Below are 72,089 nucleotides of genomic sequence, written 5' to 3'. Positions count from 1 at the left end.
AAGGGTCTCAGGATTGGAATGGGAAGGAGTTGGATATCACATCTAATGCTATAGGAAGGGTCTCAGGATTGGAATGGGAAGGAGTTGGATATCACATCTCATGCTAGAGGAAGGGTCTCAGGTTTGGTATAAGCATTGAGATATCACATCTCGTGCTATAGGAAGGGTCTCAGGATTGGAAAGGGAAGGAGTTGTATATGACATCTCATGCCGTAGGAAGGGTCTCAGGTTTGGTATAAGCATTGAGATATCAAATCTCTGCTATCGAAAGGGTCTTAGGATTGGAATGGGAAGGAGTTGGATATCCCATCTCAGGTTATAGGAAGAGTCTTAGGTTTGGCATTAGAAGCATTGAGATATCCCATCTCATGATATAGGAAGGGTCTCAGGTTGGAATGGGAAGGAGTTGGATATCACATTTCATGTTATAGGAAGGGTCTCAGGATTGGAATGGGAAGGACTTGGATATCATATCCCATGCTATAGGAAGGCTCTCAGGTTTGGAAGGGGAAGGAGTTGGATATCACATTTCATGTTAGAGGAAGGATCTCAGGTTTGGTATTAGAGGCCTTGAGATATCACATCTCATGCTATAGGAAGGGTCTCAGGATTGGAATGGGAAGGAGTTGGATATCACATCTCAAGCTATAGGAACAGTCTCAGGTTTGGTATAAGCATTGTGATATCACATCTCATGCTATAGGAAGGGTCTCAGGATTGGAATGGGAAGGAGTTGGATATCACATCTCATGTTATAGGAAAGATCTCAGGTTTGGTATTAGAAGCATTGAGACATCACATCTCATGTTATAGGAAGGGTCTCAGGATTGGAATGGGAAGAAGTTGGATATCACATCTCTTGCTATAAGAAGGGTCTCAGGATTGGAATGGGAAGGAGTTGGATATCACATCTAATGCTATAGGAAGGGTCTCAGGATTGGAATGGGAAGGAGTTGGATATCACATCTCATGCTAGAGGAAGGGTCTCAGGTTTGGTATAAGCATTGAGATATCACATCTCGTGCTATAGGAAGGGTCTCAGGATTGGAATGGGAAGGAGTTGTATATGACATCTCATGCCGTAGGAAGGGTCTCAGGTTTGGTATAAGCATTGAGATATCACATCTCTGCTATCGAAAGGGTCTTAGGATTGGAATGGGAAGGAGTTGGATATCCCATCTCAGGTTATAGGAAGAGTCTCAGGTTTGGTATTAGAAGCATTGAGATATCCCATCTCATGATATAGGAAGGGTCTCAGGTTGGAATGGGAAGGAGTTGGATATCACATTTCATGTTATAGGAAGGGTCTCAGGATTGGAATGGGAAGGACTTGGATATCATATCCCATGCTATAGGAAGGCTCTCAGGTTTGGAAGGGGAAGGAGTTGGATATCACATTTCATGTTAGAGGAAGGATCTCAGGTTTGGTATTAGAGGCCTTGAGATATCACATCTCATGCTATAGGAAGGGTCTCAGGATTGGAATGGGAAGGAGTTGGATATCACATCTCAAGCTATAGGAACAGTCTCAGGTTTGGTATAAGCATTGTGATATCACATCTCATGCTATAGGAAGGGTCTCAGGATTGGAATAGGAAGGAGTTGGATATCACATCTCATGTTATAGGAAAGATCTCAGGTTTGGTATTAGAAGCATTGAGACATCACATCTCATGTTATAGGAAGGGTCTCAGGATTGGAATGGGAAGAAGTTGGATATCACATCTCTTGCTATAGGAAGGGTCTCAGATTTGGTATAAGCTTTGAGATATCACATCTCATGCTATAGGAAGGGTCTCAGGATTGGAATGGGAAGGAGTTGTATATGACATCTCATGCCGTAGGAAGGGTCTCAGGTTTGGTATAAGCATTGAGATATCACATCTCTGCTATCGAAAGGGTCTTAGGATTGGAATGGGAAGGAGTTGGATATCCCATCTCAGGTTATAGGAAGAGTCTCAGGTTTGGTATTAGAAGCATTGAGATATCCCATCTCATGCTATAGGAAGGGTCTCAGGATTGGAATGGGAAGGAGTTGGATATCACATCTCATGCTAGAGGAAGGGTCTCAGGTTTGGTATAAGCATTGAGATATCACATCTCGTGCTATAGGAAGGGTCTCAGGATTGGAATGGGAAGGAGTTGTATATGACATCTCATGCCGTAGGAAGGGTCTCAGGTTTGGTATAAGCATTGAGATATCACATCTCTGCTATCGGAAGTGTCTCAGGATTGGAATGGGAAGGACTTGGATATCACATCTCATGCTATAGATAGGCTCTCAGGTTTGGAAAGGGAAGGAGTTGGATATCACATTTCATGTTAGAGGAAGGATCTCAGGTTTGGTATTAGAGGCATTGAGATATCAGATCTCAGGCTATAGGAAGGGTCTCAGGATTGGAATGGGAAGGAGTTGGATATCACATCTAATGCTATAGGAAGGGTCTCAGGATTGGAATGGGAAGGAGTTGGATATCACATCTCATGCTAGAGGAAGGGTCTCAGGTTTGGTATAAGCATTGAGATATCACATCTCGTGCTATAGGAAGGGTCTCAGGATTGGAATGGGAAGGAGTTGTATATGACATCTCATGCCGTAGGAAGGGTCTCAGGTTTGGTATAAGCATTGAGATATCACATCTCTGCTATCGAAAGGGTCTTAGGATTGGAATGGGAAGGAGTTGGATATCCCATCTCAGGTTATAGGAAGAGTCTCAGGTTTGGTATTAGAAGCATTGAGATATCCCATCTCATGATATAGGAAGGGTCTCAGGTTGGAATGGGAAGGAGTTGGATATCACATTTCATGTTATAGGAAGGGTCTCAGGATTGGAATGGGAAGGACTTGGATATCATATCCCATGCTATAGGAAGGCTCTCAGGTTTGGAAGGGGAAGGAGTTGGATATCACATTTCATGTTAGAGGAAGGATCTCAGGTTTGGTATTAGAGGCATTGAGATATCACATCTCATGCTATAGGAAGGGTCTCAGGATTGGAATGGGAAGGAGTTGGATATCACATCTCATGCTATAGGAAGGGTCTCAGGTTTGGTATAAGCATTGAGATATCACATCTCATGCTATAGGAAGGGTCTCAGGATTGGAATGGGAAGGAGTTGGATATCACATCTCATGTTATAGGAAGGATCTCAGGTTTGGTATTAGAAGCATTGAGACATCACATCTCATGCTATCGGAAGGGTCTCAGGATTGGAATGGGAAGGACTTGGATATCACATCTCATGCTATAGGGAGGGTCTCAAGTTTGATATTAGAAGCATTGAGATATCATATCTCATGCTATAGGAAGGGTCTCAGGATTGGAAAGGGAAGGAGTTGGATATCACATCTCATGCTATAGGAAGGGTCTCAGGTTTGGTATAAGCAGTGAGATATCACATCTCATGCTATAGGAAGTGTCTCAGGATTGGAATGGGAAGGAGTTGGATATCACATCTCATGTTATAGGAAGGATCTCAGGTTTGGTATAAGCATTGAGATATCACATCTCGACTATCGGAAGGGTCTCAGGATTGGAATGGGAAGGACTTGGATATCACATCTCATGCTATAGGAAGGGTCTCAGGTTTGGTATAAGCATTGAGATATCACATCTCATGCTATAGGAAGGGTCTCAGGATTGGAATGGGAAGGAGTTGGATATCACATCTCATGCTATAGGGAGGGTCTCAAGTTTGATATTAGAAGCATTGAGATATCACATCTCATGATTTGGGAAGGGTCTCAGGGATGGAATGGGAAGGAGTTGGATATCACATCTCATGCTATAGGAAGGGTCTCAGGTTTGGTATAAGCAGTGAGATATCAGATCTCATGCTATAGGAAGTGTCTCAGGATTGGAATGGGAAGGAGTTGGATATCACATCTCATGTTATAGGAAGGGTCTCAGGTTTGGTATTAGAAACATTGAGATATCACATCTCATGCTATAGGAAGGGTCTCAGGATTGGAATGGGAAGGACTTGGATATCACATCTCATGCTATAAGGAGGGTCTCAAGTTTGATATTAGAAGCATTGAGATATCACATCTCATGATATCGCAAGCGTCTCAGGGATGGAATGGGAAGGATTTGGATATCACATCTCATGATAAAGGAAGTGTCTAAGGTTTGGAAGGGGAAGGAGTTTGATATCACATCTCATGCCATAGTATGGGTCTCAGGTTTGGTAGAAGCATTGGGATATCACATCTCATGCTATCGGAAGGGTATCAGGATTGGATTTGGAAGGAGTTGGATATCCCATCTCATGCTATAGGAAGGGTCTCAGGTTGGAATGGGAAGGAGTTGGATATCACATCTCATGTTATAGGAAGGGTCTCAGGATTGGAATTAGAAAGACTTGGATATCACATCTCATGCTATAGGAAGGCTCTCAGGTTTGGAAGGGGAAAGAGTTGGATATCACATTTCATGTTAGAGGTAGGATCTCAGGTTTGGTATTAGAGGCATTGAGATATCACATCTCATGCTATCAGAAGAGTCTCAGGATTGGAATGGGAAGGAGTTGGATATCACATCTCATGCTAAAGGGAGGGTCTCAGGTTTGGAAGGGGAAGGATTTGGATATCACATCTCATGTTATAGGAAGGATCTCAGGTTTGGTATTAGAAGCATTGAGATATCACATCTCATGCTATCGGAAGGATCTCAGGTTTGGTATAGAAGCATTGAGATATCACATCTCATGCTATCAGAAGGTTCTCAGGATTGGAATGGGACGGAGTTGGATATCACATCTCATGCTAAAGGGAGGGTCTCATGTTTGGAAGGGGAAGGATTTGGATATCACATCTCATGTTATCAGAAGGATCTCAGGTTTGGTATTAGAAGTATTGAGATATCACATCTCATGCTATAGGAAGGGTCTCAGGATTGGAATGGGAAGGAGTTGGTTATCACATCCCATTCTAAAGGAAGGGTCTCAGGTTTGGTAGAAGCATTGAGATATCACATCTCATGCTATCGGAAGTGTCTCAGGATTGGAATGGGAAGGAGCTGATATCACATCTCATGCTAAAGGAAGGGTCTCAGGTTTGGAACGGGAAGGAGTTGGATATCACATCTCATGTTATAGGAAGGGTCTCAGGTTTGGTATAAGCATTGAGATATCACATCTCTGCTATCGGAAGTGTCTCAGGATTGGAATGGGAAGGACTTGGATATCACATCTCATGCTATAGATAGGCTTTCAGGTTTGGAAAGGGAAGGAGTTGGATATCACATCTCATGCTAGAGGAAGGGTCTCAGGTTTGGTATAAGCATTGAGATATCACATCTCGTGCTATAGGAAGGGTCTCAGGATTGGAATGGGAAGGAGTTGTATATGACATCTCATGCCGTAGGAAGGCTCTCAGGTTTGGAAGGGGAAAGAGTTGGATATCACATTTCATGTTAGAGGTAGGATCTCAGGTTTGGTATTAGAGGCATTGAGATATCACATCTCATGCTATCAGAAGAGTCTCAGGATTGGAATGGGAAGGAGTTGGATATCACATCTCATGCTAAAGGGAGGGTCTCAGGTTTGGAAGGGGAAGGATTTGGATATCACATCTCATGTTATAGGAAGGATCTCAGGTTTGGTATTAGAAGCATTGAGATATCACATCTCATGCTATCGGAAGGATCTCAGGTTTGGTATAGAAGCATTGAGATATCACATCTCATGCTATCAGAAGGTTCTCAGGATTGGAATGGGACGGAGTTGGATATCACATCTCATGCTAAAGGGAGGGTCTCAGGTTTGGAAGGGGAAGGATTTGGATATCACATCTCATGTTATCAGAAGGATCTCAGGTTTGGTATTAGAAGTATTGAGATATCACATCTCATGCTATAGGAAGGGTCTCAGGATTGGAATGGGAAGGAGTTGGTTATCACATCCCATTCTAAAGGAAGGGTCTCAGGTTTGGTAGAAGCATTGAGATATCACATCTCATGCTATCGGAAGTGTCTCAGGATTGGAATGGGAAGGAGCTGATATCACATCTCATGCTAAAGGAAGGGTCTCAGGTTTGGAACGGGAAGGAGTTGGATATCACATCTCATGTTATAGGAAGGGTCTCAGGTTTGGTATAAGCATTGAGATATCACATCTCTGCTATCGGAAGTGTCTCAGGATTGGAATGGGAAGGACTTGGATATCACATCTCATGCTATAGATAGGCTTTCAGGTTTGGAAAGGGAAGGAGTTGGATATCACTTCTCATGCTAGAGGAAGGGTCTCAGGTTTGGTATAAGCATTGAGATATCACATCTCGTGCTATAGGAAGGGTCTCAGGATTGGAATGGGAAGGAGTTGTATATGACATCTCATGCCGTAGGAAGGGTCTCAGGTTTGGTATAAGCATTGAGATATCACATCTCTGCTATCGAAAGGGTCTTAGGATTGGAATGGGAAGGAGTTGGATATCCCATCTCAGGTTATAGGAAGAGTCTCAGGTTTGGTATTAGAAGCATTGAGATATCCCATCTCATGCTATAGGAAGGGTCTCAGGATTGGAATGGGAAGGAGTTGGATATCACATCTCATGCTAGAGGAAGGGTCTCAGGTTTGGTATAAGCATTGAGATATCACATCTCGTGCTATAGGAAGGGTCTCAGGATTGGAATGGGAAGGAGTTGTATATGACATCTCATGCCGTAGGAAGGGTCTCAGGTTTGGTATAAGCATTGAGATATCACATCTCTGCTATCGGAAGTGTCTCAGGATTGGAATGGGAAGGACTTGGATATCACATCTCATGCTATAGATAGGCTCTCAGGTTTGGAAAGGGAAGGAGTTGGATATCACATTTCATGTTAGAGGAAGGATCTCAGGTTTGGTATTAGAGGCATTGAGATATCAGATCTCAGGCTATAGGAAGGGTCTCAGGATTGGAATGGGAAGGAGTTGGATATCACATCTAATGCTATAGGAAGGGTCTCAGGATTGGAATGGGAAGGAGTTGGATATCACATCTCATGCTAGAGGAAGGGTCTCAGGTTTGGTATAAGCATTGAGATTTCACATCTCTGCTATCGAAAGGGTCTTAGGATTGGAATGGGAAGGAGTTGGATATCCCATCTCAGGTTATAGGAAGAGTCTCAGGTTTGGTATTAGAAGCATTGAGATATCCCATCTCATGATATAGGAAGGGTCTCAGGTTGGAATGGGAAGGAGTTGGATATCACATTTCATGTTATAGGAAGGGTCTCAGGATTGGAATGGGAAGGACTTGGATATCATATCCCATGCTATAGGAAGGCTCTCAGGTTTGGAAGGGGAAGGAGTTGGATATCACATTTCATGTTAGAGGAAGGATCTCAGGTTTGGTATTAGAGGCCTTGAGATATCACATCTCATGCTATAGGAAGGGTCTCAGGATTGGAATAGGAAGGAGTTGGATATCACATCTCAAGCTATAGGAACAGTCTCAGGTTTGGTATAAGCATTGTGATATCACATCTCATGCTATAGGAAGGGTCTCAGGATTGGAATGGGAAGGAGTTGGATATCACATCTCATGTTATAGGAAAGATCTCAGGTTTGGTATTAGAAGCATTGAGACATCACATCTCATGTTATAGGAAGGGTCTCAGGATTGGAATGGGAAGAAGTTGGATATCACATCTCTTCCTATAGGAAGGGTCTCAGGATTGGAATGGGAAGGAGTTGGATATCACATCTAATGCTATAGGAAGGGTCTCAGGATTGGAATGGGAAGGAGTTGGATATCACATCTCATGCTAGAGGAAGGGTCTCAGGTTTGGTATAAGCATTGAGATATCACATCTCGTGCTATAGGAAGGGTCTCAGGATTGGAATGGGAAGGAGTTGTATATGACATCTCATGCCGTAGGAAGGGTCTCAGGTTTGGTATAAGCATTGAGATATCACATCTCTGCTATCGAAAGGGTCTTAGGATTGGAATGGGAAGGAGTTGGATATCCCATCTCAGGTTATAGGAAGAGTCTCAGGTTTGGTATTAGAAGCATTGAGATATCCCATCTCATGATATAGGAAGGGTCTCAGGTTGGAATGGGAAGGAGTTGGATATCACATTTCATGTTATAGGAAGGGTCTCAGGATTGGAATGGGAAGGACTTGGATATCATATCCCATGCTATAGGAAGGCTCTCAGGTTTGGAAGGGGAAGGAGTTGGATATCACATTTCATGTTAGAGGAAGGATCTCAGGTTTGGTATTAGAGGCCTTGAGATATCACATCTCATGCTATAGGAAGGGTCTCAGGATTGGAATAGGAAGGAGTTGGATATCACATCTCAAGCTATAGGAACAGTCTCAGGTTTGGTATAAGCATTGTGATATCACATCTCATGCTATAGGAAGGGTCTCAGGATTGGAATGGGAAGGAGTTGGATATCACATCTCATGTTATAGGAAAGATCTCAGGTTTGGTATTAGAAGCATTGAGACATCACATCTCATGTTATAGGAAGGGTCTCAGGATTGGAATGGGAAGAAGTTGGATATCACATCTCTTCCTATAGGAAGGGTCTCAGGATTGGAATGGGAAGGAGTTGGATATCACATCTAATGCTATAGGAAGGGTCTCAGGATTGGAATGGGAAGGAGTTGGATATCACATCTCATGCTAGAGGAAGGGTCTCAGGTTTGGTATAAGCATTGAGATATCACATCTCGTGCTATAGGATGGGTCTCAGGATTGGAATGGGAAGGAGTTGTATATGACATCTCATGCCGTAGGAAGGGTCTCAGGTTTGGTATAAGCATTGAGATATCACATCTCTGCTATCGAAAGGGTCTTAGGATTGGAATGGGAAGGAGTTGGATATCCCATCTCAGGTTATAGGAAGAGTCTCAGGTTTGGTATTAGAAGCATTGAGATATCCCATCTCATGATATAGGAAGGGTCTCAGGTTGGAATGGGAAGGAGTTGGATATCACATTTCATGTTATAGGAAGGGTCTCAGGATTGGAATGGGAAGGACTTGGATATCATATCCCATGCTATAGGAAGGCTCTCAGGTTTGGAAGGGGAAGGAGTTGGATATCACATTTCATGTTAGAGGAAGGATCTCAGGTTTGGTATTAGAGGCCTTGAGATATCACATCTCATGCTATAGGAAGGGTCTCAGGATTGGAATGGGAAGGAGTTGGATATCACATCTCAAGCTATAGGAACAGTCTCAGGTTTGGTATAAGCATTGTGATATCACATCTCATGCTATAGGAAGGGTCTCAGGATTGGAATGGGAAGGAGTTGGATATCACATCTCATGTTATAGGAAAGATCTCAGGTTTGGTATTAGAAGCATTGAGACATCACATCTCATGTTATAGGAAGGGTCTCAGGATTGGAATGGGAAGAAGTTGGATATCACATCTCTTGCTATAGGAAGGGTCTCAGATTTGGTATAAGCATTGAGATATCACATCTCATGCTATAGGAAGGGTCTCAGGATTGGAATGGGAAGGAGTTGTATATGACATCTCATGCCATAGGAAGGGTCTCAGGTTTGGTATAAGCATTGAGATATCACATCACATGCTATAGGAAGGGTCTTCGGATTGGAATGGGAAGGACTTGGATATCACATCTCATGCTATAGGCAGGGTCTCAGGTTTGGAAAGGGAATGAGATGGATATCACATTTCATGTTAGAGGTAGGATCTCAGGTTTGGTATTAGAGGCATTGAGATATCACATCTCATGCTATCAGAAGGGTCTCAGGATTGGAATGGGAAGGAGTTGGATATCACATCTCATGCTAAAGGGAGGGTCTCAGGTTTGGAAGGGGAAGGATTTGGAAATCACATCTCATGTTATAGGAAGGATCTCAGGTTTGGTATTAGAAGCATTGAGATATCACATCTCATGCTTTCATAAGGGTCTCAGGATTGGAATGGGAAGGAGTTGGATATCACATCTCATGTTATAGGAAGGATCTCAGGTTTGGTATTAGAAGCATTGAGACATCAAATCTCATGCTATAGGAAGGGTCTCAGGATTGGAATGGGAAGGAGTTGGATATCACATCTCATGCTATAGGAAGGGTCTCAGATTTGGTATAAGCATTGAGATATCACATCTCATGCTATAGGAAGGGTCTCAGGATTGGAATGGGAAGGAGTTGTATATGACATCTCAGGCCATAGGAAGGGTCTCAGGTTTGGTATAAGCATTGAGATATCACATCTCTGCTATCGGAAGGGTCTCAGGATTGGAATGGGAAGGAATTGGATATCACATCTCATGTTATAGGAAGGATCTCAGATTTGGTATTAGAAGCATTGAGATATCCCTTCTCATGCTATAGGAAGGGTCTCAGGATTGGAATGTGAAGGATTTGGATATCACATCTCATGCTAAAGGAAGGGTCTCAGGTTTGGTAGAAGCATTGAGATATCACATCTCTGCTATCGGAAGTGTCTCAGGATTGGAATGGGAAGGACTTGGATATCACATCTCATGCTATAGATAGGCTCTCAGGTTTGAAAAGGGAAGGAGTTGATATCACATTTCATGTTAGAGGAAGGATCTCAGGTTTGGTATTAGAGGCATTGAGATATCAGATCTCAGGCTATAGGAAGGGTCTCAGGATTGGAATGGGAAGGAGTTGGATATCACATCTAATGCTATAGGAAGGGTCTCAGGATTGGAATGGGAAGGAGTTGGATATCACATCTCATGCTAGAGGAAGGGTCTCAGGTTTGGTATAAGCATTGAGATATCACATCTCGTGCTATAGGAAGGGTCTCAGGATTGGAAAGGGAAGGAGTTGTATATGACATCTCATGCCGTAGGAAGGGTCTCAGGTTTGGTATAAGCATTGAGATATCAAATCTCTGCTATCGAAAGGGTCTTAGGATTGGAATGGGAAGGAGTTGGATATCCCATCTCAGGTTATAGGAAGAGTCTCAGGTTTGGCATTAGAAGCATTGAGATATCCCATCTCATGATATAGGAAGGGTCTCAGGTTGGAATGGGAAGGAGTTGGATATCACATTTCATGTTATAGGAAGGGTCTCAGGATTGGAATGGGAAGGACTTGGATATCATATCCCATGCTATAGGAAGGCTCTCAGGTTTGGAAGGGGAAGGAGTTGGATATCACATTTCATGTTAGAGGAAGGATCTCAGGTTTGGTATTAGAGGCCTTGAGATATCACATCTCATGCTATAGGAAGGGTCTCAGGATTGGAATGGGAAGGAGTTGGATATCACATCTCAAGCTATAGGAACAGTCTCAGGTTTGGTATAAGCATTGTGATATCACATCTCATGCTATAGGAAGGGTCTCAGGATTAGAATGGGAAGGAGTTGGATATCACATCTCATGTTATAGGAAAGATCTCAGGTTTGGTATTAGAAGCATTGAGACATCACATCTCATGTTATAGGAAGGGTCTCAGGATTGGAATGGGAAGAAGTTGGATATCACATCTCTTGCTATAAGAAGGGTCTCAGGATTGGAATGGGAAGGAGTTGGATATCACATCTAATGCTATAGGAAGGGTCTCAGGATTGGAATGGGAAGGAGTTGGATATCACATCTCATGCTAGAGGAAGGGTCTCAGGTTTGGTATAAGCATTGAGATATCACATCTCGTGCTATAGGAAGGGTCTCAGGATTGGAATGGGAAGGAGTTGTATATGACATCTCATGCCGTAGGAAGGGTCTCAGGTTTGGTATAAGCATTGAGATATCACATCTCTGCTATCGAAAGGGTCTTAGGATTGGAATGGGAAGGAGTTGGATATCCCATCTCAGGTTATAGGAAGAGTCTCAGGTTTGGTATTAGAAGCATTGAGATATCCCATCTCATGATATAGGAAGGGTCTCAGGTTGGAATGGGAAGGAGTTGGATATCACATTTCATGTTATAGGAAGGGTCTCAGGATTGGAATGGGAAGGACTTGGATATCATATCCCATGCTATAGGAAGGCTCTCAGGTTTGGAAGGGGAAGGAGTTGGATATCACATTTCATGTTAGAGGAAGGATCTCAGGTTTGGTATTAGAGGCCTTGAGATATCACATCTCATGCTATAGGAAGGGTCTCAGGATTGGAATGGGAAGGAGTTGGATATCACATCTCAAGCTATAGGAACAGTCTCAGGTTTGGTATAAGCATTGTGATATCACATCTCATGCTATAGGAAGGGTCTCAGGATTGGAATAGGAAGGAGTTGGATATCACATCTCATGTTATAGGAAAGATCTCAGGTTTGGTATTAGAAGCATTGAGATATCACATCTCATGTTATAGGAAGGGTCTCAGGATTGGAATGGGAAGAAGTTGGATATCACATCTCTTGCTATAGGAAGGGTCTCAGATTTGGTATAAGCTTTGAGATATCACATCTCATGCTATAGGAAGGGTCTCAGGATTGGAATGGGAAGGAGTTGTATATGACATCTCATGCCATAGGAAGGGTCTCAGGTTTGGTATAAGCATTGAGATATCACATCACATGCTATAGGAAGGGTCTCAGGATTGGAATGGGAAGGACTTGGATATCACATCTCATGCTATAGGCAGGGTCTCAGGTTTGGAAAGGGAATGAGATGGATATCACATTTCATGTTAGAGGTAGGATCTCAGGCTTGGTATTAGAGGCATTGAGATATCACATCTCATGCTATCAGAAGGGTCTCAGGATTGGAATGGGAAGGAGTTGGATATCACATCTCATGCTAAAGGGAGGGTCTCAGGTTTGGAAGGGGAAGGATTTGGAAATCACATCTCATGTTATAGGAAGGATCTCAGGTTTGGTATTAGAAGCATTGAGATATCACATCTCATGCTTTCATAAGGGTCTCAGGATTGGAATGGGAAGGAGTTGGATATCACATCTCATGTTATAGGAAGGATCTCAGGTTTGGTATTAGAAGCATTGAGACATCAAATCTCATGCTATAGGAAGGGTCTCAGGATTGGAATGGGAAGGAGTTGGATATCACATCTCATGCTATAGGAAGGGTCTCAGATTTGGTATAAGCATTGAGATATCACATCTCATGCTATAGGAAGGGTCTCAGGATTGGAATGGGAAGGAGTTGTATATGACATCTCAGGCCATAGGAAGGGTCTCAGGTTTGGTATAAGCATTGAGATATCACATCTCTGCTATCGGAAGGGTCTCAGGATTGGAATGGGAAGGAATTGGATATCACATCTCATGTTATAGGAAGGATCTCAGATTTGGTATTAGAAGCATTGAGATATCCCTTCTCATGCTATAGGAAGGGTCTCAGGATTGGAATGTGAAGGATTTGGATATCACATCTCATGCTAAAGGAAGGGTCTCAGGTTTGGTAGAAGCATTGAGATATCACGTCTCTGCTATCGGAAGGGTCTCAGGATTGGATTGGGAAGGAGTTGGATATCCCTTCTCATGCTATAGGAAGGGTCTCAGGTTTGGTATAAGCATTGAGATATCACATCTCTGCTATCGGAAGGGTATCAGGATTGGATTGGGAAGGAGTTGGATATCCCTTCTCATGCTATAGGAAGTGTCTCAGGTTGGAATGGGAAGGAGTTGGATATCACATCACATGTTATAGGAAGGGTCTCAGGATTGGAATGGGAAGGATTTGGATATCACATCTCTTGCTATAGGAAGGGTCTCAGGATTGGAATGGATAGGAGTTGGATATTACTTTCTTGCTATAGGAAGGGTCTCATGTTTGGAATGGGAAGGAGTTGGATATCACATATGCTATAGTTAGTGTCTCAGGTTTGGAACGGGAAGGAGTTGGATATCACATCTCATGTTATAGGAAGGGTCTCAGGTTTGGTATAAGCATTGAGATATCACATCTCTGCTATCGGAAGTGGCTCAGGATTGGAATGGGAAGCAGTTGGATATCCCATCTCATGTTATAGGACGAGTCTCTGGTTTGGTATTAGAATCATTGAGATATCACATCGCATGCTGTAGGAAGGGTCTAAGGATTGGAATGGGATGGACTTGGATATCACATCTCATGCTATAGGTAGGCTCTCAGGTTTGGTATAAGCATTGAGATATCACATCTCATGCTATAGGAAGGGTCTCAGGATTGGAATGGGAAGGAATTGGATATCACATCTCATGCTATAGGAAGGGTCTCAGATTTGGTATAAGCATTGAGATATCACATCTCATGCTATAGGAAGGGTCTCAGGATTGGAATGGGAAGGAGTTGTATATGACATCCCAGGCCATAGGAAGGGTCTCAGGTTTGGTATAAGCATTGAGATATCACATCTCTGCTATCGGAAGGGTCTCAGGATTGGAATGGGAAGGAGTTGGATATCCCATCTCATGTTATAGGAAGGGTCTCAGGTTTGGTATTAGAAGCATAGAGATATCACATCTCATGCTATAGGAAGGGTCTCAGGATTGGAATGGGAAGGACTTGGATGTCACATCTCATGCTATATTGAGGGTCTCAAGTTTGATATTAGAAGCATTGAGATAACAAATCTCATGATATCGGAAGGGTCTCAGGATTGGAATGGGAAGGAGTTGGATATCACATCTCATGATAAAGGAAGGGTCTGAGGTTTGGAAGGGGAAGGATTTGGATATCACATCTCATGTTATAGGACGGGTCTCAGGTTTGGTATTAGAAGCATTGAGATATCAAGTCTCATGGTATAAGAAGGGTCTCAGAATTGGAATGGGAAGGAGTTGGATATCACACCTCAAGCTATAGGAAGGGTCTCAGGATTGGAATGGGAAGGAGTTTGATATCACATCTCATGCCATAGTATGGGTCTCAGGTTTGGTAGAAGCATTGGGATATCACATCTCATGCTATCGGAAGGGTATCAGTATTGGATTTGGAAGGAGTTGGATATCCCATCTCATGCTATAGGAAGGGTCTCAGGTTGGAATGGGAAGGAGTTGGATATCACATTTCATGTTATAGAAAGGGTCTCAGGATTGGAATGGGAAGGACTTGGATATCATATCTCATGCTATAGGAAGGCTCTCAGGTTTGGAAGGGGAAGGAGTTGGATATCACATTTCATGTTAGCGGAAGGATCTCAGGTTTGGTATTAGAGGCCTTGAGATATCACATCTCATGCTATAGGAAGGGTCTCTGGATTGGAATGGGAAGGAGTTGGATATCACATCTCAAGCTATAGGAAGGGTCTCAGGTTTGGTATAAGCATTGAGATATCACATCTCATGCTATAGGAAGGGTCTCAGGATTGGAATGGGAAGGAGTTGGATATCACATCTCATATTATAGGAAATATCTCAGGTTTGGTATTAGAAGCATTGAGACATCACATCTCATGTTATAGGAAGGGTCTGAGGATTGGAATGGGAAGAAGTTGGATATCACATCTCATGCTATAGGAAGGGTCTCAGGATTGGAATGGGAAGGAGTTGTATATGACATCTCATGCCATAGGAAGGGTCTCAGGTTTGGTATAAGCATTGAGATATCACATCACATGCTATAGGAAGGGTCTCAGGATTGGAATGGGAAGGACTTGGATATCACATCTCATGCTATAGGCAGGGTCTCAGGTTTGGAAAGGGAAGGAGATGGATATCACATTTCATGTTAGAGATAGGATCTCAGGTTTGGTATTAGAGGCATTGAGATATCACATCTCATGCTATCAGAAGGGTCTCAGGATTGGAATGGGAAGGAGTTGTATATCACATCTCATGCTAAAGGGAGGGTCTCAGGTTTGGAAGGGGAAGGATTTGGAAATCACATCTCATGTTATAGGAAGGGTCTCAGGTTTGGTATTAGAAGCATTGAGATATCACATCTCATGCTATAGGAAGGGTCTCAGGATTGGAATGAGGAGGACTTGGATGTCACATCTCATGCTATAGGGAGGGTCTCAAGTTTGATATTAGAAGCATTGAGATAACAAATCTCATGATATCGGAAGGGTCTCAGGATTGGAATGGGAAGGAGTTGGATATCACATCTCATGATAATGGAAGGGTCTAAGGTTTGGAAGGGGAAAGATTTGGATATCACATCTCATGTTATAGGACGGGTCTCAGGTTTGGTATTAGAAGCATTGAGATATCAAGTCTCATGGCATAGGAAGGGTCTCGGAATTGGAATGGGAAGGAGTTGGATATCACATCTCAAGCTATAGGAAGAGTCTCAGGATTGGAATGGGAATTGTTAAGACGGATTTCTGAACTCTGTCCTGGTGGCGCAGAAGTTCAGAAGGCCAACCTAATTACTTGGAACAGGGTAACCTCTGGACAAGCCAGACCAATCAAGGTAGCGATCGCGGCGGTCAAGACTAGGTCTCAAGAGGGGTGAGGGTGACTGAAAGCCCGCAGTGAGCACACAAAGCAAGAGCGCTGACAAACTACTCCAAACAGTTGTTATCTCAAAAATAGATACACATTTATTTTAAGGCCTTTAAAATAATGACCGTAGCGAGAAAATCACAATATCACAATATTAAACCAACACATACCATATCAACACAATATATATACAAATACACAGTCGCAAGCGTTTAAAGCACGAAATATGTAGTCCACCTGCCAGGGAAGGAAAACAGGCAGTGCGATAATGCTTTCGACTCAGTTCGCCTTCATAGGCACCTAACTAGATGGAAGTCCGAGCCCTGCGAAGAGTGGAGCCTTGTGCTCAAAGTACCTGCCACGCCGGTGCCGACGGGCACAAGGGGAAGCTCTTTGGAGGAAGTCAGGCGGTTCACGTTAGTGCACAGCAGAAGAAGAACAGGTTCCGCAGCTCAAGCGCAGCCTCCACAGCGGGCAGAAGCAGAGCGCGAGCGCGGCAAAAGGGTGCTGTTTTTACACAGCAGGGAAAAGCAATGGGATACTGCAGGAGGGCGACCAGATCCTAGATATACTACTCACCGGTCCCCGAAGCAAGCAGACCCAGGCTTCTCCACGATAGTTTCAGCAGCTGGCAGGTTCAGAAGAGCAGGGAACGCTTTGTAGTCGTGTAGAGCAAAAAGACGTCCCAATCGACGAAACCGGCACAGTTTTGTTGCCGCACAGGACAACGGAGCGGCCATGCGTATTCGAGCCAAATGAACCCTCCTCCCTTCAGACCTGGGGACGCTAAGCGTACGAAGCGTGGGAGAGGGACAAGGACTCGCAATACAACACAACCTGGCGGCGGTTGCAGAGCCAAACTCCTTGGTAAGCTGGTCAGTCAACTGGATGGCCCAGAGACGCTTCCGAAGGCTTACTTGGCAGGAGATGGTTGAAGATGCCGGGAATAGCTGTTCCTGCTATTCCAAAGGTCGAAGCACCAGTACAGGCCTTCTGGTTCGATCAAAGGAGGAAAGGGTTTCACAGGACGACAGCAGTGCAATGGAGGATTCCTTCAGCGGGTCACCAGCGATTCCTCGGTCCAGCCTCTTGGTTGCAGGATACTTGGCTCCTGTATTCCTTCGTTCGTGAGAACTCAGGAGATCGACATGGTAGTGGTGTTTCCAGCTCCCTCTTATCCACGGTTCCCTTCGCGCCAAAACGGAGGGGAGCCAATGGGAGATCCGCTCATCAACACACATACCATACGTGGACCAATCACGGACCACGGTGGTCCCAGGCATTCACACCACCCTAGACTCTCTGGCACCCAGGATGTGTATTGGGACCAGACATCCCAGCCCACACCCTGGAGGCACACAAAGGACATGTAGAAGCCCGCGAAAGCAACCACGTTTCGCGGGAAAGTACATGCCCAAATAAGGAAGGCCCCGGGTCGCCCGACCTGGGGAAGGTGAAGGGAGCAAGACGGTCAGTGGACAAGACAAAGGAGCCTCGTGGTCTGGCCATTTTGGGAGCCAGGCCACCATTTTGGGTTCAGTGCAAAAACGTGCTCAGAACGCCAAAAGGAGCTCAAAATAAACAAAACGATCGCTGCCACCATTCCAGTCCCTGAATGACTTGCACCGATCAAATACCATCCTAAAAGAGTATCTAGGGCCTGTAGAAGGCTAGAGACCCAAGAGAGCTGTAACTTAGCTTACAGTGCCCTCTTGTGTCGTGTTGCACTAAAGCTGCGACACGATAAAAGAAACTACGGGAAACCACGTTCCCCGGTACTGACTGTCTTAAGGGCATGTCAGTTTCCCCGTAAGAAAGGAGCGAAAGCCCAGAGAAGTGCGGCAGAAGGCTGTACTTCTCTGGCAAAGTCAATAACAAGGTTAAAAACAATAGCAAAAAGTTTAGGGGTTGCCACATGGAAGGAAAATTCCCTACAATTACGAAATCTTTTCTAACACTCGCCCCTCCCAGACTATGGACAGGGGGAACTAATCCACCCCTGGATGAGTCTCTTGTTCAGGTCGGTTAAACATTCTGGACAACCCATCAGCATTGCTATGTTGGACACCTGGCCTATGCTCAATAGTGAAGTCGAAGCCTTGAAGACTTATGGACCACCTAAGCAACTTTGGATTCTCCCCCTTCATGTTCATTAGCCACTTTAACGGCTTATGGTCAGTCTGCACAGTGAAGTGGGTCCCATAGAGGTAGGGCCTCAGCTTCCTTAGGGCCCACACAACAGAGAAACATTCTTTCTCTACCGTGGACCACCTGAGCTCTCTGTCCTTAAGCTGGCGACTAATAAAACCAATAGGGTGTTCCTTACCCTTCTCATCTACTTGTGATAGTACAGCTCCTATCCCAGTGTCAGAGGCATCCGTCTGCACGATAAAAGGTCTTTGATAATCAGGGGCCCTTAGCACAGGCGCCTGGCACAAGGAGTCTTTTAAGCCATTGAAGGCCTTCTCACACTCGTCGGTCCAAGTTACCTTCTTGGGTTTCTTCGGAGTTGTGAGGGCAGTCAGAGGAGCAGCTATGGTACCATAGTCTGCCACAAAATTGCGGTAATACCCCGTGAGTCCTAAAAAGGCTCTCACTTGGGTTTGCGTAGTGGGGGTAGGCCAGTATTGTACTGCTTGTACTTTACTGGGTAGAGGCTGTATCCTCCCTCCACCTACTTCATGTCCAAGGTAAACCACTGAGCCTTGTCCAATCTGGCACTTACTAGCCTTTATGGTCAAGTGGGCTTTCTGAAGAGCCTGGAGCACAATCCCGAGGTGTTTCACATGGTCTTCCCAGGTGGCACTGAAAACTGCTATATCGTCCAGATATGCAAGACAGAATTCGTCCAACCCATTCAACACATGATTCACAAGCCTCTGGAAAGTGGCAGGTGCATTCTTCAACCCGAACGGCATTACCCGGAATTGGTAAAGGCCGTCTGGTGTAGAAAATGCTGTCTTCTCCCTGGCATGTTCTGCTAACGCTATTTGCCAATAGCCAGCAGTGAGGTCAAACGTGCTGAGGTACTTGGAGGCACCCAAAGTATCCACCAGCTCATCTGTTCGAGGCAAGGGGTGGGCATCTGTCTTGGTGACAGCATTCAGAGCCCTGTAATCCACGCAGAACCTCAATTCAGAAGTGCCTGCCTTTGGAACCAGAACCACAGGACTGGACCAAGGACTACTAGAGGGTTCAATCACCCCAAGGTCTAACATTTTGTTGACCTCGGTCTTAATATAAGACCGTACTTTATCCGACATCCTGTATCCCCTACTTTTGATAGGTACACTGTCTCCTGTGTCAATGTTATGTTTGCACCAACGTGTCAAACCAGGCGACTGTGAGAACAGGGGGGAAAACTGCCTAAGCAAACGTTTCACCTCCGCCTGCTGATCAGAAGTCAGGTGAGGGGCCACTCGGACACCCTCAATGGAGCTATCTGAAGGACCGCTGTGGAACAGGTCGGGGAGAGGTTCTGACTCCTCTTCCTCAACGTCTGACGCCAGTAGCAGTGCTGCGATTTCGACTCTTGGGACGAAAGCCTTCAGCCTATTCACGTGGAACACTTTTGGAGCCTGTCCAGGCCTTCCAAGGTCCACTAAATAGTTCACCTCACCCAGGGGCTCCACCACTGTGTAAGGGCCTGACCATTTGTCCTGGAAAGCTCGAGGCCTTATAGGATTCATGATCAGGACTTGCTGACCAGGTGTAAAGTTGATGAGGGAAGCTTTCTGGTCGTACCAATGTTTCACCAGCGCTTGCCCTGCCTTCAATTTATCACTAGCCAAGCCCATCAGAAGTACCATCCGTTTTCTGAGCCCTAGCACATAGTCAACTACATTGGTAGTAACAGGGGGAGTGGGCATCTCCCATCCCTCCTTGACAATGGCTAAGGGTCCCCGTACGGGATGACCGAACAGAAGTTCGAAGGGGCTGAAGCCAACACCCTCCTGTGGTACCTCTCGGTAGGCAAACAGCAAGCATGGTAAAAGAAGATCCCATTTTCTTCTCTGGGGCTCCTCCAGAGCCCCAATCATGCTCTTTAACGTTCTGTTGAAACGTTCCACCAGACCATTGGTCTGGGGGTGATATGCAGAAGAGAACTTGTAGGTGACCCCACATTCTTTCCACATAGCCTGCATATACTTCGACATAAAGTTGCTGCCACGATCTGACACAACTTCTTTAGGGAAGCCAACCCTAGTAAATATGCCGAGTAAAGCTTTTGCAACTGACTTGGCAGTTACAGTTTTCAATGGGATGGCCTCAGGATACCTGGTTGCATGGTCGACCAGCACCAGGATAAACCTATTGCCCGAGGATGTTTGCGGGTCAAGGGGACCGACGATGTCGATCCCTACCCTTTCAAATGGTACCCCCACAACTGGGAGCGGTACCAACGGAGCTTGGATTGTCGCGCCAACCTTACCAGACAACTGGCAGGAGGCGCAACTCCTGCAGTGACTTTCTACTTGCACCCCCATCTTGGGCCAGTAGAAGTGCATGGATAACCTTTGCTTGGTCCTCTTCATACCAAGGTGACCAGCAAGGGGAACTTCATGCGCCAACTGCAGGAGGAAGGGTCTAACAGCAAGGGGAACCACCAACCTCCTATGGTCTCCTTCTGTAGACTCTGTGGGCTCACTATACAGGAGTCCACCTTCCCAATAAATCCTATGCTTCCCAGGAGGTTCACCCTCAAGCTGGGAGCAGGCCTGTCTCCTTAGGCCTTCCAGAGATGGGCACTCACGTTGGCCTTTACTGAATTCGTCCCTATCAGGACCTCCTTCTACTAACAAGTCTTTTAGTTCAGGATGATCGTTGGGGTCGAATACTTCAGGCATCGCCACCTCCTCGTCAGGCTCGGGCGATTGACCAACTTCCTCCAGCGCAGTGGTAGGCGAGCTCGGGGGAATATTCTCTTTCCCCCGTCTTGACTTGTAGACTCCTTTCGCCTTGGGTTTCCCCTTCGGCTGGGGCGGCGTATTGGACTTGGCCAATGCTGCCCGTGCTTGAGACCGTGTGTAGGGTCTTTCGGCAGTGTCTCCTACGAGCCCTAAAGCTCTGAGATCATTGCCCAACAAGACCTTTCCCGGGACGTTTCTCTGAATGCTCACTGGAATCCTGACTGCTGTACCATTTAAAGTTAGATTAACAGGGATCACGGGAAACATACGGAGGGGGCCGTCAGCCAACTTAGTGGGCATCAGAGTAGCTCTGGCAACTTCCTCTGAGTCTACCAAGGTAGAATCCACTACAGTTCGACTGCACCCACTATCCCTAAGAGCTGGAGTATCCACTCCATTGATCAGCACACTGTCTTTAAAGTAGTGCTTGGTATTATCCGGAATCCTAGCATAAGCCTCTGCGACTTTAGGCTCCCAGGAACCCAGGGACACTAAAACTACCTCAGCCTCTATCCCGCTGGGAAACGAGTCTGAGGAGAAGGATGCTCCTGTAATCTCTTCTTCCTCGTAGGAGGAGAAGGCCAGATTAGCGGAGTGGACCCCCAAAGGTCTAACCTTACAACGGGGATCCCCCTTCACATGGTCAGTTGCTCCACAAGAAAAACAAGCCCCAGTGGGTCTGTTTACGTAGGGAGGCTTATTGTAACCAGAGTTCTGTTTCGGAGGCGCACCTCCACTACCCTGTGAGTTCTCTTGTGTCTTACCCTTGTTTTTCTTTTTGTGGCCCTTTTGGGAAGAAGATTTAGCAGATTCCCCACCCTCCATATCTTTGGACTTTTTCCCCTCCTCCTGCTTACCAGGATGAGTTTTGTCCTTATGGGACACTCGATGTGACACCCATAAGTCTGCTGCAATGGCCAGCTTCTTAGGATCTATCTCCTTCGAATCGGCCAAATGCTGCTTAAGCTCCGGGGAAGAAGAAGCAAAAATGTGTTCCAGCATGACAAGATTTATCATGCCGTCGAAGGTAGAAACCTTATAGCCTTCGACCCAGCCAGTTAAGTTTTTCAAAGATTCAGCGACATAAGATACCCAAGTACCACCTTCCTTTTTCTTATACTCTCGAAAACGCTTTAAATATTGGGCCGGAGTCTTCCCAAACTTTAAAATGAGAGTCTGCTTTAACATTGCGAAATCAGCCCGCTCAGCCTTCGACATTTCCATAATGGCACTACAGCCAGAATGGGGCAGTCTACTGAGCAACCACGCAATCTTATCAGCACTGTCAACTTTCTGGACTTCGCATGCATACTCAAACGCATTCAGCCAGTCCATAATGTCATTCCTTTCTTCATACACACTGAGCAGATCTTTTGGAAACCGTGGATGAGAGGAAGCCCCAGAACCATGTCCAGGACCCTTGGACCCATTTGCAACCTGAAGCTTGGCCAGTTCCAACTGGTGATCCCTGTCTTTTTGTTTTTCTGCCTGTTCGATTTTTAGTTTGGCTATGCTGAATTCAAGCTCCTGCTGCCTAAACCGCAGCTCTTGCTTCTTGAATTCAAGCATAGCCTCCCCATCAGCACTGGCAGAGGAAACATTAGACATTACATCCTCCCTGTCCTCGTGGTCGCGGTGGAACAGTGCGGCGGCAGAACCGTCGGTTCTACCAGTGAGAGCAGCCCCACCACCTTCCGCACTGTCCTCAGAAGTAATAGCGTCAAGCTGCGCTTCTTGCCACGCCACGATTCTTTGGATCATTTCCAATTTCGTGCCTTGAGAGGAAACACCTCTCTCCGCACACATCTTTTTCAGCGTTTCTGATTTGGAAGCATTTAAAGTTAACAACGTACTTGTTTCCATACTGTTTGATAGGACTATGGCCTTTTTAAAGTTATACTATAACAATTCACTACGTGTACTGTTTGGAATAACCTGAAATGCCTTAGTTCGAGCGCAACACTGGATACCTTCAGTCGTATCCCACCGCTGCCACCAATTTGTTAAGACGGATTTCTGAACTCTGTCCTGGTGGCGCAGAAGTTCAGAAGGCCAACCTAATTACTTGGAACAGGGTAACCTCTGGACAAGCCAGACCAATCAAGGTAGCGATCGCGGCGGTCAAGACTAGGTCTCAAGAGGGGTGAGGGTGACTGAAAGCCCGCAGTGAGCACACAAAGCAAGAGCGCTAACAAACTACTCCAAACAGGTGTTATATCAAAAATATAAACACATTTATTTTAAGGCCTTTAAAACAACGACCGTAGCGAGAAAATCACAATATCACAATATTAAACCAACACATACCATATCAACACAATATATATACAAATACACAGTCGCAAGCGTTTCAAGCACGAAATATGTAGTCCACCTGAAAGGAAAGGAAAACAGGCAGTGCGATATTGCTTTCGACTTAGTTCGCCTTCATAGGCACCTAACTAGATGGAAGTCCGAGCCCTACGAAGAGTGGAGCCTTGTGCTCAAAGTACCTGCCACGCCGGTGCCGACGGGCACAAGGGGAAGCTCTTCGGAGGAAGTCAGGCGGTTCACGTTAGTGCACAGCAGAAGAAGAACAGGTTCCGCAACTCAAGCGCAGCCTCCACAGCGGGCAGAAGCAGAGCGCGAGCGCGGCAAAAGGGTGCTGTTTTTACACAGCAAGGGAAAGCAATGGGATACTGCAGGAGGGCGACCAGATCCTAGATATACTACTCACCGGTCCCCGAAGCAAGCAGACCCAGGCTTCTCCACGATAGTTTCAGCAGCTGGCAGGTTCAGAAGAGCAGGGAACGCTTTGTAGTCGTGTAGAGCAAAAAGACGTCCCAATCGACGAAACCAGCACAGTTTTGTTGCCGCACAGGACAACGGAGCGGCCGTGCGTATTCGAGCCAAATGAACACTCCTCCCTCCAGACCTGGGGACGCCAAGCGTACGAAGCGTGGGAGAGTGACAAGGACTCGCAATACAACACAACCTCGCGGCGGTTGCAGAGCCAAACTCCTTGGTAAGCTGGTCAGTCAACTGGATGGCCCAGAGACGCTTCCGAAGGCTTACTTGGCAGGAGATGGTTGAAGATGCCGGGAATAGCTGTTCCTGCTATTCCAAAGGTCGAAGCACCAGTACAGGCCTTCTGGTTCGATCAAAGGAGGACAGGGGCTCTCCGGACGACAGCAGTGCAAAGGAGGATTCCTTCAGCGGGTCACCAGCGATTCCTCGGTCCAGCCTCGTAGTTGCAGGATACTTGGCTCCTGTATTCCTTCGTTCGTGAGAACTCAGGAGATCGACATGGTAGTGGTGTTTCCAGCCCCCTCTTATCCACGGTTCCCTTCGCGCCAAAACGGAGGGGAGCCAATGGGAGATCCGCTCATCAAAACACATACCATACGTGGACCAATCACGGACCACGGTGGTCCCAGGCATTCACACCACCCTAGACTCTCTGGCACCCAGGATGTGTATTGGGACCAGACATCCCAGCCCACACCCTGGAGGCACACAAACGACATGTAGAAGCCCGCGAAAGCAACCACGTTTCGCGGGAAAGTACATGCCCAAATAAGGAAGGCCCCGGGTCGCCGGACCTGGGGAAGGTGAAGGGAGCAAGACGGACAGTGGACAGGACAAAGGAGCCTCGCGGCCTGGCCATTTTGGGAGCCAGGCCACCATTTTGGGTTCAGTGCAAAAACGTGCTCAGAACGCCAAAAGGAGCTCAAAATAAACAAAACGATCGCTGCCACCATTCCAGTCCCTGAATGACTTGCACCGATCAAATACCATCCTAAAAGAGTATCTAGGGCCTGTAGAAGGCTAGAGACCCAAGAGAGCTGTAACTTAGCTTACAGTGCCCTCTTGTGTCGTGTTGCACTAAAGCTGCGACACGATAAAAGAAACTACGGGAAACCACGTTCCCCGGTACTGACTGTCTTAAGGGCATGTCAGTTTCCCCGTGAGAAAGGAGCGAAAGCCCAGAGAAGTGCGGCAGAAGGCTGTACTTCTCTGGCAAAGTCAAGCACAAGGTTAAAAACAATAGCAAAAAGTTTAGGGGTTGCCACATGGAAGGAAAATTCCCTACAATTACGAAATCTTTCCTAACAGGTATTAGAAGCATTGAGATATCACATCTCATGCTATAGGAAGTGTCTCAGGATTGGAATGGGAAGGACTTGGGTATCACATCTCATGCTATAGGGAGGGTCTCAAGTTTGATATTAGAAGCATTGAGATATCACATCTCATGCTATAGGAAGGGTCTCAGGATTGGAATGGGAAGGAGTTGGATATCACATCTCATGCTATAGGAAGGGTCTCAGGTTTGGTATAAGCATGAGATGTGATGTCTCAATGCTTCTAATACCAAACCTGAGATCCTTCCTATAACATGAGATGTGATATCCAACTCCTTCCCATTCCAATCCTGAGACCCTTCCTATAGCATGAGATGTGATGTCTCAATGCTTCTAATACCAAACCTGAGAACCTTCCTACAGCATGCGATGTGATATCTCAATGCTTCTAATACCAAACCTGAGACCAGTCCTATAACATGAGATTGGATATCCAACTCCTTCCCCTTCCAAACCTGAGACCCTTCCTATAGCATGAGATGTGATATCCAACTTCTTCCCATTCCAATCCTGAGACCCTTCCTATAACATGAGATGTGATGTCTCAATGCTTCTAATACCAAACCTGAGAACTTTCCTATAACATGAGATGTAATATCCAACTCCTTCCCATTCCAATCCTGAGACCCTTCCTATAGCATGAGATGTGCTATCTCAATGCTTATACCAAACCTGAGACCCTTCCTAAAGCTTGAGATGTGATATCTCAATGCTTCTAATATCAAACTTGAGACCCTCCCTATAGCATGAGATGTGATACCCAAGTCCTTCCCATTCCAATCCTGAGACACTTCCTATAGCATGAGATGTGATACCTCAATGCTTCTAATATCAAACTTGAGACCCTCCCTATAGCATGAGATGTGATACCCAAGTCCTTCCCATTCCAATCCTGAGACACTTCCTATAGCATGAGATGTGATATCTCAATGCTTCTAATACCAAACCTGAGATCTTTCCTATAACATGAGATGTAATATCCAACTCCTTCCCATTCCAATCCTGAGACCCTTCCTATAGCATGAGATGTGCTATCTCAATGCTTATACCAAACCTGAGACCCTTCCTAAAGCTTGAGATGTGATATCCAACTCCTTCCCATTCCAATCCTGAGACCCTTCCTATAGCATGAGATGTGATATCTCAATGCTTCTAATATCAAACTTGAGACCCTCCCTATAGCATGAGATGTGATACCCAAGTCCTTCCCATTCCAATCCTGAGACACTTCCTATAGCATGAGATGTGATATCTCAATGCTTATACCAAACCTGAGACCCTTCCTATAGCATGAGATGTGATATCCAACTCCTTCCCATTCCAATCCTGAGACCCTTCCTATAACATGAGATGTGATGTCTCAATGCTTATACCAAACCTGAGACCCTTCCTAAAGCTTGAGATGTGATATCCAACTCCTTCCCATTCCAATCCTGAGACCCCTTCTATAGCATGAGATGTGATATCTCAATGCTTCTAATATCAAACTTGAGACCCTCCCTATAGCATGAGATGTGATACCCAAGTCCTTCCCATTCCAATCCTGAGACACTTCCTATAGCATGAGATGTGATATCTCAATGCTTATACCAAACCTGAGACCCTTCCTATAGCATGAGATGTGATATCCAACTCCTTCCCATTCCAATCCTGAGACCCTTCCTATAGCATGAGATGTGATGTCTCAATGCTTCTAATACCAAACCTGAGATCCTTCCTATAACATGAGATGTGATATCCAACTCCTTCCCATTCCAATCCCGAGACCCTTCCTATAGCATGAGATGTGATATCTCGATGCTTATACCAAACCTGAGATCCTTCCTATGACATGAGATGTGATATCCAATTACTCCCCATTCCAAACCTGAGAACCTTCCTACAGCATGTGATGTGATATCTCAATGCTTCTAATACCAAACCTGAGACCAGTCCTATAACATGAGATTGGATATCGAACTCCTTCCCCTTCCAAACCTGAGACCCTTCCTATAGCATGAGATGTGATATCCAACTTCTTCCCATTCCAATCCTGAGACCCTTCCTATAACATGAGATGTGATATCCAAATCTTTCCCCTTCCAAACCTTAGACCCTTCCTTTATCATGAGATGTGATATCCAACTCCTTCCCATTCCAATCCTGAGACCCTTACGATATCATGAGATTTGTTATCTCAATGCTTCTAATATCAAAATTGAGACCCGCCTATAACATGAGATGTGATATCCAAATCTTTCCCCTTCCAAACCTTAGACCCTTCCTTTATCATGAGATGGGATATCCAACTCCTTCCCATTCCAATCCTGAGACCCTTCCTATAGCATGAGATGTGATATCACAATGCTTATACCAAACCTGAGACCGTTCCTATAGCTTGAGATGTGATATCCAACTCCTTCCCATTCCAATCCTGAGACCCTTCCTATAGCATGAGATGTGATATCTCAAGGCCACTAATACCAAACCTGAGATCCTTCCTCTAACATGAAATGTGATATCCAACTCCTTCCCCTTCCAAACCTGAGAGCCTTCCTATAGCATGAGATATGATATCCAAGTCCTTCCCATTCCAATCCTGAGACCCTTCCTAGAAACATGAAATGTGATATCCTACTCCTTCCCATTCCAACCTGGGACCCTTCCTATATCATGAGATGGGATATCTCAATGCTTCTAATACCAAACCCGAGACCCTTCCTATAACATGAGATGGGAATATCCAACTCCTTCCCATTCCAATCCTGAGACCCTTCCGATAGCAGAGATGTGATATCTCAATGCTTATACCAAACCTGAGATCCTTCCTATAACATGAGATGTGATATCCAACTCCTTCCCATTCCAATCCTGAGACACTTCCTATAGCATGGGATGTGATATCTCACTGCTTATACCAAACCTGAGACCCTTCCTATAGAATGAGATGTGATATCCAACTCCTTCCCATTCCAATCCTGAGACCCTCCCTATAGCATGAGATGTGATATCTCAATGCTTCTAATATCAAACTTGAGACCCTCCCCATAGCATGAGATGTGATACCCAAGTCCTTCCCATTCCAATCCTGAGACACTTCCTATAGCATGAGATGTGATATCTCAATGCTTCTAATACCAAACCTGAGACTCTTCCTATAACATGAGATGGGATATCCAACTCCTTCCCATTCCAATCCTGAGACCCTTCCAATAGCAGAGATGTGATATCTCAATGCTTATACCAAACCTAAGACCCTTCCTATGGCATGAGATGTGATATCCAACTCCTTCCCATTCCAATCCCGAGACCCTTCCTATAACATGAGATGTGATATCTCGATGCTTATACCAAATCTGAGACCCTTCCTATAGCATGAGATGTGATATCCAACTCCTTCCCATTCCAATCCTGAGGCCCTTCCTATAGCATGAGATGTGATGTCTCAATGCTTCTAATACCAAACCTGAGATCCTTCCTATAACATGAGATGTGATATCCAACTCCTTCCCATTCCAATCCTGAGACCCTTCCTATAGCATGAGATGTGATGTCTCAATGCTTCTAATACCAAACCTGAGAACCTTCCTACAGCATGCGATGTGATATCTCAATGCTTCTAATACCAAACCTGAGACCAGTCCTATAACATGAGATTGGATATCCAACTCCTTCCCCTTCCAAACCTGAGACCCTTCCTATAGCATGAGATGTGATATCCAACTTCTTCCCATTCCAATCCTGAGACCCTTCCTATAACATGAGATGTGATGTCTCAATGCTTCTAATACCAAACCTGAGATCTTTCCTATAACATGAGATGTAATATCCAACTCCTTCCCATTCCAATCCTGAGACCCTTCCTATAGCATGAGATGTGCTATCTCAATGCTTATACCAAACCTGAGAACCTTCCTAAAGCTTGAGATGTGATATCCAACTCCTTCCCATTCCAATCCAGAGACCCTTCCTTTAGCATGATATGTGATATCTCAATGCATCTAATACCAAACCTGAGATCCTTCCTCTAACATGAAATGTGATATCGAACTCCTTCCCTTTCCAAACCTGAGAGCCTACCTATAGCATGAGATGTGATATCCAAGTCCTTCCCATTCCAATCCTTAGACCCTTCCTACAGCATGCAATATGATATCTCAATGATTCTAATAACAAACCTGAGACCCGTCCTATAACATGAGATGTGATATCCAACTCCTTCCGGTTTCAAACCTGAGACCCTTCCTATAACATGAGATGTGATATCCAACTCCTTCCCGTTTCAAACCTGAGACCCTTCCTATAGCATATGTGATATCCAACTCCTTCCCATTCCAAACATGAGACCCTTCCTATAGCAAGAATGTAATATCCAACTCCTTCCCATTCCAATCCTGAGACCATTCCTATAGCATGAGATGTGATATCTCAATGCTTCTAATACCAAACCTGCGATCCTTCCTATGACATGAGATGTGATATCCAATTCCTCCCCATTCCAAACCTGAGAACCTTCCTACAGCATGCGATGTGATATCTCAATGCTTCTAATACCAAACCTGAGACCAGTCCTATAACATGAGATTGGATATCCAACTCCTTCCCCTTCCAAACCTGAGACCCTTCCTATAGCATGAGATGTGATATCCAACTTCTTCCCATTCCAATCCTGAGACCCTTTCTATAACATGAGATGTGATGTCTCAATGCTTCTAATACCAAACCTGAGATCTTTCCTATAACATGAGATGTGATATCCAACTCCTTCCCATTCCAATCCTGAGACCCTTCCTATAGCATGAGATGTGCTATCTCAATGCTTATACCAAACCTGAGACCCTTCCTAAAGCTTGAGATGTGATATCCAACTCCTTCCCATTCCAATCCTGAGACCCTTCCTATAACATGAAATGTGATATCCAACTCCTTCCCATTCCAACCTGAGACCCTTCCTATAGCATGAGATGGGATATCCAACTCCTTCCAAATCCAATACTGATACCCTTCCAATGGCATGAGATGTGATATCCCAATGCTTCTACCAAACCTGAGAACCATACTATGGCATGAGATGTGATATCAAACTCCTTCCCATTCCAATCCTGAGACTCTTCCTATAGCTTGAGATGTGATATCCGAAATCCTTCCCATTCCAATTCTGAGACCCTTCCTATACCATGAGACTTGATATCTCAATGCTTCTAATACCAAACCTGAGACCCGTCCTATAACATGAGATGTGATATCCAAATCTTTCCCCTTCCAAACCTTAGACCCTTCCTTTATCATGAGATGTGATATCCAACTCCTTCCCATTCCAATCCTGAGACCCTTACGATATCATGAGATTTGTTATCTCAATGCTTCTAATATCAAAATTGAGACCCGCCTATAACATGAGATGTGATATCCAAATCTTTCCCCTTCCAAACCTTAGACCCTTCCTTTATCATGAGATGGGATATCCAACTCCTTCCCATTCCAATCCTGAGACCCTTCCGATAGCAGAGATGTGATATCTCAATGCTTATACCAATCCTGAGACCCTTCCTATGGCCTGAGATGTCATATACAACTCCTTCCCAATCCAATCCTGAGACCCTTCCTATAGCATGAGATGTGATATCTCAATGCTTATACCAAATCTGAGACCCTTCCTATAGCTTGAGATGTGATATCCAACTCCTTCCCATTCCAATCCTGAGACCCTTCCTATAGCATGAGATGTGATGTCTCAATGCTTCTAATACCAAACCTGAGATCCTTCCTATAACATGAGATGTGATATCCAACTCCTTCCCATTCCAATCCTGAGACCCTTCCTATAGCATGAGATGTGATGTCTCAATGCTTCTAATACCAAACCTGAGAACCTTCCTACAGCATGTGATGTGATATCTCAATGCTTCTAATACCAAACCTGAGACCAGTCCTATAACATGAGATTGGATATCCAACTCCTTCCCCTTCCAAACCTGAGACCCTTCCTATAGCATGAGATGTGATATCCAACTTCTTCCCATTCCAATCCTGAGACCCTTCCTATAACATGAGATGTGATGTCTCAATGCTTCTAATACCAAACCTGAGAACTTTCCTATAACATGAGATGTAATATCCAACTCCTTCCCATTCCAATCCTGAGACCCTTCCTATAGCATGAGATGTGCTATCTCAATGCTTATACCAAACCTGAGACCCTTCCTAAAGCTTGAGATGTGATATCTCAATGCTTCTAATATCAAACTTGAGACCCTCCCTATAGCATGAGATGTGATACCCAAGTCCTTCCCATTCCAATCCTGAGACACTTCCTATAGCATGAGATGTGATACCTCAATGCTTCTAATATCAAACTTGAGACCCTCCCTATAGCATGAGATGTGATACCCAAGTCCTTCCCATTCCAATCCTGAGACACTTCCTATAGCATGAGATGTGATATCTCAATGCTTCTAATACCAAACCTGAGATCTTTCCTATAACATGAGATGTAATATCCAACTCCTTCCCATTCCAATCCTGAGACCCTTCCTATAGCATGAGATGTGCTATCTCAATGCTTATACCAAACCTGAGACCCTTCCTAAAGCTTGAGATGTGATATCCAACTCCTTCCCATTCCAATCCTGAGACCCTTCCTATAGCATGAGATGTGATATCTCAATGCTTCTAATATCAAACTTGAGACCCTCCCTATAGCATGAGATGTGATACCCAAGTCCTTCCCATTCCAATCCTGAGACACTTCCTATAGCATGAGATGTGATATCTCAATGCTTATACCAAACCTGAGACCCTTCCTATAGCATGAGATGTGATATCCAACTCCTTCCCATTCCAATCCTGAGACCCTTCCTATAACATGAGATGTGATGTCTCAATGCTTCTAATACCAAACCTGAGATCTTTCCTATAACATGAGATGTAATATCCAACTCCTTCCCATTCCAATCCTGAGACCCTTCCTATAGCATGAGATGTGCTATCTCAATGCTTATACCAAACCTGAGACCCTTCCTAAAGCTTGAGATGTGATATCCAACTCCTTCCCATTCCAATCCTGAGACCCCTTCTATAGCATGAGATGTGATATCTCAATGCTTCTAATATCAAACTTGAGACCCTCCCTATAGCATGAGATGTGATACCCAAGTCCTTCCCATTCCAATCCTGAGACACTTCCTATAGCATGAGATGTGATATCTCAATGCTTATACCAAACCTGAGACCCTTCCTATAGCATGAGATGTGATATCCAACTCCTTCCCATTCCAATCCTGAGACCCTTCCTATAGCATGAGATGTGCTATCTCAATGCTTATACCAAACCTGAGACCCTTCCTAAAGCTTGAGATGTGATATCCAACTCCTTCCCATTCCAATCCTGAGACCCTTCCTATAGCATGATATGTGATATCTCAAGGCCTCTAATACCAAACCTGAGATCCTTCCTCTAACATGAAATGTGATATCCAACTCCTTCCCCTTCCAAACCTGAGAGCCTTCCTATAGCATGAGATATGATATCCAAGTCCTTCCCATTCCAATCCTGAGACCCTTCCTATAACATGAAATGTGATATCCAACTCCTTCCCATTCCAACCTGAGACCCTTCCTATAGCATGAGATGGGATATCCAACTCCTTCCAAATCCAATACTGATACCCTTCCAATAGCATGAGATGTGATATCCCAATGCTTCTACCAAACCTGAGACCCATACTATGGCATGAGATGTGATATCAAACTCCTTCCTATTCCAATCTTGAGACTCTTCCTATAGCTTGAGATGTGATATCCAACTCCTTCCCATTCCAATCCTGAGACCCTTCCGATATCATGAGATTTGTTATCTCAATGCTTCTAATATCAAACTTGAGACCCTCCCTATAGCATGAGATGTGACATCCAAGTCCTCCCCATTCCAATCCTGAGACCCTTCCTATAGCATGAGATGTGATATCTCAATGCTTCTAATACCAAACTGAGACCCTTCCTATAACATGAGATGGGATATCCAACTCCTTCCCATTCCAATCCTGAGACCCTTCCGATAGCAGAGATGTCATATCTCAATGCTTATACCAATCCTGAGACCCTTCCTATGGCCTGAGATGTCATATACAACTCCTTCCCATTCCAATCCTGAGACCCTTCCTATAGCATGAGATGTGATATCTCAATGCTTATACCAAATCCGAGACCCTTCCTATAGCATGAGATGTGATATCCAACTCCTTCCCATTCCAATCCTGAGACCCTTCCTATAGCATGAGATGTGATGTCTCAATGCTTCTAATACCAAACCTGAGATCCTTCCTATAACATGAGATGTGATATCCAACCCCTTCCCATTCCAATCCTGAGACCCTTATGATAGCATGAGATGTGATATCTCAATGCCTCTAATACCAAACCTGAGATACTTCTGATAGCATGAGATGTGATATCTCAATGCTTCTAGTACCAAACCTGAGATCCTTCCTATAACATGAGATGTGATTTCCAAATCCTTCCACTTCCAAACCTATGACCCTCCCTTTAGCATGAGATGTGATATCCAACTCCTTCCCATTCCAATCCTGAGACCCTTCTGATAGCATGAGATGTGATATTTCAATGCCTCTAATACCAAACCTGAGATCCTACCTCTAACATGAAATGTGATATCCATCTCCTTCCCTTTCCAAACCTGAGACCCTGCCTATAGCATGAGATGTGATATCAAAAGTCCTTCCCATTCCAATCCTGAGACCCTTCATATAGCATGTGATGTGATATCTCAATGCTTATACCAAACCTGAGACCCTTCCTATGGCATGAGATGTCATATACAACTCCTTCCCATTCCAATCCTGAGACCCTTCCTATAACATGAGATGTGATATCTCAATGCTTATACCAAACCTGAGACCCTTCCTATAGCATGAGATGTGATATCCAACTTCTTCCCATTCCAATCCTGAGACCCTTCCTATAACATGAGATGTGATGTCTCAATGCTTCTAATACCAAATCTGAGACCCTTCCTATAACATGAGATGGGATATCCAACTCCTTCCCATTCCAATCCTAAGACCCTTCCGATAGCAGAGATGTGATATCTCAATGCTTATACCAAACCTGAGACCCTTCCTATGGCCTGAGATGTCATATACAACTCCTTCCCATTCCAATCCTGAGACCGTTCCTATAGCATGAGATGTGATGTCTCAATGCTTCTAATACCAAACCTGAGATCCTTCCTATAACATGAGATGTGATATCCAACTCCTTCCCATTCCAATCCTGAGACCCTTATGATAGCATGAGATGTGATATCTCAATGCCTCTAATACCAAACCTGAGATACTTCCGATAGCATGAGATGTGATATCTCAATGCTTCTAATACCAAACCTGAGATCCTTCCTATAACATGAGATGTGATTTCCAAATCCTTCCCCTTCCAAACCTGAGACCCTCCCTTTAGCATGAGATATGATATCCAACTCCTTCCCATTCCAATCCTGAGACCCTTCCGATAGCAGAGATGTGATATCTCAATGCTTATACCAAACCTGAGACCCTTCCTATGACATGAGATGTGATATCTCAATGCTTATACCAAACCTGAGACCCTTCCTATAGCATGAGATGTGATATACAACTCCTGCCCATTCCAATCCTGAGACCCTTCCTATAGCATGAGATGTGATATCTCAATGCTTATACCAAACCTGAGACCCTTCCTATAGCATGAGATGTGATATCCAACTTCTTCCCATTCCAATCCTGAGACCCTTCCTATAACATGAGATGTGATATCCAACTCCTTCCCATTCCAATCCTGAGACCCTTATTATAGCATGAGATGTGATATCACAATGCTTATACCAAACCTGAGACCGTTCCTATAGCTTGAGATGTGATATCCAACTCCTTCCCATTCCAATCCTGAGACCCTTCCTATAGCATGAGATGTGATATCTCAAGACCTCTAATACCAAACCTGAGATCGTTCCTCTAACATGAAATGTGATATCCAACTCCTTCCCCTTCCAAACCTGAGAGCCTTCCTATAGCATGAGATATGATAGCCAAGTCCTTCCAATTCCAATCCTGAGACCCTTCCTATAACATGAAATGTGATATCCAACTCCTTCCCATTCCAACCTGAGACCCTTCCTATAGCATGAGATGGGATATCTCAATGCTTCTAATACCAAACCTGAGACTCTTCCTATAACATGAGATGGGATATCCAACTCCTTCCCATTCCAATCCTGAGACCCTTCCGATAGCAGAGATGTGATATCTCAATGCTTATACCAAACCTGAGACCCTTCCTATGGCCTGAGATGTGATATCCAACTGCTTCCCATTCCAATCCTGAGACCCTTCCTATAGCATGAGATGTGATATCTCAATGCTTATACCAAATCTGAGACCCTTCCTATAGCATGAGATGTGATATCCAACTCCTTCCCATTCCAATCCTGAGACCCTTCCTATAGCATGAGATGTGATGTCTCAATGCTTCTAATACCAAACCTGAGATCCTTCCTATAACATGAGATGTGATATCCAACTCCTTCCGATTCCAATCCTGAGATCCTTATGATAGCATGAGATGTGATATCTCAATGCTTCTAATACCAAACCTGAGATCCTTCCTATAACATGAGATGTGATTTCCAAATCCTTCCCCTTCCAAACCTGAGACCCTGTCTATAGCATGAGATGTCATATACAACTCCTTCCCATTCCAATCCTGAGACCCTTCCTATAGCACGAGATGTGATATCTCAATGCTTATACCAAACCTGAGACCCTTCCTATAGCATGAGATGTGATATCCAACTCCTTCCCATTCCAATCCTGAGACCCTTCCTATAGCATGAGATGTGATATCCAACTCCTTCCCATTCCAATCCTGAGACCCTTCCTATAGCCTGAGATGTGATATCTCAATGCCTCTAATACCAAACCTGAGATCCTTCCTCTAACATGAAATGTGATATCCAACTCCTTCCCTTTCCAAACCTGAGAGCCTATCTATAGCATGAGATGTGATATCCAAGTCCTTCCCATTCCAATCCTGAGACACTTCCGATAGCAGAGATGTGATATCTCAATGCTTATACCAAACCTGAGACCCTTCCTATAACATGAGATGTGATATCCAACTCCTTCCCGTTCCAAACCTGAGACCCTTCCTTTAGCATGAGATGTGATATCCAGCTCCTTCCCATTCCAATCCTGAGACACTTCCGATAGCATGAGATGTGATATCTCAATGCTTCTAATATCAAAACTGAGACCCTCCCTATAGCATGATATGTGATATCTAAGTCCTTCCCATTCCAATCCTGAGACCCTTCCTATAGCATGAGATGTGATATCTCAATGCTTCTACCAAACCTGAGACCCTTCCTTTAGCATGAGATGTGATAACCAACTCCTTCCCATTCCAATCCTGAGACCCTTCCTATAGCATGAGATGTGATATCTCAATACTTCTAATACCAAACCTGAGATCCTTCCGATAACATGAGATGTGATATCCAAATCCTTCCCCTTCCAAACCTGAGACCCTCCCTTTAGCATGAGATGTGATATCCAACTCCTTCCCATTCCAATCCTGAGACCCTTCTGATAGCATGAGATGTGATATCTCAATGCTTCTATACCAAACCTGAGATCCTTCCGATAGCATGAGATGTGATATCTCAATGCTTCTAATAGCAAACCTGAGATCCTCTCTATAACATGAGATGTGATATCCAAATCCTTCCCCTTCCAAACCTGAGACCCTCCCTTTAGCATGAGATGTGATATCCAACTCCTTCCCATTCCAATCCTGAGACTCTTCTGATAGCATGAGATGTGATATCTCAATGCCTCTAATACCAAACCTGAGATCCTACCTCTAACATGAAATGTGATATCCAACTCTTTCCCCTTCCAAACCTGAGAGCCTTCCTATAGCATGAGATGTGATATCCAAGTCCTTCCCATTCCAATCCTGAGACCCTTCCTATAACATGAGATGTGATATCCAACTCCTTCCCATTCCAACCTGAGACCCTTCCTATAGCATGAGATGGGATATCCAACTCCTTCCAAATCCAATCCTGATACCCTTTCGATAGCATGAGATGTGATATCCCAATGCTTCTACCAAACCTGAGAACCATACTATGGCATGAGATGTGATATCAAACTCCTTCCCCTTCCAAACCTTAGACCCTTCCTTTATCATGAGATGTGATATCCAACTCCTTCCCATTCCATCCCTGAGACCCTTCCGATATCATGAGATGTGATATCTCAATGCTTCTAATATCAAACTTGAGACCCTCCCTATAGCATGAGATGTGATATCCAAGTCCTTCCCATTCCAATCCTGAGACCCTTCCTATAGCATGAGATGTGATATCTCAATGCTTCTAATACCAAACCTGAGACCCTTCCTATAACATGAGATGGGAATATCCAACTCCTTCCCATTCCAATCCTGAGACCCTTCCGATAGCAGAGATGTGATATCTCAATGTTTCTAATATCAAACTTGAGACCCTCCCTATAGCATGAGATGTGATATCCAAGTCCTTCCGATTCCAATCCTGAGACACTTCCTATAGCATGAGATGTGATATCTCAATGCTTCTAATACCAAACCTGAGACTCTTCCTATAACATGAGATGGGATATCCAACTCCTTCCCATTCCAATCCTGAGACCCTTCCGATAGCATGAGATGTGAGGTCTCAATGCTTCTAATACCAAACCTGAGATCCTTCCTATAACATGAGATGTGATATCCAACTCCTTCCCATTCCAATCCTGAGACCCTTCCTATAGCATGAGATGTGATATCTCAATGCTTATACCAAACCTGAGACCCTTCCTATAGCATGAGATGTGATATCCAACTCCTTCCTATTCCAATCCTGAGACCCTTCCTATAGCATGAGATGTGATATCTCAATGCCTCTAATACCAAACCTGAGATCCTTCCTCTAACATGAAATGTGATATCGAACTCCTTCCCTTTCCAAACCTGAGAGCCTACCTATAGCATGAGATGTGATATCCAAGTCCTTCCCATTCCAATCCTTAGACCCTTCCTACAGCATGCAATATGATATCTCAATGATTCTAATAACAAACCTGAGACCCGTCCTATAACATGAGATGGGATATCCAACACCTTCCCATTCCAATCCTGAGACACTTCCGATAGCAGAGATGTGATATCTCAATGCTTATACCAAACCTGAGATCCTTCCTATAACATGAGATGTGATATCCAACTCCTTCCCGTTTCAAACCTGAGACCCTTCCTATAGCATATGTGATATCCAACTCCTTCCCATTCCAAACAAGAGACCCTTCCTATAGCAAGAATGTAATATCCAACTCCTTCCCATTCCAATCCTGAGACCATTCCTATAGCATGAGATGTGATATCTCAATGCTTCTAATACCAAACCTGAGATCCTTCCTATGACATGAGATGTGATATCCAATTCCTCCCCATTCCAAACCTGAGAACCTTCCTACAGCATGCGATGTGATATCTCAATGCTTCTAATACCAAACCTGAGACCAGTCCTATAACATGAGATTGGATATCCAACTCCTTCCCCTTCCAAACCTGAGACCCTTCCTATAGCATGAGATGTGATATCCAACTTCTTCCCATTCCAATCCTGAGACCCTTCCTATAACATGAGATGTGATGTCTCAATGCTTCTAATATCAAACTTGAGACCCTCCCTATAGCATGAGATGTGACATCCAAGTCCTCCCCATTCCAATCCTGAGACCCTTCCTATAGCATGAGATGTGATATCTCAATGCTTCTAATACCAAACCTGAGACCCTTCCTATAACATGAGATGGGATATCCAATTCCTTCCCATTCCAATCCTGAGACCCTTCCGATAGCAGAGATGTGATATCTCAATGCTTATACCAATCCTGAGACCCTTCCTATGGCCTGAGATGTCATATACAACTCCATCCCAATCCAATCCTGAGACCCTTCCTATAGCATGAGATGTGATATCTCAATGCTTATACCAAATCTGAGACCCTTCCTATAGCATGAGATGGGATATCCAACTCCTTCCAAATCCAATACTGATACCCTTCCAATAGCATGAGATGTGATATCCCAATGCTTCTACCAAACCTGAGACCCATACTATAGCATGAGATGGGATATCCAACTCCTTCCAAATCCAATACTGATACCCTTCCAATAGCATGTGATGTGATATCCCAAGGCTTCTACCAAACCTGAGACCCATACTATGGCATGAGATGTGATATCAAACTCATTCCCATTCCAATCCTGAGACTTTTCCTATAGCTTGAGATGTGATATCCAACTCCTTCCCATTCCAATTCTGAGACCCTTCCTATGCCATGAGACTTGATATCTCAATGCTTCTAATACCGAACCTGAGACCCTCCCTATAGCATGAGATGTGACATCCAAGTCCTCCCCATTCCAATCCTGAGACCCTTCCTATAGCATGAGATGTGATATCTCAATGCTTCTAATACCAAACCTGAGACCCTTCCTATAACATGAGATGTGATTTCCAAATCCTTCCCCTTCCAAACCTGAGACCCTCCCTTTAGCATGAGATGTGATATACAACTCCTTCCCATTCCAATCCTGAGACCCTTCTGATAGCATGAGATGTGATATCTCAATGCCTCTAATACCAAACCTGAGATCCTATCTCTAACATGAAATTTGATATCCACCTCCTTCCCTTTCGAAACCTGAGACCCTGCCTATAGCATGAGATGTGATATCCAAGTCCTTCCCATTCCAATCCTGAGACCCTTCCTATAGCATGTGATGTGATATCTCAATGCTTATTCCAAACCTGAGACCCTTCCTATGGCATGAGATGTCATATACAACTCCTTCCCATTCCAATCCTGAGACCCTTCCTATAGCATGAGATGTGATATCTCAATGCATATACCAAACCTGAGACCCTTCCTATAGCATGAGATGTGATATCCAACTTCTTCCCATTCCAATCCTGAGACCCTTCCTATAACATGAGATGTGATGTCTCAATGCTTCTAATACCAAACCTGAGATATTTCCTATAATATGAGATGTGATATCCAACTCCTTCCCATTCCAATCCTGAGACCCTTCGTATAGCATGAGATGTGATATCTCAATGCTTATACCAAACCTGAGACCCTTCCTATAGCTTGAGATGTGATATCCAACTCCTTCCCATTCCAATCCAGAGACCCTTCCTATAGCATGAGATGTGATATCTCAAGGCCTCTAATACCAAACCTGAGATCCTTCCTCTAACATGAAATGTGATATCCAACTCCTTCCCCTTCCAAACCTGAGAGCCTTCCTATAGCATGAGATATGATATCCAAGTCCTTCCCATTCCAATCCTGAGACCCTTTCTATAACATGAAATGTGATATCCAACTCCTTCCCATTACAACCTGAGACCCTTCCTATAGCATGAGATGGGGTATCCAACTCCTTCCAAATCCAATACTGATACCCTTCCGATAGCATGAGATGTGATATCCCAATGCTTCTACCAAACCTGAGACCCATACTATGGCATGAGATGTGATATCAAACTCCTTCCCATTCCAATCCTGAGACCCTTCCTATAGCTTGAGGTGTGATATCCAACACCTTCCCATTCCAATTCTGAGACCCTTCTTATACCATGAGACTTGATATCTCAATGCTTCTAATACCAAACCTGAGACCCGTCCTATAACATGAGATGTGATATCCAAATCCTTCCCCTTCCAAACCTCAGACCCTTCCTTTATCATGAGATGTGATATCCAACTCCTTCCCATTCCAATCCTGAGACCCTTCCGATATCATGAGATTTGTTATCTCAATGCTTCTAATATCAAACTTGAGACCCTCCCTATAGCATGAGATGTGACATCCAAGTCCTTCCCATTCCAATCCTGAGACCCTTCCTATAGCATGAGATGTGATATCTCTATGCTTCTAATACCAAACCTGAGACCCTTCCTATAACATGAGATGGGATATCCAACTCCTTCCCATTCCAATCCTGAGACCCTTCTGATAGCAGAGATGTGATATCTCAATGCTTATACCAAATCTGAGACCCTTCCTATAGCATGAGATGTGATATCCAATTCCTTCCCATTCCAATCCTGAGACCCTTCCTATAGCATGAGATGTGATATCTCAATGCTTATACCAAACCTGAGAGCCTACCTATAGCATGAGATGTGATATCCAAGTCCATCCCATTCCAATCCTTAGACCCTTCCGATAGCAGAGATGTGATATCTCAATGCTTATACCAAATCTGAGACCCTTCCTATAGCATGAGATGTGATATCCAATTCCTTCCCATTCCAATCCTGAGACCCTTCCTATAGCATGAGATGTGATATCTCAATGCTTATACCAAACCTGAGAGCCTACCTATAGCATGAGATGTGATATCTAAGTCCATCCCATTCCAATCCTTAGACCCTTCCTACAGCATGCGATGTGATATCTCAATGATTCTAATACCAAACCAGAGACTCGTCCTATAACATGAGATGGGATATCCAACTCCTTCCCATTCCAATCCTGAGCCACTTCCGATAGCAGAGATGTGATATCTCAATGTTTATACCAAACCTGAGACCCTTCCTATAACATGAGATGTGATATCCAACTCCTTCCCGTTCCAAACCTGAGACACTAACTATAGCATATGTGATATCCAACTCCTTCCCATTCCAAACATGAGACTCTTCCTAAAGCAAGAAAGTAATATCCAACTCCTACCCATTCCAATCCTGAGACCCTTCCTATAGCAAGAGATGTGATATCCAAATCCTTCCAATTCCAATCCTGAGACCCTTCCTATAACATGAGATGTGATATCCAACTCCTTCCCATTCCAACCTGAGACCCTTCCGATAGCAGAGATGTGATATCTCAATGCTTATACCAAACCTGAGACCCTTCCTATAGCATGAGAAGGGATATCCAACTCCTTCCCAATCCAATCCTGAGACCCTTCCGATAGCAGAGACGTGATATCTCAATGCTTCTACCAAACCTGAGACCCTTCCTTTAGCATGAGATGTGATATCCAAATCCTTCACATTCCAATCCTGAGACCCCTCCTATAGCATGAGAAGGGATATCTCAATGCTTCTAATACCAAACCTGAGATCCTTCCTATAACATGAGATGTGATATCCAATTCCTTCCCATTCCAATCCTGAGACCCTTCCGATAGCAGAGATGTGATATCTCAATGCTTATACCAAACCTGATACCCTTCCTATGGCCTGAGATGTCATATACAACTCCTTCCCATTCCAATCCTGAGACCCTTCCTATAGCATGAGATGTGATATCTCAATGCTTATACCAAATCTGAGACCCTTCCTATAACATGAGATGTGATATCCAACTCCTTCCCATTCCAACCTGAGACACTTCCTATAGCATGAGAACGGATATCCAACTCCTTCCCAATCCAATCCTGAGACCCTTCCGATAGCAGAGATGTGATATCTCAATGCTTATACCAAACCTGAGATCCTTCCTATGACATGAGATGTGATATCCAATTCCTCCCCATTCCAAACCTGAGAACCTTCCTACAGCATGCAATGTGATATCTCAATGCTTCTAATACCAAACCTGAGACCAGTCCTATAACATGAGATTGGATATCCAACTCCTTCCCCTTCCAAACCTGAGACCCTTCCTATAGCATGAGATGTGATATCCAACTTCTTCCCATTCCAATCCTGAGACCCTTCCTATAACATGAGATGTGATGTCTCAATGCTTCTAATACCAAACCTGAGATCTTTCCTATAACATGAGATGTGATATCCAACTCCTTCCCATTCCAATCCTGAGACCCTTCCTATAGCATGAGATGTGCTATCTCAATGCTTATACCAAACCTGAGACCCTTCCTAAAGCTTGAGATGTGATATCCAACTCCTTCCCATTCCAATCCTGAGACCCTTCCTATAACATGAAATGTGATATCCAACTCCTTCCAATTCCAACCTGAGACCCTTCCTATAGCATGAGATGGGATATCCAACTCCTTCCAAATCTAATACTGATACCCTTCCAATAGCATGAGATGTGATATCCCAATGCTTCTACCAAACCTGAGAACCATACTATGGCATGAGATGTGATATCAAACTCCTTCCCATTCCAATCCTGAGACTCTTCCTATAGCTTGAGATGTGATATCCGAAATCCTTCCCATTCCAATTCTGAGACCCTTCCTATACCATGAGACTTGATATCTCAATGCTTCTAATACCAAACCTGAGACCCGTCCTATAACATGAGATGTGATATCCAAATCTTTCCCCTTCCAAACCTTAGACCCTTCCTTTATCATGAGATGTGATATCCAACTCCTTCCCATTCCAATCCTGAGACCCTTCCGATATCATGAGATTTGTTATCTCAATGCTTCTAATATCAAAATTGAGACCCGTCCTATAACATGAGATGTGATATCCAAATCTTTCTCCTTCCAAACCTTAGACCCTTCCTTTATCATGAGATGGGATATCCAACTCCTTCCCATTCCAATCCTGAGAGCCTTCCGATAGCAGAGATGTGATATCTCAATGCTTATACCAATCCTGAGACCCTTCCTATGGCCTGAGATGTCATATACAACTCCTTCCCAATCCAATCCTGAGACCCTTCCTATAGCATGAGATGTGATATCTCAATGCTTATACCAAATCTGAGACCCTTCCTATAGCATGAGATGTGATATCCAACTCCTTCCCATTCCAATCCTGAGACCCTTCCTATAGCATGAGATGTGATGTCTCAATGCTTCTAATACCAAACCTGAGATCCTTCCTATACCATGAGATGTGATATCCAACTCCTTCCCATTCCAATCCTGAGACCCTTCCTATAGCATGAGATGTGATGTCTCAATGCTTCTAATACCAAACCTGAGAACCTTCCTACAGCATGCGATGTGATATCTCAATGCTTCTAATACCAAACCTGAGACCAGTCCTATAACATGAGATTGGATATCCAACTCCTTCCCTTTCCAAACCTGAGACCCTTCCTATAGCATGAGATGTGATATCCAACTTCTTCCCATTCCAATCCTGAGACCCTTCCTATAACATGAGATGTGATGTCTCAATGCTTCTAATACCAAACCCAGGGCTTTAAGTGGGCCGGGGCCTGCCGGGGCTGGGCCCCGGCAGTCTCCAAAAAGTGGGACTGAGCCGGGGCCCTGCCGGGGCCCCCGTCCCACCACACGCAACATTGGCGGGATGCATTATCCCGTCGCGGCAGCAGCCGCGACGGGATATGCGCCTGCCATGAAGTCAGGCGATCTGACAGAAGTGGCAGCCAGCCACAGCAATGCTGTGGCTGGCTGCCACTTCTGTAAATCATAGTAACTGCCTCTGGTGACCTCTCGCGCGAGGGGTCACCAGAGGCAGTTACTGTCCCTTTGTTTCCCCAGGTCGCCGAGGCGTCTTTAACCCTCGGCGAACCTGGGGATTCCTTGATATTTTTCGAGGTTTATGAAAGATGGCTTGAAAAGTACACAATTCAAGCCATCTTTTATAAAGCTTTGCCGACGGACAATTTTGTCCGTAGTCAAAGCTTTATAAAAGATGGCTTGAATTGTGTACTTTCAAAGCCATCTTTTATAAAACCGAAATGTTTTTTTAAAAAAATGGCCTGAAAAGTAGGCAAACCGTAAGGTATGCACACACACACATATATGCATGTTATATATCTGTGTGCGTACCTTACTATGGTTTGTGTTCTTTGCAAGCCATCTTTTCTAAACATAAAAATACATATTTCTATGTTTAGAAAAGATGGCTTGCAAAGTACACAAACCATAGTAAGGTACGCACACAGATATATAACATGCATATATATGTGTGTGTGCATACCTTACGATTTGCGTACGTTTTAGGCCACGCCCCCCACAAGCCACGCCCCCAAATGAGGGCCCCCCCTCGATTTCTTACCCCACTTAAAGCCCTGACCAAACCTGAGATCTTTCCTATAACATGAGATGTAATATCCAACTCCTTCCCATTCCAATCCTGAGACCCTTCCTATAGCATGAGATGTGCTATCTCAATGCTTATACCAAACCTGAGACCCTTCCTAAAGCTTGAGATGTGATATCCAACTCCTTCCCATTCCAATCCTGAGACCCTTCCTATAGCATGATATGTGATATCTCAAGGCCTCTAATACCAAACCTGAGATCCTTCCTCTAACATGAAATGTGATATCCAACTCCTTCCCCTTCCAAACCTGAGAGCCTTCCTATAGCATGAGATATGATATCCAAGTCCTTCCCATTCCAATCCTGAGACCCTTCCTATAACATGAAATGTGATATCCAACTCCTTCCCATTCCAACCTGAGACCCTTCCTATAGCATGAGATGGGATATCCAACTCCTTCCAAATCCAATACTGATACCCTTCCAATAGCATGAGATGTGATATCCCAATGCTTCTACCAAACCTGAGACCCATACTATGGCATGAGATGTGATATCAAAATCCTTCCCATTCCAATCTTGAGACTCTTCCTATAGCTTGAGATGTGATATCCAACTCCTTCCCATTCCAATCCTGAGACCCTTCCGATATCATGAGATTTGTTATCTCAATGCTTCTAATATCAAACTTGAGACCCTCCCTATAGCATGAGATGTGACATCCAAGTCCTCCCCATTCCAATCCTGAGACCCTTCCTATAGCATGAGATGTGATATCTCAATGCTTCTAATACCAAACCTGAGACCCTTCCTATAACATGAGATGGGATATCCAACTCCTTCCCATTCCAATCCTGAGACCCTTCCGATAGCAGAGATGTCATATCTCAATGCTTATACCAATCCTGAGACCCTTCCTATGGCCTGAGATGTCATATACAACTCCTTCCCAATCCAATCCTGAGACCCTTCCTATAGCATGAGATGTGATATCTCAATGCTTATACCAAATCTGAGACCCTTCCTATAGCATGAGATGTGATATCCAACTCCTTCCCATTCCAATCCTGAGACCCTTCCTATAGCATGAGATGTGATGTCTCAATGCTTCTAATACCAAACCTGAGATCCTTCCTATAACATGAGATGTGATATCCAACTCCTTCCCATTCCAATCCTGAGACCCTTCCTATAGCATGAGATGTGATGTCTCAATGCTTCTAATACCAAACCTGAGAACCTTCCTAAAGCATGCGATTTGATATCTCAATGCTTCTAATACCAAACCTGAGACCAGTCCTATAACATGAGATTGGATATCCAACTCCTTCCCCTTCCAAACCTGGGACCCTTCCTATAGCATGAGATGTGATATCCAACTTCTTCCCATTCCAATCCTGAGACCCTTCCTATAACATGAGATGTGATGTCTCAATGCTTCTAATACCAAACCGGAGATCTTTCCTATAACATGAGATGTGATATCCAACTCCTTCCCATTCCAATCCTGAGACCCTTCCTATAGCATGAGATGTGCTATCTCAATGCTTATACCAAACCTGAGACACTTCCTAAAGCTTGAGATGTGATATCCAACTCCTTCCCATTCCAATCCTGAGACCCTTCCTATAGCATGAGATGTGATATCTCAAGGCCTCTAATACCAAACCTGAGATCCTTCCTCTAACATGAAATGTGATATCCAACTCCTTCCCCTTCCAAACCTGAGAGCCTTCCTATAGCATGAGATATGATATCCAAGTCCTTCCCATTCCAATCCTGAGACTCTTCCTATAACATGAAATGTGATATCCAACTCCTTCCCTTTCCAACCTGAGACCCTTCCTATAGCATGAGATGGGATATCCAACTCCTTCCAAATCCAATACTGATACCCTTCCAATAGCATGAGATGTGATATCCCAATGCTTCTACCAAACCTGAGACCCATACTATGGCATGAGATGTGATATCAAACTCCTTCCCATTCCAATCCTGAGACTCTTCCTATAGCTTGAGATGTGATATCCAACTCCTTCCCATTCCAATTCTGAGACCCTTCCTATGCCATGAGACTTGATATCTCAATGCTTCTAATACCAAACCTGAGACCCGTCCTATAACATGAGATGTGATATCCAAATCTTTCCCCTTCCAAACCTTAGACCCTTCCTTTATCATGAGATGTGATATCCAACTCCTTCCCATTCCAATCCTGAGACCCTTCCGATATCATGAGATTTGTTATCTCAATGCTTCTAATATCAAACTTGAGACCCTCCCTATAGCATGAGATGTGACATCCAAGTCCTCCCCATTCCAATCCTGAGACCCTTCTTATAGCATGAGATGTGATATCTCAATGCTTCTAATACCAAACCTGAGACCCTTCCTATAACATGAGATGGGATATCCAATTCCTTCCCATTCCAATCCTGAGACCCTTCCGATAGCAGAGATGTGATATCTCAATGCTTATACCAATCCTGAGACCCTTCCTATGGCCTGAGATGTCATATACAACTCCATCCCAATCCAATCCTGAGACCCTTCCTATAGCATGAGATGTGATATCTCAATGCTTATACCAAATCTGAGACCCTTCCTATAGCATGAGATGGGATATCCAACTCCTTCCAAATCCAATACTGATACCCTTCCAATAGCATGAGATGTGATATCCCAATGCTTCTACCAAACCTGAGACCCATACTATAGCATGAGATGGGATATCCAACTCCTTCCAAATCCAATACTGATACCCTTCCAATAGCATGTGATGTGATATCCCAAGGCTTCTACCAAACCTGAGACCCATACTATGGCATGAGATGTGATATCAAACTCATTCCCATTCCAATCCTGAGACTCTTCCTATAGCTTGAGATGTGATATCCAACTCCTTCCCATTCCAATTCTGAGACCCTTCCTATGCCATGAGACTTGATATCTCAATGCTTCTAATACCGAACCTGAGACCCTCCCTATAGCATGAGATGTGACATCCAAGTCCTCCCCATTCCAATCCTGAGACCCTTCCTATAGCATGAGATGTGATATCTCAATGCTTCTAATACCAAACCTGAGACCCTTCCTATAACATGAGATGTGATTTCCAAATCCTTCCCCTTCCAAACCTGAGACCCTCCCTTTAGCATGAGATGTGATATACAACTCCTTCCCATTCCAATCCTGAGACCCTTCTGATAGCATGAGATGTGATATCTCAATGCCTCTAATACCAAACCTGAGATCCTATCTCTAACATGAAATTTGATATCCACCTCCTTCCCTTTCGAAACCTGAGACCCTGCCTATAGCATGAGATGTGATATCCAAGTCCTTCCCATTCCAATCCTGAGACCCTTCTTATAGCATGTGATGTGATATCTCAATGCTTATTCCAAACCTGAGACCCTTCCTATGGCATGAGATGTCATATACAACTCCTTCCCATTCCAATCCTGAGACCCTTCCTATAGCATGAGATGTGATATCTCAATGCATATACCAAACCTGAGACCCTTCCTATAGCATGAGATGTGATATCCAACTTCTTCCCATTCCAATCCTGAGACCCTTCCTATAACATGAGATGTGATGTCTCAATGCTTCTAATACCAAACCTGAGATATTTCCTATAATATGAGATGTGATATCCAACTCCTTCCCATTCCAATCCTGAGACCCTTCCTATAGCATGAGATGTGATATCTCAATGCTTATACCAAACCTGAGACCCTTCCTATAGCTTGAGATGTGATATCCAACTCCTTCCCATTCCAATCCAGAGACCCTTCCTATAGCATGAGATGTGATATCTCAAGGCCTCTAATACCAAACCTGAGATCCTTCCTCTAACATGAAATGTGATATCCAACTCCTTCCCCTTCCAAACCTGAGAGCCTTCCTATAGCATGAGATATGATATCCAAGTCCTTCCCATTCCAATCCTGAGACCCTTTCTATAACATGAAATGTGATATCCAACTCCTTCCCATTCCAACCTGAGACCCTTCCTATAGCATGAGATGGGATATCCAACTCCTTCCAAATCCAATACTGATACCCTTCCGATAGCATGAGATGTGATATCCCAATGCTTCTACCAAACCTGAGACCCATACTATGGCATGAGATGTGATATCAAACTCCTTCCCATTCCAATCCTGAGACCCTTCCTATAGCTTGAGGTGTGATATCCAACACCTTCCCATTCCAATTCTGAGACCCTTCTTATACCATGAGACTTGATATCTCAATGCTTCTAATACCAAACCTGAGACCCGTCCTATAACATGAGATGTGATATCCAAATCCTTCCCCTTCCAAACCTCAGACCCTTCCTTTATCATGAGATGTGATATCCAACTCCTTCCCATTCCAATCCTGAGACCCTTCCGATATCATGAGATTTGTTATCTCAATGCTTCTAATATCAAACTTGAGACCCTCCCTATAGCATGAGATGTGACATCCAAGTCCTTCCCATTCCAATCCTGAGACCCTTCCTATAGCTTGAGATGTGATATCTCTATGCTTCTAATACCAAACCTGAGACCCTTCCTATAACATGAGATGGGATATCCAACTCCTTCCCATTCCAATCCTGAGACCCTTCTGATAGCAGAGATGTGATATCTCAATGCTTATACCAAATCTGAGACCCTTCCTATAGCATGAGATGTGATATCCAATTCCTTCCCATTCCAATCCTGAGACCCTTCCTATAGCATGAGATGTGATATCTCAATGCTTATACCAAACCTGAGAGCCTACCTATAGCATGAGATGTGATATCCAAGTCCATCCCATTCCAATCCTTAGACCCTTCCGATAGCAGAGATGTGATATCTCAATGCTTATACCAAATCTGAGACCCTTCCTATAGCATGAGATGTGATATCCAATTCCTTCCCATTCCAATCCTGAGACCCTTCCTATAGCATGAGATGTGATATCTCAATGCTTATACCAAACCTGAGAGCCTACCTATAGCATGAGATGTGATATCTAAGTCCATCCCATTCCAATCCTTAGACCCTTCCTACAGCATGCGATGTGATATCTCAATGATTCTAATACCAAACCAGAGACTCGTCCTATAACATGAGATGGGATATCCAACTCCTTCCCATTCCAATCCTGAGCCACTTCCGATAGCAGAGATGTGATATCTCAATGTTTATACCAAACCTGAGACCCTTCCTATAACATGAGATGTGATATCCAACTCCTTCCCGTTCCAAACCTGAGACACTAACTATAGCATATGTGATATCCAACTCCTTCCCATTCCAAACATGAGACTCTTCCTAAAGCAAGAAAGTAATATCCAACTCCTACCCATTCCAATCCTGAGACCCTTCCTATAGCAAGAGATGTGATATCCAAATCCTTCCAATTCCAATCCTGAGACCCTTCCTATAACATGAGATGTGATATCCAACTCCTTCCCATTCCAACCTGAGACCCTTCCGATAGCAGAGATGTGATATCTCAATGCTTATACCAAACCTGAGACCCTTCCTATAGCATGAGAAGGGATATCCAACTCCTTCCCAATCCAATCCTGAGACCCTTCCGATAGCAGAGACGTGATATCTCAATGCTTCTACCAAACCTGAGACCCTTCCTTTAGCATGAGATGTGATATCCAAATCCTTCACATTCCAATCCTGAGACCCCTCCTATAGCATGAGAAGGGATATCTCAATGCTTCTAATACCAAACCTGAGATCCTTCCTATAACATGAGATGTGATATCCAATTCCTTCCCATTCCAATCCTGAGACCCTTCCGATAGCAGAGATGTGATATCTCAATGCTTATACCAAACCTGATACCCTTCCTATGGCCTGAGATGTCATATACAACTCCTTCCCATTCCAATCCTGAGACCCTTCCTATAGCATGAGATGTGATATCTCAATGCTTATACCAAATCTGAGACCCTTCCTATAACATGAGATGTGATATCCACCTCCTTCCCATTCCAACCTGAGACACTTCCTATAGCATGAGAAGGGATATCCAACTCCTTCCCAATCCAATCCTGAGACCCTTCCGATAGCAGAGATGTGATATCTCAATGCTTATACCAAACCTGAGACCCTTCCTATAGCATGAGAAGGGATATCCAACTCCTTCCCAATCCAATCCTGAGACCCTTCCGATAGCAGAGACGTGATATCTCAATGCTTCTACCAAACCTGAGACCCTTCCTTTAGCATGAGATGTGATATCCAAATCCTTCACATTCCAATCCTGAGACCCTTCCTATAGCATGAGAAGGGATATCTCAATGCTTCTAATACCAAACCTGAGATCCTTCCTATAACATGAGATGTGATATCCAATTCCTTCCCATTCCAATCCTGAGACCCTTCCGATAGCAGAGATGTGATATCTAAATGCTTATACCAAACCTGAGACCCTTCCTATGGCCTGAGATGTCATATACAACTCCTTCCCATTCCAATCCTGAGACCCTTCCTATAGCATGAGATGTGATATCTCAATGCTTATACCAAATCTGAGACCCTTCCTATAGCATGAGATGTGATATCCAACTCCTTCCCATTAAAATCCTGAGACCCTTCCTATAGCATGAGATGTGATGTCTCAATCCTTCTAATACCAAACCTGAGATCCTTCCTATAACATGAGATGTGATTTCCAAATCCTTCCCCTTCCAAACCTGAGACCCTCCCTTTAGCATGAGATGTGATATCCAACTCCTTCCCATTCCAATCCTGAGACCCTTCTGATAGCATGAGATGTGATATCTCAATGCCTCTAATACAAAACCTGAGATCCTACCTCTAACATGAAATGTGATATCCATCTCATTCCCTTTCCAAACCTGAGACCCTGCCTATAGCATGAGATGTGATATCCAAGTCCTTCCCATTCCAATCCTGAGACCCTTTCTATAGCATGTGATGTGATATCTGAATGCTTATACCAAACCTGAGACCCTTCCTATGGCATGAGATGTCATATACAACTCCTTCCCATTCCAATCCTGAGACCCTTCCTATAGCATGAGATGTGATATCTCAATGCTTATACCAAATCTGAGACCCTTCCTATAGCAAGAGATGTGATATCTAACTTCTTCCCATTCCAATCCTGAGACCCTTCCTATAACATGAGATGTGATGTCTAAATGCTTCTAATACCAAACCTGAGATCTTTCCTATAACATGAGATGTGATATCCAACTCCTTCCCATTCCAATCCTGAGACCCTTCCTATAGCATGAGATGTGATATCACAATGCTTATACCAAACCTGAGACCGTTCCTATAGCTTGAGATGTGATATCCAACTCCTTCCCATTCCAATCCTGAGACCCTTCCTATATCATGAGATGGGATATCTCAATGCTTCTAATACCAAACCTGAGACTCTTCCTATAACATGAGATGGGATATCCAACTCCTTCCCATTCCAATCCTAAGACCCTTTCGATAGCAGAGATGTGATATCTCAATGCTTATACCAAACCTGAGACCCTTCCTATGGCCTGAGATGTCATATACAACTCCTTCCCATTCCAATCCTGAGACCCTTCCTATAGCATGAGATGTGATATCTCAATGCTTATACCAAATCTGAGACCCTTCCTATAGCATGAGATGTGATATCCAACTCCTTCCCATTAAAATCCTGAGACCCTTCCTATAGCATGAGATGTGATGTCTCAATCCTTCTAATACCAAACCTGAGATCCTTCCTATAACATGAGATGTGATATCCAACTCCTTCCCATTCCAATCCTGAGACCCTTATGAAAGCATGAGATGTGATATCTCAATGCTTCTAATACCAAACCTGAGATCCTTCCTATAACATGAGATGTGATTTCCAAATCCTTCCCCTTCCAAACCTGAGACCCTCCCTTTAGCATGAGATGTGATATCCAACTCCTTCCCATTCCAATCCTGAGACCCTTCTGATAGCATGAGATGTGATATCTCAATGCCTCTAATACAAAACCTGAGATCCTACCTCTAACATGAAATGTGATATCCATCTCATTCCCTTTCCAAACCTGAGACCCTGCCTATAGCATGAGATGTGATTTCCAAGTCCTTCCCATTCCAATCCTGAGACCCTTTCTATAGCATGTGATGTGATATCTGAATGCTTATACCAAACCTGAGACCCTTCCTATGGCATGAGATGTCATATACAACTCCTTCCCATTCCAATCCTGAGACCCTTCCTATAGCATGAGATGTGATATCTCAATGCTTATACCAAATCTGAGACCCTTCCTATAGCAAGAGATGTGATATCCAACTTCTTCCCATTCCAATCCTGAGACCCTTCCTATAACATGAGATGTGATGTCTAAATGCTTCTAATACCAAACCTGAGATCTTTCCTATAACATGAGATGTGATATCCAACTCCTTCCCATTCCAATCCTGAGACCCTTCCTATAGCATGAGATGTGATATCACAATGCTTATACCAAACCTGAGACCGTTCCTATAGCTTGAGATGTGATATCCAACTCCTTCCCATTCCAATCCTGAGACCCTTCCTATAGCATGAGATGTGATATCTCAAGGCCTCTAATACCAAACCTGAGATCCTTCCTCTAACATGAAATGTGATATCCAACTCCTTCCCCTTCCAAACCTGAGAGCCTTCCTATAGCATGGGATATGATATCCAAGTCCTTCCCATTCCAATCCTGAGACCCTTCCTATAACATGAAATGTGATATCCAACTCCTTCCCATTCCAACCTGAGACCCTTCCTATATCATGAGATGGGATATCTCAATGCTTCTAATACCAAACCTGAGACTCTTCCTATAACATGAGATGGGATATCCAACTCCTTCCCATTCCAATCCTAAGACCCTTTCGATAGCAGAGATGTGATATCTCAATGCTTATACCAAACCTGAGACCCTTCCTACGGCATGAGATGTCATATACAACTCCTTCCCATTCCAATCCTGAGGCCCTTCCTATAGCACGAGATGTGATATCTCAATGCTTATACCAAACCTGAGACCCTTCCTCTAGCATGAGATGTGATATCCAACTCCTTCCCATTCCAATCCTGAGACCCTTATGAAAGCATGAGATGTGATATCTCAATGCTTCTAATACCAAACCTGAGATCCTTCCTATAACATGAGATGTGATTTCCAAATCCTTCCCCTTCCAAACCTGAGACCCTCCCTTTAGCATGAGATGTGATATCCAACTCCTTCCCATTCCAATCCTGAGACCCTTCTGATAGCATGAGATGTGATATCTCAATGCCTCTAATACAAAACCTGAGATCCTACCTCTAACATGAAATGTGATATCCATCTCATTCCCTTTCCAAACCTGAGACCCTGCCTATAGCATGAGATGTGATATCCAAGTCCTTCCCATTCCAATCCTGAGACCCTTTCTATAGCATGTGATGTGATATCTGAATGCTTATACCAAACCTGAGACCCTTCCTATGGCATGAGATGTCATATACAACTCCTTCCCATTCCAATCCTGAGACCCTTCCTATAGCATGAGATGTGATATCTCAATGCTTATACCAAATCTGAGACCCTTCCTATAGCAAGAGATGTGATATCCAACTTCTTCCCATTCCAATCCTGAGACCCTTCCTATAACATGAGATGTGATGTCTAAATGCTTCTAATACCAAACCTGAGATCTTTCCTATAACATGAGATGTGATATCCAACTCCTTCCCATTCCAATCCTGAGACCCTTCCTATAGCATGAGATGTGATATCACAATGCTTATACCAAACCTGAGACCGTTCCTATAGCTTGAGATGTGATATCCAACTCCTTCCCATTCCAATCCTGAGACCCTTCCTATAGCATGAGATGTGATATCTCAAGGCCTCTAATACCAAACCTGAGATCCTTCCTCTAACATGAAATGTGATATCCAACTCCTTCCCCTTCCAAACCTGAGAGCCTTCCTATAGCATGGGATATGATATCCAAGTCCTTCCCATTCCAATCCTGAGACCCTTCCTATAACATGAAATGTGATATCCAACTCCTTCCCATTCCAACCTGAGACCCTTCCTATATCATGAGATGGGATATCTCAATGCTTCTAATACCAAACCTGAGACTCTTCCTATAACATGAGATGGGATATCCAACTCCTTCCCATTCCAATCCTAAGACCCTTTCGATAGCAGAGATGTGATATCTCAATGCTTATACCAAACCTGAGACCCTTCCTACGGCATGAGATGTCATATACAACTCCTTCCCATTCCAATCCTGAGGCCCTTCCTATAGCACGAGATGTGATATCTCAATGCTTATACCAAACCTGAGACCCTTCCTCTAGCATGAGATGTGATATCCAACTCCTTCCCATTCCAATCCTGAGACCCTTCCTATAGCATGAGATGTGATAGCCAACTCCTTCCCATTCCAATCCTGAGACCCTTCCTATAGCCTGAGATCTGATATCTCAATGCCTCTAATACCAAACCTGAGATCCTTCCTCTAACATGAAATGTGATATCCAACTCCTTCCCTTTCCAAACCTGAGAGCCTATCTATAGCATGAGATGTGATATCCAAGTCCTTCCCATTCCAATCCTGAGACACTTCCGATAGCAGAGATGTGATATCTCAATGCTTATACCAAACCTGAGACCCTTCCTATAACATGAAATGTGATATCCAACTCCTTCCCGTTCCAAACCTGAGACCCTTCCTATAGCATGGGATATGATATCCAAGTCCTTCCCATTCCAATCCTGAGACCCTTCCTATAACATGAAATGTGATATCCAACTCCTTCCCATTCCAACCTGAGACCCTTCCTATATCATGAGATGGGATATCTCAATGCTTCTAATACCAAACCTGAGACTCTTCCTATAACATGAGATGTGATATCCAGCTCCTTCCCATTCCAATCCTGAGACACTTCCGATAGCATGAGATGTGATATCTCAATGCTTCTAATATCAAAACTGAGACCCTCCCTATAGCATGATATGTGATATCTAAGTCCTTCCCATTCCAATCCTGAGACCCTTCCTATAGCATGAGATGTGATATCTCAATGCTTCTACCAAACCTGAGACCCTTCCTTTAGCATGAGATGTGATAACCAACTCCTTCCCATTCCAATCCTGAGACCCTTCCTATAGCATGAGATGTGATATCTCAATGCTTCTAATACCAAACCTGAGATACTTCCTATAACATGAGATGTGATATCCAAATCCTTCCCCTTCCAAACCTGAGACCCTCCCTTTAGCATGAGATGTGATATCCAACTCCTTCCCATTCCAATCCTGAGACTCTTCTGATAGCATGAGATGTGATATCTCAATGCCTCTAATACCAAACCTGAGATCCTACCTCTAACATGAAATGTGATATCCAACTCTTTCCCCTTCCAAACCTGAGAGCCTTCCTATAGCATGAGATGTGATATCCAAGTCCTTCTAATTCCAATCCTGAGACCCTTCCTATAACATGAGATGTGATATCCAACTCCTTCCCATTCCAACCTGAGACCCTTCCTATAGCATGAGATGGGATATCCAACTCCTTCCAAATCCAATCCTGATACCCTTCCGATAGCATGAGATGTGATATCCCAATGCTTCTACCAAACCTGGGACCCATACTATGGCATGAGAAGTGATATCAAACTCCTTCCCCTTCCAAACCTTAGACACTTCCTTTATCATGAGATGTGATATCCAACTCCTTCCCATTCCATCCCTGAGACCCTTCCTATAGCATCGGATATGATATCCAACTCCTTCCCATTCCAACCTGAGACCCTTACTATATCATGAGATGGGATATCTCAATGCTTCTAATACCAAACCTGAGACTCTTCCTATAACATGAGATGTGATATCCAGCTCCTTCCCATTCCAATCCTGAGGCACTTCCGATAGCATGAGATGTGATATCTCAATGCTTCTAATATCAAAACTGAGACCCTCCCTATAGCATGATATGTGATATCTAAGTCCTTCCCATTCCAATCCTGAGACCCTTCCTATAGCATGAGATGTGATATCTCAATGCTTCTACCAAACCTGAGACCCTTCCTTTAGCATGAGATGTGATAACCAACTCCTTCCCATTCCAATCCTGAGACCCTTCCTATAGCATGAGATGTGATATCTCAATACTTCTAATACCAAACCTGAGATCCTTCCTGTAACATGAGATGTGATATCCAAATCCTTCCCCTTCCAAACCTGAGACCCTCCCTTTAGCATGAGATGTGATATCCAACTCCTTCCCATTCCAATCCTGAGACTCTTCTGATAGCATGAGATGTGATATCTCAATGCCTCTAATACCAAACCTGAGATCCTACCTCTAACATGAAATGTGATATCCAACTCTTTCCCCTTTCCAAACCTGAGAGCCTTCCTATAGCATGAGATGTGATATCCAAGTCCTTCTAATTCCAATCCTGAGACCCTTCCTATAGCATGAGATGGGATATCCAACTCCTTCCAAATCCAATCCTGATACCCTTCCGATAGCATGAGATGTGATATCCCAATGCTTCTACCAAACCTGAGACCCATACTATGGCATGAGATGTGATATCAAACTCCTTCCCCTTCCAAACCTTAGACACTTCCTTTATCATGAGATGTGATATCCAACTCCTTCCCATTCCATCCCTGAGACCCTTCCGATATCATGAGATGTGATATCTCAATGCTTCTAATATCGAACTTGAGACCCTCCTTATAGCATGAGATGTGATATTCAAGTCCTTCCCATTCCAATCCTGAGACCCTTCCTATAGCATGAGATGTGATATCTCAATGCTTCTAATACCAAACCTGAGACCCTTCCTATAACATGAGATGGGAATATCCAACTCCTTCCCATTCCAATCCTGAGACCCTTCCGATAGTAGAGATGTGATATCTTAATGCTTATACCAAACCTGAGACACTTCCTATAGCATGAGATGTGATATCTCACTGCTTATACCAAACCTGAGACCCTTCCTATAGCATGAGATGTGATATCCAACTCCTTCCCGTTCCAAACCTGAGACCCTTCCTATAGCATATGTGATATCCAACACATTCCCATTCCAAACATGAGACCCTTCCTATAGCAGGAATGTAATATCCAACTCCTTCCCATTCCAATCCTGAGACCATTCCTATAGCATGAGATGTGATATCTCAATGCTTCTAATACCAAACCTGAGATCCTTCCTATGACATGAGATGTGATATCCAATTCCTCCCCATTCCAAACCTGAGAACCTTCCTACAGCATGCGATGTGATATCTCAATGCTTCTAATACCAAACCTGAGACCAGTCCTATAACATGAGATTGGATATCCAACTCCTTCCCATTCCAATCCTAAGACCCTTCCTATAGCATGAGATGTGATATCTCAATGCCTCTAATACCAAACCTGAGATCCTTCCTCTAACATGAAATGTGATATCCAACTCCTTCCCATTCCAATCCTGAGACACTTCCTATAGCATGAGATGTGATATCTAAATGCTTCTAATACCAAACTTGAGACTCTTCCTATAACATGAGATGGGATATCCAACTCCTTCCCATTCCAATCCTTAGACCCTTCCTACAGCATGCAATATGATATCTCAATGATTCTAATAACAAACCTGAGACCCGTCCTATAACATGAGATGGGATATCCAACACCTTCCCATTCCAATCCTGAGACACTTCCGATAGCAGAGATGTGATATCTCAATGCTTATACCAAACCTGAGACCCTTTCTATAACATGAGATGTGATATCCAACTCCTTCCCGTTCCAAACCTGAGACCCTTCCTATAGCATATGTGATATCCAACACATTCCCATTCCAAACATGAGACCCTTCCTATAGCAGGAATGTAATATCCAACTCCTTCCCATTCCAATCCTGAGACCATTCATATAGCATGAGATGTGATATCTCAATGCTTCTAATACCAAACCTGAGATCCTTCCTATGACATGAGATGTGATATCCAATTCCTCCCCATTCCAAACCTGAGAACCTTCCTACAGCATGCGATGTGATATCTCAATGCTTCTAATACCAAACCTGAGACCAGTCCTATAACATGAGATTGGATATCCAACTCCTTCCCCTTCCAAACCTGAGACCCTTCCTATAGCATGAGATGTGATATCCAACTCCTTCCCATTCCAATCCTGAGACCCTTCCGATATCATGAGATTTGTTATCTCAATGCTTCTAATATCAAACTTGAGACCCTCCCTATAGCATGAGATGTGACATCCAAGTCCTCCCCATTCCAATCCTGAGACCCTTCCTATAGCATGAGATGTGATATCTCAATGCTTCTAATACCAAACCTGAGACCCTTCCTATAACATGAGATGGGATATCCAACTCCTTCCCATTCCAATCCTGAGACCCTTCCGATAGCAGAGATGTGATATCTCAATGCTTATACCAATCCTGAGACCCTTCCTATGGCCTGAGATGTCATATACAACTCCTTCCCAATCCAATCCTGAGACCCTTCCTATAGCATGAGATGTGATATCTCAATGCTTATACCAAATTTGAGACCCTTCCTATAGCATAAGATGTGATATCCAACTCCTTCCCATTCCAATCCTGAGACCCTTCCTATAGCATGAGATGTGATGTCTCAATGCTTCTAATACCAAACCTGAGATCCTTCCAATAACATGAGATGTGATATCACATCTCATGCTATAGGAAGGGTCTCAGGATTGGAATGGGAAGGAGTTGTATATGACATCTCATGCCATAGGAAGGGTCTCAGGTTTGGTATAAGCATTGAGATATCACATCACATGCTATAGGAAGGGTCTCAGGATTGGAATGGGAAGGACTTGGATATCACATCTCATGCTATAGGCAGGGCCTCAGGTTTGGAAAGGGAAGGAGATGGATATCACATTTCATGTTAGAGATAGGATCTCAGGTTTGGTATTAGAGGCATTGAGATATCACATCTCATGCTATCAGAAGGGTCTCAGGATTGGAATGGGAAGGAGTTGTATATCACATCTCATGCTAAATGGAGGGTCTCAGGTTTGGAAGGGGAAGGATTTGGCAATCACATCTCATGTTATAGGAAGGATCTCAGGTTTGGTATTAGAGGCATTGAGATATCACATCTCATGCTATCATAAGGGTCTCAGGATTGGAATGGGAAGCTCTCAGGTTTGGAAGGGGAAAGAGTTGGATATCACATTTCATGTTAGAGGTAGGATCTCAGGTTTGGTATTAGAGGCATTGAGATATCACATCTCATGCTATCAGAAGGGTCTCAGGAATGGAATGGGAAGGAGTTGGATATCACATCTCATGCTAAAGGGAGGGTCTCAGGTTTGGAAGGGGAAGGATTTGGATATCACAACTCATGTTATAGGAAGGATCTCAGGTTTGGTATTAGAAGCATTGAGATATCACATCTCATGCTATCGGAAGGATCTCAGGTTTGGTATTAGAAGCATTGAGATATCACATCTCATGCTATCAGAAGGGTCTCAGGATTGGAATGGGAAGGAGTTGGATATCACATCTCATGCTAAAGGGAGGGTCTCAGGTTTGGAAGGGGAAGGATTTGCATATCACATCTCATGTTATCGGAAGGATCTCACGTTTGGTATTAGAAGTATTGAGATATCATATCTCATGCTATAGGAAGGGTCTCAGGATTGGAATGGGAAGGAAGTGTATATCACATCTCATGCTATAGGAAGTGTCTCAGGATTGGAATGGGAAGGACTTGGATATCACATCTCATGCTATAGGTAGGGTCTCAAGTTTGATATTAGAAGCATTGAGATATCACATCTCATGCTATAGGAAGGGTCTGAGGATTGGAATGGGAAGGAGTTGGATATCACATCTCATGCTATGGGAAGGGTCTCAGGTTTGGTATAAGCAGTGAGATATCACATCTCATGTTATAGGAAGTGTCTCAGGATTGGAATGGGAAGGAGTTGGATATCACATCTCATGTTATAGGAAGGATCTCAGGTTTGGTATAAGCATTGAGATATCACATCTCTGCTATCGGAAGGGTCTCAGGATTGGAATGGGAAGGAGTTGGATATTCCCATCTCATGTTATAGGAAGGGTCTCAGGTTTGGTATTAGAAGCATTGAGATATCACATCTCATGCTATAGGAAGGGTCTCAGGATTGGAATGGGAAGGACTTGGATATCACATCTCATGCTATAGGGAGGGTCTCAAGTTTGATATTAGAAGCTTTGAGATATCACATCTCATGATATCGGAAGGGTCTCAGGATTGGAATGGGAAGGAGTTGGATATCACATCTCATGATAAAGGAAGGGTCTAAGGTTTGGAAGGGGAAGGATTTGGATATCACATCTCATGTTATATTACGGGTCTCACGTTTGGTATTAGAAGCATTGAGATATCAAGTCTCATAGTATAGGAAGGGTCTCAGAATTGGAATGGGAAGGAGTTGGATATCACATCTCAAGCTATAGGAAGGGTCTCAGGATTGGAATGGGAAGGACTTGGATATCACATCTCATGCTATAGGAAGGCTCTCAGGTTTGGAAGGGGAAAGAGTTGGATATCACATTTCATGTTAGAGGCAGGATCTCAGGTTTGGTATTAGAAGCATTGAGATATCACATCTCATGCTATCGGAAGGATCTCAGGTTTGGTATTAGAAGCATTGAGATATCACATCTCATGCTATCAGAAGAGTCTCAGGATTGGAATAGGAAGGAGTTGGATATCACATCTCCTGCTAAAGGGAGGGTCTCAGGTTTGGAAGGGGAAGGATTTGGATATCACATCTCATGTTATCGGAAAGATCTCACGTTTGGTATTAGAAGTATTGAGATATCATATCTCATGCTAAAGGAAGGGTCTCAGGATTGGAATGGGAAGGAGTTGGATATCACATCTCATGCTATAGGGAGGGTCTCAGGATTGGAATGGGAAGGACTTAGATATCACATATCATGCTATAGGGAGGGTCTCAGTTTTGATATTAGAAGCATTGAGATATCACATCTCATGCTATCGGAAGTGTCTCAGGATTGGAATGGGAAGGTGCTGGATATCACATCTCATGCTATCGGAAGTGTCTCAGGATTGGAATGGGAAGGAGTTGGATATCCCATCTCATGTTATAGGACGGGTCTCAGGTTTGTTATTAGAATCATTGAGATATCATATTGCATGCTGTAGGAAGGGTCTAAGGGTTGGAATGGGAAGGACTTGGATATCACATCTCATGCTATAGATAGGCTCTTAGGTTTGGAAAGGGAAGGAGTTGGATGTCACATTTCATGTTAGAGGAAGGATCTCAGGTTTGGTTTTAGAAGCATTGAGATGTCACATCTCATGCTATAGGAAGGGTCTCAGGATTGGAATGGGAAGCAGTTGGATATCACATCTCATGCTATAGGAAGGGTCTCAGATTTGGTATAAGCATTGAGATATCACAACTCATGCTATAGGACGGGTCTCAGGATTGGAATGGAAGGAGTTGGATATCACATCTCATGTTATAGGAAGGATCTCAGGTTTGGTATTAGAAGCATTGAGACATCACATCTCATGCTATAGGAAGGGTCTCAGGGTTGGAATGGGAAGGAGTTGGATATCACATCTCATCCAATAGGAAGGGTCTCAGGTTTGGAATGGGAAGGAATTGGATATCACATCTCATGTTATAGGAAGGATCTCAGGTTTGGTATTAGAAGCATTGAGATATCACGTCTCTGCTATCGGAAGGGTCTCAGGATTGGATTGGGAAGGACTTGGATATCACATCTCATGCCATAGGAAGGGTCTCAGGTTTGGTATAAGCATTGAGATATCACATCTCTGCTATCGGAAGGGTTTCAGGATTGGATTGGGAAGGAGTTGGATATCCCTTCTCATGCTATAGGAAGTGTCTCAGGTTGGAATGGGAAGGAGTTGGATATCACATCTCATGTTATAGGAAGGGTCTCAGGATTGGAATGGGAAGGATTTGGATATCACATCTCTTGCTATAGGAAGGGTCTCAGGATTGGAATGGGTAGGAGTTGGATATTACTTTCTTGCTATAGGAAGGGTCTCATGTTTGGAATGGGAAGGAGTTGGATATCACATATGCTATAGTTAGTGTCTCAGGTTTGGAACGGGAAGGAGTTGGATATCACATCTCATGTTATAGGAAGGGTCTCAGGTTTGGTATAAGCATTGAGATATCACATCTCTGCTATCGGAAGCGGCTCAGGATTGGAATGGGAAGGAGTTGGATATCCCATCTCATGTTATAGGAAGAGTCTCTGGTTTGGTATTAGAATCATTGAGATATCACATCGCATGCTGTAGGAAGGGTCTAAGGATTGGAATGGGATGGACTTGGATATCACATCTCATGCTATAGGTAGGCTCTCAGGTTTGGTATAAGCATTGAGATATCACATCTCATGCTATAGGAAGGGTCTCAGGATTGGAATGGGAAGGAATTGGATATCACATCTCATGCTATAGGAAGGGTCTCAGATTTGGTATAAGCATTGAGATATCACATCTCATGCTAAAGGAAGGGTCTCAGGATTGGAATGGGAAGGAGTTGTATATGACATCTCAGGCCATAGGAAGGTTCTCAGGTTTGGTATAAGCATTGAGATATCACATCTCTGCTATCGGAAGGGTCTCAGGATTGGAATGGGAAGGAGTTGGATATCCCATCTCATGTTATAGGAAGGGTCTCAGGTTTGGTATTAGAAGCCTAGAGATATCACATCTCATGCTATAGGAAGGGTCTCAGGATTTGAATGGCAAGGAGTTGGATATCACATCTCATGCCATAGGAGGGGTCTCAGGTTTGGTATAAGCATTGAGATATCACATCTCTGCTATCGGAAGGGTCTCAGGATTGGATTTGGAAGGAGTTGGATATCCCTTCTCATGCTATAGGAAGTGTCTCAGGTTGGAATGGGAAGGAGTTGGATATCACATCTCTTGCTATAGGAAGGGTCTCAGGATTGGAATGGGTAGGAGTTGGATATTACTTTCTTGCTATAGGAAGGCTCTCAGGTTTGGAAGGGGAAAGAGTTGGATATCACATATGCTATAGTTAGTGTCTCAGGTTTGGAACGGGAAGGAGTTGGATATCACATCTCATGTTATAGGAAGGGTCTCAGGTTTGGTATAAGCATTGAGATATCACATCTCTGCTATCGGAAGCGGCTCAGGATTGGAATGGGAAGGAGTTGGATATCCCATCTCATGTTATAGGAAGAGTCTCTGGTTTGGTATTAGAATCATTGAGATATCACATCTCATGCTATAGGAAGGGTCTCAGGATTGGAATGGGAAGCAGTTGGATATCACATCTCATGCTATAGGAAGGGTCTCAGATTTGGTATAAGCATTGAGATATCACAACTCATGCTATAGGACGGGTCTCAGGATTGGAATGGAAGGAGTTGGATATCACATCTCATGTTATAGGAAGGATCTCAGGTTTGGTATTAGAAGCATTGAGACATCACATCTCATGCTATAGGAAGGGTCTCAGGGTTGGAATGGGAAGGAGTTGGATATCACATCTCATCCAATAGGAAGGGTCTCAGGTTTGGAATGGGAAGGAATTGGATATCACATCTCATGTTATAGGAAGGATCTCAGGTTTGGTATTAGAAGCATTGAGATATCACGTCTCTGCTATCGGAAGGGTCTCAGGATTGGATTGGGAAGGACTTGGATATCACATCTCATGCCATAGGAAGGGTCTCAGGTTTGGTATAAGCATTGAGATATCACATCTCTGCTATCGGAAGGGTTTCAGGATTGGATTGGGAAGGAGTTGGATATCCCTTCTCATGCTATAGGAAGTGTCTCAGGTTGGAATGGGAAGGAGTTGGATATCACATCTCATGTTATAGGAAGGGTCTCAGGATTGGAATGGGAAGGATTTGGATATCACATCTCTTGCTATAGGAAGGGTCTCAGGATTGGAATGGGTAGGAGTTGGATATTACTTTCTTGCTATAGGAAGGGTCTCATGTTTGGAATGGGAAGGAGTTGGATATCACATATGCTATAGTTAGTGTCTCAGGTTTGGAACGGGAAGGAGTTGGATATCACATCTCATGTTATAGGAAGGGTCTCAGGTTTGGTATAAGCATTGAGGTATCACATCTCTGCTATCGGAAGCGGCTCAGGATTGGAATGGGAAGGAGTTGGATATCCCATCTCATGTTATAGGAAGAGTCTCTGGTTTGGTATTAGAATCATTGAGATATCACATCGCATGCTGTAGGAAGGGTCTAAGGATTGGAATGGGATGGACTTGGATATCACATCTCATGCTATAGGTAGGCTCTCAGGTTTGGTATAAGCATTGAGATATCACATCTCATGCTATAGGAAGGGTCTCAGGATTGGAATGGGAAGGAATTGGATATCACATCTCATGCTTTAGGAAGGGTCTCAGATTTGGTATAAGCATTGAGATATCACATCTCATGCTAAAGGAAGGGTCTCAGGATTGGAATGGGAAGGAGTTGTATATGACATCTCAGGCCATAGGAAGGTTCTCAGGTTTGGTATAAGCATGGAGATATCACATCTCTGCTATCGGAAGGGTCTCAGGATTTGAATGGCAAGGAGTTGGATATCACATCTCATGCCATAGGAGGGGTCTCAGGTTTGGTATAAGCATTGAGATATCACATCTCTGCTATCGGAAGGGTCTCAGGATTGGATTGGGAAGGAGTTGGATATCCCTTCTCATGCTATAGGAAGTGTCTCAGGTTGGAATGGGAAGGAGTTGGATATCACATCTCATGTTATAGGAAGGGTCTCAGGATTGGAATGGGAAGGATTTGGATATCACATCTCTTGCTATAGGAAGGGTCTCAGGATTGGAATGGGTAGGAGTTGGATATTACTTTCTTGCTATAGGAAGGCTCTCAGGTTTGGAAGGGGAAAGAGTTGGATATCACATATGCTATAGTTAGTGTCTCAGGTTTGGAACGGGAAGGAGTTGGATATCACATCTCATGTTATAGGAAGGGTCTCAGGTTTGGTATAAGCATTGAGATATCACATCTCTGCTATCGGAAGCGGCTCAGGATTGGAATGGGAAGGAGTTGGATATCCCATCTCATGTTATAGGAAGAGTCTCTGGTTTGGTATTAGAATCATTGAGATATCACATCGCATGCTGTAGGAAGGGTCTAAGGATTGAAATGGGATGGACTTGGATATCACATCTCATGCTATAGGTAGGCTCTCAGGTTTGGTATAAGCATTGAGATATCACATCTCATGCTATAGGAAGGGTCTCAGGATTGGAATGGGAAGGAATTGGATATCACATCTCATGCTATAGGAAGGGTCTCAGATTTGGTATAAGCATTGAGATATCACATCTCATGCTAAAGGAAGGGTCTCAGGATTGAAATGGGAAGGAGTTGTATATGACATCTCAGGCCATTGGAAGGTTCTCAGGTTTGGTATAAGCATTGAGATATCACATCTCTGCTATCGGAAGGGTCTCAGGATTGGAATCGGAAGGAGTTGGATATCCCATCTCATGTTATAGGAAGGGTCTCAGGTTTGGTATTAGAAGCATAGAGATATCACATCTCATGCTATAGGAAGGGTCTCAGGATTGGAATGGGAAGGACTTGGATGTCACATCTCATGCTATAGGGAGGGTCTCAAGTTTGATATTAGAAGCATTGAGATAACAAATCTCATGATATCGGAAGGGTCTCAGGATTGGAATGGGAAGGTGTTGGATATCACATCTCATGATAAAGGAAGGGTCTAAGGTTTGGAAGGGGAAGGATTTGGATATCACATCTCATGTTATAGGACGGGTCTCAGGTTTGGTATTAGAAGCATTGAGATATCAAGTCTCATGGTATAGGAAGGGTCTCAGAATTGGAATGGGAAGGAGTTGGATATCACATCTCAAGCTATAGGTAGGGTCTCAGGATTGGAATGGGAAGGAGTTTGATATCACATCTCATGCCATAGTATGGGTCTCAGGTTTGGTAGAAGCATTGGGATATCACATCTCATGCTATTGGAAGGGTATCAGTATTGGATTTGGAAGGAGTTGGATATCCCATCTCATGCTATAGGAAGGGTCTCAGGTTGGAATGGGAAGGAATTGGATATCACATTTCATGTTATAGGAAGGCTCTCAGGTTTGGAAGGGGAAGGAGTTGGATATCACATTTCATGTTAGAGGAAGGATCTCAGGTTTGGTATTAGAGGCCTTGAGATATCACATCTCATGCTATAGGAAGGGTCTCAGGATTGGAATGGGAAGGAGTTGGATATCACATCTCAAGCTATAGGAAGGGTCTCAGGTTTGGTATAAGCATTGAGGTATCACATCTCATGCTATAGGAAGGGTCTCAGGATTGGAATGGGAAGGAGTTGGATATCACATCTCATGTTATAGGAAAGATCTCAGGTTTGGTATTAGAAGCATTGAGACATCACATCTCATGTTATAGGAAGGGTCTCAGGATTGGAATGGGAAGAAGTTGGATATCACATCTCATGCTATAGGAAGAGTCTCAGGTTTGGAAGGGGAAGGAGTTGGATATCCAATCTCATGTTATAGGACTGGTCTCGGGTTTGGTATTAGAAGCATTGAGATATCACATCGCATGCTGTAGGAAGGTTCTCAGGTTTGGAATGGGGAGGAATTGGATATCACATCTCATGTCATAGGAAGGATCTCAGGTTTGGTATTAGAAGCATTGAGATATCACATCTCATGCTATAGGAATGGTCTCAGGATTGGAATGGGAAGGAGTTACTCTTGCTATAGGAAGGGTCTCAGAATTGGAATGGGAAGGAGTTGGATATCACACCTCAAGCTATAGGAAGGGTCTCAGGATTGGAATGGGAAGGAGTTTGATATCACATCTCATGCCATAGTATGGGTCTCAGGTTTGGTAGAAGCATTGGGATATCACATCTCATGCTATCGGAAGGGTATCAGTATTGGATTTGGAAGAAGTTGGATATCCCATCTCATGCTATAGGAAGGGTCTCAGGTTGGAATGGGAAGGAGTTGGATATCACATTTCATGTTATAGGAAGGGTCTCAGGATTGGAATGGGAAGGACTTGGATATCATATCTCATGCTATAGGACGGGTCTCAGGTTTGTTATTAGAATCATTGAGATATCATATTGCATGCTGTAGGAAGGGTCTAAGTATTGGAATGGGAGGTACTTGGATATCACATCTCATGCTATAGATAGGCTCTTAGGTTTGGAAAGGAAAGGAGTTGGATATCACATTTCATGTTAGAGGAAGGATCTTAGGTTTGGTATTAGAAGCATTGAGATATCACATCTCATGCTATAGGAAGGGTCTCAGGATTGGAATGGGAAGTAGTTGGATATCACATCTCATGCTATAGGAAGGGTCTCAGGTTTGGTATAAGCATTGAGATATCACATCTCATGCTATAGGACGGGTCTCAGGATTGGAATGGAAGGAGTTGGATATCACATCTCATGTTATAGGAAGGATCTCAGGTTTGGTATTAGAAGCATTGAGACATCACATCTCATGCTATAGGAAGGGTCTCAGGGTTGGAATGGGAAGGAGTTGGATATCACATCTCATCCAATAGGAAGGGTCTCAGGTTTGGAATGGTAAGGAATTGGATATCACATCTCATGTTATAGGAAGGATCTCAGGTTTGGTATTAGAAGCATTGAGATATCACATCTCATGCTATAGGAAGGGTCTCAGGATTGGAATGTGAAGGATTTGGATATCACATCTCATGCTAAAGGAAGGGTCTCAGGTTTGGTAGAAGCATTGAGATATCACGTCTCTGCTATCGGAAGGGTCTCAGGATTGGATTGGGAAGGAGTTGGATATCCCTTCTCATGCTATTGGAAGGGTCTCAGGATTTGAATGGCAAGGAGTTGGATATCACATCTCATGCCATTGGAAGGGTCTCTGGTTTGGTATAAGCATTGAGATATCACATCTCTGCTATCGGAAGGGTCTCAGGATTGGAATGGGAAGGAGTTGGATATTCCCATCTCATGTTATAGGAAGAGTCTCAGGTTTGGTATTAGAAGCATTGAGATATCACATCTCATGCTATAGGAAGGGTCTCAGGATTGGAATGGGAAGGACTTGGATATCACATCTCATGCTATAGGGAGGGTCTCAAGTTTGATATTAGAAGCTTTGAGATATCACATCTCATGATATCGGAAGGGTCTCAGGATTGGAATGGGAAGGAGTTGGATATCACATCTCATGATAAAGGAAGGGTCTAAGGTTTGGAAGGGGAAGGATTTGGATATCACATCTGATGTTATATTACGGGTCTCAGGTTTGGTATTAGAAGCATTGAGATATCAAGTCTCAGAGTATAGGAAGGGTCTCAGAATTGGAATGGGAAGGAGTTGGATATCAGATCTCAAGCTATAGGAAGGGTCTCAGGATTGGAATGGGAAGGACTTGGATATCACATCTCATGCTATAGGAAGGCTCTCAGGTTTGGAAGGGGAAAGAGTTGGATATCACATTTCATGTTAGAGGTAGGTTCTCAGGTTTGGTATTAGAGGCATTGAGATATCACATCTCATGCTATCAGAAGGGTCTCAGGAATGGAATAGGAAGGAGTTGGATATCACATCTCATGCTAAAGGGAGGGTCTCAGGTTTGGAAGGGGAAGGATTTGGATATCACATCTCATGTTATAGGAAGGATCTCAGGTTTGGTATTAGAAGCATTGAGATATCACATCTCATGCTATCAGAAGGGTCTCAGGATTGGAATGGGAAGGAGTTGGATATCACATCTCATGCTAAAGGGAGGGTCTCAGGTTTGGAAGGGGAAGGATTTGGATATCACATCTCATGTTATCGGAAGGATCTCACGTTTGGTATTAGAAGTATTGGGATATCACATATCATGCTATAGGGAGGGTCTCAGTTTTGATATTAGAAGCATTGAGATATCACATCTCATGCTATCGGAAGTGTCTCAGGATTGGAATGGGAAGGAGCTGGATATCACATCTCATGCTAAAGGAAGGGTCTCAGGTTTGGAACGGGAAGGATTTGGATATCACATCTCATGTTATAGGAAGGGTCTCAGGTTTGGTATAAGCATTGAGATATCACATCTCTGCTATCGGAAGTGTCTCAGGATTGGAATGGGAAGGAGTTGGATATCCCATCTCATGTTATAGGACGGGTCTCAGGTTTGTTATTAGAATCATTGAGATATCATATTGCATGCTGTAGGAAGGGTCTAAGGGTTGGAATGGGAAGGACTTGGATATCACATCTCATGCTATAGATAGGCTCTTAGGTTTGGAAAGGGAAGGAGTTGGATATCACATTTCATGTTAGAGGAAGGATCTCAGGTTTGGTATTAGAAGCATTGAGATATCACATCTCATGCTATAGGAAGGGTCTCAGGATTGGAATGGGAAGTAGTTGGATATCACATCTCATGCTATAGGAAGGGTCTCAGGTTTGGTATAAGCATTGAGATATCACATCTCATGCTATAGGACGGGTCTCAGGATTGGAATGGAAGGAGTTGGATATCACATCTCATGTTATAGGAAGGATCTCAGGTTTGGTATTAGAAGCATTGAGATATCACATCTCATGCTATAGGAAGGGTCTCAGGATTGGAATGTGAAGGATTTGGATATCACATCTCATGCTAAAGGAAGGGTCTCAGGTTTGGTAGAAGCATTGAGATATTACGTCTCTGCTATCGGAAGGGTCTCAGGATTGGATTGGGAAGGAGTTGGATATCCCTTCTCATGCTATAGGAAGGGTCTCAGGATTTGAATGGCAAGGAGTTGGATATCACATCTCATGCCATAGGAAGGGTCTCAGGTTTGGTATAAGCATTGAGATATCACATCTCTGCTATCGGAAGGGTCTCAGGATTGGATTGGGAAGGAGTTGGATATCCCTTCTCATGCTATAGGAAGTGTCTCAGGTTGGAATGGGAAGGAGTTGGATATCACATCTTATGTTATAGGAAAGGTCTCAGGATAGGAATGGGAAGGATTTGGATATCACATCTCTTGCTATAGGAAGGGTCTCAGGATTGGAATGGGTAGGAGTTGGATATTACTTTCTTGCTATAGGAAGGGTCTCATGTTTGGAATGGGAAGGAGTTGGATCTCAATGCTTCTAATACCAAACCTGAGACCCTTCCTATAACATGAGATGGAAATATCCAACTCCTTCCCATTCCAATCCTGAGACCCTTCCGATAGCAGAGATGTGATATCTCAATGCTTATACCAAACCTGAGATCCTTCCTATGGCATGAGATGTCATATACAACTCCTTCCCATTCCAATCCTGAGACCCTTCCTATAGCATGAGATGTGATATCTCAATGCTTATACCAAACCTGAGACCCTTCCTATAGCATGAGATGTGATATCCAACTCCTTCCCATTCCAATCCTGAGACCCTTCCTATAGCATGAGATGTGATGTCTCAATGCTTCTAATACCAAACCTGAGATCCTTCCTATAACATGAGATGTGATATCCAACTCCTTCCCATTCCAATCCCGAGACCCTTCCTATAGCATGAGATGTGATATCTCAATGCTTATACCAAACCTGAGACCCTTCCTATAGCATGAGATGTGATATCCAACTCCTTCCCATTCCAATCCTGAGACTCTTCCTATAGCATGAGATGTGATATCTCAATGCCTCTAA

The sequence above is a fragment of the Ambystoma mexicanum genome, chromosome 2p (genome assembly GCF_040938575.1).
Source record: "Ambystoma mexicanum isolate Mex_15411 chromosome 2p, UKY_AmexF1_1, whole genome shotgun sequence".
Taxonomy (NCBI): Eukaryota; Metazoa; Chordata; class Amphibia; order Caudata; family Ambystomatidae; genus Ambystoma; species Ambystoma mexicanum.
The sequence above is the reverse complement of the archived record's forward strand: the minus strand, read 5'-3'. Positions refer to the sequence as shown.